The sequence below is a fragment of the Gymnoscopelus microlampas genome, assembly GCF_963454915.1.
Source record: "Gymnoscopelus microlampas genome assembly, chromosome: 10".
NCBI lineage: Eukaryota > Metazoa > Chordata > Actinopteri > Myctophiformes > Myctophidae > Gymnoscopelus > Gymnoscopelus microlampas.
The window spans coordinates 23363695-23424642 of NC_139947.1; the positions used below are offsets into that span (position 1 = coordinate 23363695).

At 41.1% G+C, this 60948-nt stretch overlaps 6 protein-coding genes across 7 annotated transcripts in view; 4 read left to right on the plus strand and 2 right to left on the minus strand.

Annotated features, from left to right (window-relative positions):
- Positions 1-2531, plus strand: part of fam131c (family with sequence similarity 131 member C) — a gene marked incomplete at its 5' end in the record, with an annotated part of 6274 nt that extends 3743 nt beyond the window's left edge. Inside the window, 2 exons of the mRNA XM_084070030.1 lie at positions 745-834; positions 2076-2531. Of these exons, the coding sequence (XP_083926156.1) occupies positions 745-834; positions 2076-2350 (365 nt within the window). The 3' untranslated portion in view covers positions 2351-2531. The remainder of the gene's footprint in view (positions 1-744; positions 835-2075) is intronic.
- A 3103-nt stretch (positions 2532-5634) lies between these two features.
- clcnk (chloride channel K) lies at positions 5635-21533 on the minus strand (the record flags this gene model as incomplete). Its single annotated transcript, XM_084070031.1, has 18 exons — positions 5635-5673; positions 5983-6069; positions 6174-6254; positions 6989-7059; positions 7949-7953; positions 12105-12321; positions 12432-12539; positions 13331-13400; positions 13846-14004; positions 14271-14355; positions 15174-15275; positions 15717-15801; positions 16149-16274; positions 18230-18311; positions 18444-18521; positions 19546-19685; positions 20734-20862; positions 21416-21533. 18 exons carry the CDS (start codon positions 21531-21533, stop codon positions 5635-5637), a joined length of 1782 nt encoding a protein of 593 aa, XP_083926157.1.
- LOC311054489 (peptidyl-prolyl cis-trans isomerase NIMA-interacting 4-like) lies at positions 10932-11318 on the minus strand (the record flags this gene model as incomplete). The annotated part of the gene is made up of 1 exon (XM_084070501.1): positions 10932-11318. The coding sequence occupies one exon, from the start codon at positions 11316-11318 to the stop codon at positions 10932-10934; it is 387 nt and encodes a 128-aa protein (XP_083926627.1).
- Positions 21534-30664: 9131 nt separating the features above from the next.
- hspb7 (heat shock protein family, member 7 (cardiovascular)) lies at positions 30665-35052 on the plus strand. Its single transcript, XM_084069135.1, has 3 exons — positions 30665-31252; positions 33264-33388; positions 34038-35052. The coding sequence occupies exons 1-3, from the start codon at positions 31087-31089 to the stop codon at positions 34215-34217; spliced, it is 471 nt and encodes a 156-aa protein (XP_083925261.1). The 5' UTR covers positions 30665-31086; the 3' UTR covers positions 34218-35052.
- A 1732-nt stretch (positions 35053-36784) lies between these two features.
- On the plus strand, positions 36785-49541 carry zbtb17 (zinc finger and BTB domain containing 17). Its single transcript, XM_084069844.1, has 15 exons — positions 36785-36960; positions 38211-38464; positions 38956-39141; positions 40062-40370; positions 40599-40688; positions 40802-41082; positions 41212-41354; positions 42045-42345; positions 42474-42561; positions 42739-42855; positions 42968-43088; positions 44097-44227; positions 44856-45119; positions 47070-47159; positions 47549-49541. Exons 2-15 carry the CDS (start codon positions 38260-38262, stop codon positions 47989-47991), a joined length of 2769 nt encoding a protein of 922 aa, XP_083925970.1. The 5' UTR covers positions 36785-36960; positions 38211-38259; the 3' UTR covers positions 47992-49541.
- A 1021-nt stretch (positions 49542-50562) lies between these two features.
- ddost (dolichyl-diphosphooligosaccharide--protein glycosyltransferase subunit (non-catalytic)) lies at positions 50563-58951 on the plus strand. 2 transcript variants are annotated; one of them, XR_014601699.1, is made up of 12 exons: positions 50563-50833; positions 52087-52197; positions 52588-52674; positions 52991-53094; positions 53259-53353; positions 53764-53857; positions 54231-54379; positions 55273-55420; positions 56358-56478; positions 56862-56968; positions 57963-58677; positions 58722-58951. XR_014601699.1 is itself a non-coding variant. In XM_084069805.1 (11 exons), exons 1-11 carry the CDS (start codon positions 50602-50604, stop codon positions 58110-58112), a joined length of 1398 nt encoding a protein of 465 aa, XP_083925931.1. In that variant the 5' UTR covers positions 50563-50601; the 3' UTR covers positions 58113-58951. The 2 variants fall into 2 exon arrangements, 1 of the variants encoding a protein (XP_083925931.1); XM_084069805.1 differs by having other exon boundaries at positions 57963-58951.
- Positions 58952-60948: the final 1997 nt, after the last annotated feature.

Below are 60948 nucleotides of genomic sequence, written 5' to 3' on the forward strand. Positions count from 1 at the left end.
TTGTGTATAATTTCCTGTTATCCTTGTACTTTTATTGTGTAGTATTGTTCCTAGTGTTTCCTGTCTGCCCTAGTGTTTGCTACCTGTCTTGTCTCTCCTCCCTGTGATTACTTGTTTCTCCACCTGTGTCCTGTTAGTCTCCCAGCCAATCCCTGTGTTGATTGTAGTTGTGTTTCACCTGTGTCTAGTTTAGTCTGTCTATTTAACCCCTGTGTTTGTGAGTATTTCCTTGTCAGGTTATAGCCATTGTTACAGTGTTCCTGCATGTGTCTGTCCTGCTGTAAACCTGCTGAGTGTTAATAATTACATTGCATTAGTCTTTCCTGCCTGCATTGGTCTTCTTCTGGGTCCTCACCTGCCTTGCACCGTGACAAGAATACCATGACGTTTTTTGTGCATGATATTTTTTAATAATTTAAAGTAAAAGTCTTGATGTGTTGGCATTTATTTAGGGGCCCACTTACAATATCCTCGACTTGAGTCATGGCCCACAGGTTGGGAATCGCAGGGGTAGAAAGTTATATCAGCCAGTGCAGGCCATTGCCTTTTTTCAAATGGTTTACGGAGAAACGATGTCTAAGGAAAATCAATAGGTCTTAAATAGCAGGTGGTGACTCAAACCCCCATGTGCCTTATTTGATTTCCCTTTATCTCGGAAGGCGCCCCGGACATAACAGAACAACAGGTTGTTGACATCCGAGACAAGCCACATAAAATGCTTGTATTGTGCCTTTGGTTTCTCAGGCGTTGCTGAACAGTTTGCCTTGGCTGAGGCGGCCATGAATGTGTGGTTGATGAGTGACAGCCAAGAACAGCCGTCCACCAGCATGCAAGGTACGTTATCTACTAGTACAGCAGCCTCGGAAACCCATGCCTTTTTTTTTGTTTCAAAAGAAAAAAAGCCTGGGAGAACCTTGCAGGAACGCTGGTCTTAGGACCTTGTTATCTCCTAACCAATCAGAGTGCTCCAAACCCAGGCGCTGGAATCCAGCGCCTGGGTTTGGCTCTGCCCTTCAAGACCATCGATTGGGCTCGTTCTTTCAGTCTACTAGTACAGTGGTTCCCAAACATAGGGTCGCGACCAAATTGTGGGCAGCGGAACAAGTTTGATGGGTTGTGAATAAATATCTGATTGTTTTAACTAAATAAATAAATTGTAATTAAAAAACATGTTTGTTGCCCCAACATTTTTTCAAATTTTCTTTTTTCAAAAATAGATTTTTTTCTAAGAATGTCATGGAAAAACTCTGAAACTGAAAATAGCTGATCTACAATCTTACAATGTGTCACGGTGCAATGTGTTGTGAGCTTATAGATTGGCTATTTTCACTTTAAAAAAAAAAAGCGCTTAAATGGTTAATTCATACGCATACTGGACAGAATTTGTTGGACACTGAGGACAGAATAAAAAAGAAAAATGTACATGGTCGGTCAACGGTTACAACACTTCTCAAAAACAGCTATAATATATATTCCTTTTTTTATGACACTGTATAGGCCTACAGTATAAAAGGTAGACTTAAATGTTTGTTGAAAATGTGTTTTAATACCATCGGTAATTACTACTAACTGATGATGACTATATGTAAATATATCTCAAAACCATGAGGGAAGTGGTTTCTGTATGGCCTGAACAGACTCCCAGTTCATGACACTTAACATACCGTAGACTTCTTAAAAAAGTCAACCAACCACTTAAAAGTTGTTTTTATTTTGTTTCTGTTTTGTAAAGCGACTTTGAGTATTTAGGAAAGCGCTATTTTAATTACATGTATTATTATTATTATTATTAAACCCTATTTACTTTTGACTGATTGATTGATTTAATATTTTAGTTAGAAAACGCCAAATGGATGTGACACAAAACAGCCAAAGGCTTGTTTACATTGTGGTCTGTTTCAAACATTCAACACTCAAACAACTGGACAAACAACGATACAGAATATAAGATATCAAAACATACAGTTTAAACCGATTCATAGTTACAAGTTAGTTACAAGTTAACATTTTAATGTTTTGAAGTAATTGTCTCTTGAGTCTTTACTGTTACTTTGTCTGGACTTTCCTCTCCTTAGCGGCCGAAAGCCAGTTCCTATCTAACTTCCTGCTGGATGGTGGAAGCGTTGGCGTGCCTCAGCATCTCTACAGCATCCACGGTCAGGTCCACGATACTGACAGGACAGACTGCCTGGCTCCTCTTCAACAGGCTGCCTCTATTTATCCTGTGTCTACCTCTCAGCAAGAAGGACATCATCCAGTTGATGGCGAAAGTACTGTGATGATGGCAGAACCAGCTGTGCGACACGTAGACAGCAGCTCGCTGTCTGAAGATGATGTATTTTATAACTAGGGTCTAGAAAGAGCTGTTGGCAATCTTCAAGGTAACCTTTGAGAGGAGACTCAACAAGAGGACTTCAAGTCATGTCAATCTAAACAAGCACCCGGGTGAGGTCAATCATCTCAAGGAGCAGCAATTGTCAAAATGGCTTCTCTGGAAAGACACAGCCTTGTCATACACTGAGACACAAAAACGGATAGACGGAGAATTTGCCATTACCCGCAGCTGAAGCCTTTTCAGTCGCAATCATTGAGGCGTGGTTGAAACCACAATGGAACGCCTCGCCAAAAACATGTCTGAACAGAGTAGATATTATTACACAGAAAATTGAAAATGTCTCATTTTAGAGCCTTTGTCTGAGACTAGAGGGAGTGAGCGAGGGAGGAGGGAGGAGGCCAGTGGAGGGGGGTCAGTGGGGGAAAAATCATACGGCCAATTATCTGTCTGGCACCCAACCGTGATTACCTATTATTCACATCTCTCCCTGAGAGCAAGGAAAGAGCATAGAGCAGGGGTGAAATGCAGGCGAAAGAGGAGGTGGAGGGCCCAGGAGGGGAGAAGAGACGGCACAACATAACATGCTAGCATTCATTTGGCCTAATGACATCCGAGACAAGCCACATAAAATGCTTGTATTGTGCCTTTGGTTTGACAGTACAGTACACACGTAGGCACGTGGTTCTATGTTAAGCATGATGTAGACCTATACTTAGTTGCAGGCCGGTGTTGCGCACCAGAACTACCCAATCTACAAGCTCACAACGCATTGCACTGTGATGCATTGTGAACTTGTAGATCGGCTATTTTCGTGTGCGACACCGCAGCTAAGTATAACTCAGGCTTTAGTATGCATGCGTACATCGTACTGCATTGGAGCATGTGAGCGTGTGTATCAGTACGCCAGCTTGAGAGAGCACGCGATAATAGAGGAATGGGGGATGTTTAACCTTATCGCTCCAGGCGTTCTTTTAATAGAAGTTTACACAATGTGAGCCTCCTTGGGCTGTATCTGTCTGCCTTCCCCCTATTGTTATCCCCACCGCTCAGAATAGTGTTCAATTGAAGCTGATAAGATGAAGCGCAAACAAAGAGCAGGCGCAGGGCTAATATGATCATATTCTTTAAAATGGCAGAACCCTTGGGCAGAGCAATCTGCTGATTTGGAATTTTAATTGAACCGACAACAATGTCTGCTGTTCCACTCAACAATAGAGCGGGCCACAAATGCGGCGTGACTGTGGATAATGTCAAATGACAGACTTACACTGAATCCTGATGAGCTAGAAATTGCATCTGGTTATTGTTTGGCTTCTAGTTGTCCACCAAAATAGACCTCTCAAACATTTCCCCCCCATATTCCTTGTCCAAAAATGTCATACATTTTTTTTAAAGAGATCCTTGGTAGTTAGAGGGAGTTTAAGTAGAAATACTGTGGAATATAAACTCACTGATTTCCCATGCGTAGGCTACCCATCATTTATACTGAAACAAATATAAAATACCTACATTATAGTTTTTTCAATTTGACATAAATACCTACACCTGCACCATTCCTGGCTAAACTCTTCCTCATACACCTCAGCCCCACCCCTGAACTTCTAGTCTACAGCTACACCTCTATCCAGTCCACCACTACCCGAATCTGGTGCTCCATGTTGGTGGGATCCCACAAAGTCCCATGTCCACTACTCTTGACATACTTCTTTCTGGACAATGTTAATACAATTCAAAAATAAAATGTTTTAAATTAAAATATTTATTTATTTACCTTCAAATATATAAAAAATCACAAGAAATCCTGAATTGGAATAAGCTAAAAGTTCTCAAATACATAATATACTGTAGCAAAAGGCAAAATCCTCAATCTCAAAATAATAAGATTAAATATATATATATATATATAAGGTATAATAAGATATGTGTAAAATACCTGACTACCGGTATACTAGTAACTACCAATGAGAAGAGAGAGCAAATGTGCAAATAAATACTTGTAAAAATAAAATGAAAGAATAATAAACATCTGTATGTGTTATATAAAGCCAATAAGCAAACCATTTTGAATTCAGGAATCAGCCTGAGTACAAACAAAAATAGCACACAATTGGAGAAATTAGAGAAGAAGGTCTGTCTCCTTAGTCTGAGACAGAGCTAGTCAAGAGACATGTAAAATTGCAGGCGAGACTTAGACAAGACCTGGACCAGTGGTCTAGACCAGACTCAAGATTGAGACAGTGTCGAATAGCCCTAAATTTAGGTATTTTCACAGTGCACCTTTGATGGGTAAATGCAGCTGAAGGTAATACCTGGGAGTGGTTCTGTGTGTCAGCATGAGTTTAACTGCTCAGGAGTTGTCCATGCTGTCACACAGCACACCTAAACTTAAAACACACCTACAATTAATGTTAATACATTTAACTGTGTTTACCCATCAAAATTGTCAAAAGGAACTGGAGGGCTTATATAGCTGGCAGTATTGAAACAGACTGTAATGGACTCTTTATTTTCAAAGACATTATAACAGGGTAAACACAGCTGCAACTAATACAATGAATTGTGGGTATGTTTGATTTACCAGTAAGCAAGCATTGACAATACTTTTGACTATTGTGAGTGCTTGCTCTTTGGCATGCCTAATGGATTCATTGTAATTTAATTAACTGCAGCTGTGTTTACCCCATTTCCATTGACTGATGTTTCAACATATACCTACTGATATTTATTTTCTTTCTTTTTTCTTTTCATTTTTCATTCCTAAAATTGGTTGGCAACATTAATATTAATATTATAATAAAATAGTTGTTTAAGAAAGCAGCCTTCTGAGTACCTTTAGTCATACAATGCCAAATCCACAGTAGAAGAGATGTACTGTATTTTAATTCCAGCTAAAACAGCCACTACTGTTGTTTATTGTTTATTGTGTATTGAATGGATATCGTCGTCATATGGGTGAAGTTTTCCCCCTCTAAAATCGTTATCATACCTCAGAAAGCCCATATCAGCCGGGCTCTTATTAACATTGTCTTAGTTGTATAGCAACAATGCTGACTGCGAGACAACTCGCAGTCAGCAAAGGGGATCATGTTGCATATCCCCTCATTCCAATATCAGACACACAGACAAGCTCTGATGGATGCGCATGTGGCCTCTGGATAATGACAGCGTTGTTTGGGAACAAACATGATGGTTAGGCAACAGGGAGGAGGTCTCATTATTAGAGCCTAGTGCCTTTACTCTAATGAGAGGGGAACAGGGTTAGAAAAAGTTGAGGGAACCCCCTCCCCCTGCACCACAGCTCAGATTTCTTTGGCTATGTCTTCTAATATTCTCTTCATCTGGAAGACAGAGACAGCAGGGCAGGGTGGGAGGGAAGGGGGAGAGACAGGAAGGAAGGGAAGGCGAGATGACAGCTTTGAATACATAAACACTTATTTTGCCAGCAGCAGTCCAACATAATGTGTTGTTGACTCTGTGCATACACAGTAGCCAAATACGCCCACAGGTGAGTATAGCGTGACTATGCAGTATGTTTCACAGGCATAAATCAATCAAATTAAGACAAATATGAATGCTATTTATTTTTTTCTTCTTTCCTTCTCACTGAATATTCATTACCTCGGGCCATGTGACTGAATATTCATTACCTCGGGCCATGTGATAAGCCCAACTAGCCTTCCTCCCTCTGTCACAAACAACGTCTGGGAACCAAGCATTCTCAGGATGCCATGGGCCTGCATGGTACAACAGAGATTAAACAAGGTTTTTGAAAACAAAGTCATTTTAAAGGCAGGGACGTGTGAGCAATAAATGGTGATGATTTGCAATGTCACGTCACCTCCTGTATGGTGGTGTGAGTTGACAACTGCACAGAGGTTGGATAAATAGTACACATATCTGCCAATTGTTTCTCCACAACCTGAAGAATGATACAAGCAGTTGATTAGACTGATGTAATCACCCCCTGTAATTCAGATTGTCGCTGTCTGGTGGAAACCTATTATAATTTAGCCTCAAGCTCTTTTCATTAGTTAAATATGTGCAAAACCCACAGACAGACTTAACCAATCCAACCTGGCATCCTTATTTTAGGCACGTCATTGTAGGCGAAAATGTCCCTCAAACAATTAATAGTAGCGAAAATAGCTGATTTACGAGATTAGCGGGGCGTTGTCAGCATGTATAGATTGGCTATTTTCATTTATTTTGTGCAATGCTGTTATACAACTGAGCATAAAATTGGGCATTACTTTATGAAGATTTTTTTTGTAATGAAATACGGAAATGCTAGGTTTCTGCCCAACAGCGAAAATGTGATGCTCTATCATGATATATGATAATATAATGTTCTTATTATTTGATAAATACCATCCCTTCAAAGCCTGAAAGAATTGTGAGAATCAAGATAGATGTTTGTCACACTTTAGAAAGAAGCAGAATCATTTCATAAGATGGGCTCTCATGCTATATTACATACATTCCCTTTATGCCCCAAAGACATGTTTTTCCATGCTGTACATTTGGCAGCATTTTGGTTAGCAAGCAGTGATTATTGATGACTAAGCTACCCTAACTTTGCTTGCATTCTGAGCCTTTCAAGGGGGAATATGTCGATTATAGTTATCAGCTAAATAAGAGTCTGAAAGCTTTCACCTCATCCTTTCTGCAGTGCAGAAATGTTTGCAGGTCTGAGCGGTAAATGGACCCCAGTAGAATCTGTGAACCTTAAATGAGAAAAAGGAGAGATAAGGAGAGGGGAGGCAAAAAACAATCTGTCACAGTTCAGTGTATCAACAACTCTCTACTGTAGTATAATGCGTCTATTTCTGTGTTATTTACATCAACTGCATCAGCTGGAAGACTGATTACCTTCTAAACATTATGGGTACGATCACATATACGCTTCAGAAGTGATGGAGCCAACACATGCCAAGGTATTTTGTTTGACTTACGTAGGAGTGATTGGCTCACTGAAAGAAAGCTACAAGTGAACTGCTTCTTTCCTAATGGTTGACTCCTGGTCAAAGTTCACCAATGTTGAACTCCAAGCTTCAGGCACGTTGAAAGCCTCACGCGTTAACGTCATCTACACGCTGCAACAGTAAGCTCCACCCCTTAGCTTCCATAGAATGCATGTGACTGGGGCGGCTGCCACTAATGATGCGTATGAAGTGCATGTGTGACTGTGCCCTAATGCTTAAGCCTGATTTATACTGTACTTCGCCGATAGCCAATGCACCATGTTGTGAGCTTGTAGATCTGCTATTTTTGGAAAAATAAAAGAAATGTTTTGAATTTATTTTTTTAAATGATCACCTATAATTACATCTTGTAAAGTTCTGTCAGATAACTCACGAAAGATTGAACCAATATTATAGACCGAATATATTTAAGCAATATAATAGAATGAGAATACAAGTGTGGATGTAATATTTTATTTTGGCGTTCAGGCTCTGCTATATTTTTTCTCCCTGCTCAGCACAATCATACAGCCATCATTAACCATTAAGAGCAGGGAGATAGATATACATAACAACCCCCCCCCCGGGGAACAGAACAATAGCAGAGCCCACTGGTGGTGCTGGGGTGGTGGTGGGAGCAAACGCTGCCTACAACACCTATGAAACACAAAGCAGACAGAACACAGATGAAGGTGAGCTTAAATAACCCGCCCGATTGGACAACTGACTGGCGTGACTACCACGTCAGAGTGTGACGTACTGTATGGGTCTGCATGACGCTGTAACCAGCCCCATAGAATGAGCAATGCATGTAACCTATCTCGAGTGTATGCTGCCAGAACTAACTCGCAGGCTACGTATAATTTGTCAGTGGGATTGTTTTCCATTTTCCATGCAATTGATGAACAGTTATAGCTTTTGAACAGGTGAGATATTTCTTTCATTTTCAACCACACTTTGCACCTCGGAGGCTGTGAAGTGGCACATGAGACAGACAGGTTGTCAAGCTGTGAAAATCGTTTTCAGGGACAAGCATCAGAAAACACCTCGTAATAGGATCTCAGCAGCACTACTGAAGAATTGGACCCCATTTGTGCTGTTAATATTTATGGTCAATGTCTCTGTAGGTAACAGAATGTTGAGTGTCAGGTTCCCTCTTCCAGGGGATGAAACGAAAAAATTACCATCAGGCATGTACAAATTGGTGACAAATTAAAGGATAAACCTAACTGAGTGGAAAATGTAATTAATGTATCTGCTTGCTTCCAAACAGGTGTACTACCTGATACAGATAAAGCAATTAACATCTGATCATGCTGTGGCATCTAAGAATCCATCCATAGGGCATGACGATCACTGAATTATTTTTTATGATGAAAATGATGTGAATAATATGCTATGGCCTTCACGGACACAGATCATAACACAATTGGGGATTTTGGACCGACAGTACTCTCCACCGCCATCATCAAAACATCAAATGAAGGTATATATTTTGTTAGAATGCTGTTCCATCCTTCCAGTAGAGTTCCAGAGACTTGTACAATCTCTGCCAAGGTGCATTGAAACTGTTCTGGTGCCTCGTGACAGCCCAACACCGTACTTTTTAACTTTACACTTTGTTTTTTCTTTAAATTGTGACCCATCTGTAAATGTACAACCCGATCTCACACCACATTCATAGAAATAGTTGACACTGTATGTATCAGACTGTGTGGACTCAAACAGGCAGAGTGTTGACATAAAGAAAGCTTAAGCCCAACTCAAACAGAAATGGGACACTTTGACTTGAGGTGTTATTACCTACCAAGGGACTCAACAAGAGGGAACTCTGTCTCAGTGCTCGAATGTAGAACACGCTGAACTTCCATCAGCCCAGATGCTTTCTCAAGCACCGTCCCTTTAAGTCCCAGAGTATGTCCTATTGGCACAGCTCTAATCCTGTAAGAAAGATGGAGGCCTTTACAGTAGTTGCTGATATTATTTGTCCCTTAATTTATTCATGTTAAAAAATATATATATTCATGTAATCAAATATAATTGTTGGGGAAAAAAACAAGTAAAGTGCAGCCCAAAAACAGCCCATTGGGCTATATCAAATATTTATTAGCTTTTAGGATCATTATGACATTGCTCTGTAAGAGATAGGTTAGACTCTTGTCATGCTGACAGACTGCGTATTTATTTGAATATTATACCTGTATGGCCTTGAGTTAATTCCTTTTGATATTCTATAGATTTGTGTGCATGCATGATTTTCTTTACTTCTCGTTTGTGCATAGAATGCCAGTGAGTGTATAGTCAGTGGGAAGAGCAGCACAGCATTAACAACTCCCAATTGAGTAAGTGCTGAGCAGGTGCAGGATGTGAGCTAACGACTCCCCTTGCAATCTCCTATTGGTACTGGACTTGTGATCTTTGGCACTCGGACTCTACAGTTCTTTTAATGGATATCAACCTTAGACTGCTCTGAAAGGCAACATGCAACCCCCCGTTCCCCCCAAAAGAGACAGAACCGATGGCCTACACTCCCCTCCTCCTTTGACTTTGAACTTCCTGGTTTAGGTGGTTTCCTCCAGTGTTGGTCAGTGTTGGGAACTGGAGCCATAGGCTCATCTATTACTCAATGCAATCTTACAAATATAATTGGAGGCGGTGTTTGTGTGCATTTGGGGTCCAGCAGACCAGTAGTCCAACTGGCTCTAAAACGTGGCCCAAAGGTCGCTCATGGATCTGGCTTTTGGGTAGGTTACTTTCCCCACATTCAATGTACAGTATATGTTGTACAGTTAGCATTCAAGTCCATTATTGAGACAGACTTTGGACCGGTAGGGCGCCTGCCCTACTGTGCATGCTGCACGCTACAAAGCACCGGGGGGCACTGTTCAAAGTCATGGCTCTACGAAAGCGACATCAATCAACACTCGGACACCCGACTATGCTTCCAGACTTGAGCAGCTGAAACAGGTAATTATTTAATTATTTCAACATGTTTTGTGTGTGTGTGTGTGTGTGTGTGCGTGCGTGCGTGTGCGTGTGTGTGTGTAGCTCTGTGTGCCAGCCAGTATGTAGGCTATTGTGACCTTGATTGACTTTGTTTGCAAAGACATTGCGCTGCTTATTTCATTATTTCAAAATGTAGTGTGTGTGTATCCATTGCACCAGGCAGTACTAAACTGGCATGTGTGTGTGGGGGGAGAGATTAGTTCCAGCCAGGGTAGTCTCGCGAGCTAGACTGTTGCCACACAGAATTTTCAAATGCTTCCGCCATACAGTCTGGAGCACGGAAGCTCTGAAAATGATCCGAGCCCCTTCTGGCTTCCGTTTCCTCTTTACAGTCACGCAAATTTGTCCTCAAAACAATCGAAGCATATATAGCTTGCTGCTTATCAGAAATGGAAATTCTAAAATAGAATGTAAAGATTTTAAAGAAATGTAAAGTTCCAGACTTATGTTGTAGCATTTGGAGATGTGGAATAGTAGTCTGGAGACTAGTTCCAAGGTAACGCATCTAATAACGCACATCATCAAGTGCACACGCCCTAAGGGCACGTGTTCTAGTTAGTTACATTAATGTGCTAAAGAAAGTTGCTTCTGAAACTTTAGCCACATGTGAAGAGTAGAGATTCCCCAGGTCACTTCTTGCCTTCCACCATAATAATATGGTAGCCAAATTTGGTCTTGACGGGGGGGTCTGTGTACACAGGTTTATCCATAGCGCTGACAGGCAAAGCAAACGCTGCATCTTGGAAGGGTACCACCATTGACCCTCGTGTCATCCAACCCAGTTCACCTCCTTGTCTGGCTTTGTCTTCACTGAACTGCGATGCTACTTCGCTGAAACGACCACCGGCCTTCAGCTTCTCCATCGCCTCCATGCACTTGCCATGTTTTTCACAGAGGATATGCCGCACCTTCACTGCTGTGCCTCCTTTTTGTACCTTTTCCTTTTTGTCTGTATCTCCACCTCCTGGTGCAGCTGCACCTTTACCACTTTTGCCACCCTTCCCTTTTGGAGGCATAATTATAATGTATATGAATGTGTCCTGAAAGTCGAGCAGCAACACTGGAAGCAGTACCATATATTGTATATATCTGACATTGATGATGTCAGGGTCTTTCTGTCTGTATTATACCTAAATATGGACATGCCTGATGGCACAGTACTGACATTATAGACTGGCCTTCAAGTACTTTGTGCCTAAGTAGGCTACTAAGCAATGGAATTCCCGGCAGCAATACATAAAGACATACACACACAGTGCCAATGTCATAGTACTGATGTCAAAGATTAGCCTCCAAGTTTTCTGACAACTGGAAGTGATGATCTACAAGCTTATGTTATGAAAAGTGACGCAAAGACCAATCTTACGACACATTGCTTTCGCAGCACATTGTCAGCTTGTCATCATCCGTTTTTACGTCTGCAGACGCTCCTCAGCTTGTAAAATGTGGAAAACATATCCGCACAAAAGATTTGGTAGTGATTGGTCCAGCGGTTTGCCAGCTCAGCTCCATTCAAATAAATACACACACAGACTCACACAGACTCTCTTCTAGACGGCTCGCCTCCTACAAAACTTCATTCACCCCAAGCAAATCTTGCTCTTGCAGATGTTTTTTTATAAATAAATTAAGTCCGCACACTGCTGGTTTTTCTTGATGCTTTCTTAAAGTTTCAAAGAAGGAACGAAAAATAAGCCATTACAATTCAAAATACCAAATTATCCCGCAACACAAGCTATTTTTGACGAGCGACACTGACAATGTATAAATTAGGCTTTAGAGCCTCTATCCTGTTTTCTCACCTGGGGCAGGCTTTCAGAAGCGATGGCAGGTGTGGGAGCTTCTTGCTGATGGAGAGTGCATCGTAGAAGGAGGGTCGTTGGCCAGAGCGAGCCAGGCCGTTGGCCAGTAAGGTGGCAAGGAGGACAGGCGCTGCATGGCTGAACTGGCCCGTTAGTTCCAGAGCCAAAAGGGCAGGGGACAGGGTGTGTGTGACTGCCCCCGAAAATGCAGCCGCACCTGCAGACATGTCATGGTTTATGCTGTGTTCAAAACAAGTTAGTCTGTTGGCACAATGTTAGCATTGTCAATTGATTTAGGTTAGCTACAGTATAAGCAGGTTTATCTACCAGCCAGTGCATAGCCCCCAGGATTTAGAGCAACCCAATCCTGGCCTGAAGACATTCTGGTGGACACATAACCAAGTGAATCCCCTGCCAAACGCCCAATAGCTGCCCCTGAAAAGCAGACAAACATGAAATAATGCAAAGAAAAAAGGACGCCACATTTTTCACACTTCACTATTCGTCACTATTCTCTGACACATGTTTTATTTTATTTTTGAGCGGTGTAGTCGCTCCTATAAGTGGGGTTGGGACCCATGACCCATCCGTCGTGAAAATTTGTCTTTCGCTGTACTGTGATTGGCTGATAAGTATTCAGACCCTTTGCTCAGTATCGTGATTGGCTAGCGAGACGCATGATGAAATTCATAAATATATAAATAAATATCACCACGCACTTTAAAAAAAAATACTATTTTTTTTAAGTGAGCTTCCATCACTGTGATGACCTTAAATAACACCGCTCACTTCACACTGGGTGTGATTTGTTATATTATTTTTATATCATTGATTTTCTTTCCTGACATACTTGTTATTTTTTATCCTGTTTTATCTATTTTTCACGTGTAAAGGGTAAGCTCAGAGTACAAGAATTTCACTACCTGCAGTGTCGCTACCTGCTGTACTATTGCACATGTGACAGTAAATCACCTTGAAAGTTGTTCAAAAGTAAGAGCTTCCCGGAAAGATGGACTCTTATTTGACATATCTGGTTTACAATATACAGCAAAGAGAGATTCTTCAGGGATTCAGGGATTGATTGTTTTATGGATTTATGTTACGTAATACACAGTGAAATCCTCAGTGTTAATTTAACTTGAGTGTGTACAAATAGAACAGTAGTAGTGTGGAACAGTAAAATCAACCAGAAATCCAGTGTGTCTAGTTAATTTTGCTTCACTCACCATAGATGAACACTGGCATGAAGTACCCTGCTGGTAGTGGCAAGGTGCAGGCTAGGACCAGCATCCACAACTCAGTGTTAACAATGGAGACAGATGTGATTATACAGATTGTAAAGTGATTACCTTTCTAGCAATTGAACCAACACAACGTAAACAAATCAAGCACAATCGCAGTTACTGAGTGCACAAGTAAACATCAATCTAAGTGCAAGAACATTTTTGTCACCAATCAATTTACAAAAGTTTGATATAGAAAAGTCCCAAAAATAAACTGTAAAGGAAAGTTATTGCTCTGGATGGGACATTTAAATGTACAATCTGTAAGTTTTATGTCCATTGTATCCATCTTCTGACGGAGAGATGTAATTGCAACGATCAGAACTACAATAAAGATGGCTGCGCATCTAGAGTCCAGTCCGGTGCACAGTCGGCTTCAAATAACTTTATTGACTGTGTTTTGTGTCCTGGTCTAAATTTCTCATTGGAAGTGTAGGTAAAGTAGCCCTTTGTCGTACCTTCATAAGTAGGAAGACACCCAGAGTCAGGTGGGGTAGATGCTCTGATGATAGCCACTCCCCCCAAGGGTTTGGATCCAGCTCCACTGTGGCATTGTGGAATTGAGAGTGCCACGGTCTGCTGTCTAGCAGGGAGATGAGGAGCTGCTTCATAGTGTACTGCAGGGAGAAAACTCACACATCATTTTCTTTGAAGGTAAAATGCTCAAAGTTAGATTTTTACACTTGTAACTCTGAGAGTATACAAGTTAAATTGGAGAGAACAGGGTACAGGATAAACAAGTGAAATTGGAAGTGATGAAGCAAAGTGATCTGTCCTGATTTTCTGTTTACTTTTGTTTTGTTATTATTAATCCAGAAAATGTCACTTACAGCATCTAACACTCAGGATTTAAAGGTATATTGACACACAGTAACTCCCCCACCTTAGAAGCCATATATTGACCAGCAGAGTGGGGAAACGTCACAGATGCGAGGATAAAGGCCACCATGGCTGAGTATAGACCTTTCCTGGTGAGACATATTCAGACACATGACATGTAGCCACAAATGCATTGATGTCATTGCCACGGCACGTATTCGGATCATTCAAGTTATTACAGTTTATTTACTTCCTTAAGTGAATCATCAGAATTAACAACAAAAAAAAAAATCCATTTTAAAATGACGCCTTCCATCATATCACAACATAACCTTTTAGCAAAGTGTTCACAGCATGGCTCTGTAAAAGGCTGATGTACGGACTCCGGAGCTAATCCCACAAACCGCAGGACTGATCAGCACCATAGTTCTTGTGCATGCTGCCAGTTGGCCAACTTGGTACATCCAAGAATGTTAACCAATTTCCACATTATGTATTATATTTATTAAAATATTAACATTAATGATTTTATAACGTCAATGGGGCTTGTGGGTTGAAATCTTGCCCAAATTTGGAGTCATACGTCAGATGACAGACGTCACAGGGTGGCCACATGAAGTTCAAGATCCTCACGAAGCCACACCGTTCCCATGTTGATCTCGAGATCCACATGATCTAATCTAATCTAATCTCATCATAATGAGCTTTATAAGTAGCAGAATCTCTGCAGAACATGTTAAGAATCATCTTGAGGTTTCTACTCTGATAAAGCACTTAATAGCTGTGGTTGTTTTGATTTTTGTTTTAAATCAATAGAACAAAATTAGCAAGGGATAAAACCTGCCTCGTGGCAGTTTAAGGGGGCAAAACAATCAGAACTGTTCAAGCTATAAATGGATTATCCTCAAAGGATTGATTCATCACTGCAGTCTTATCGGCTTCTCAGAGGGTGAAAATGATCTCTCACTCTGTCGTCAACATCCTAATCAGGAGTGTCTTGGTTTTGGTGAAGCGCAGAATCCAGCGGTGACAGAAGAGATAGATACAGCTTACAGCTCCACACAGCAACCTTATATCAGAGACAGAACCACCACAAGACTGAGACCACAGGCTTATTCAGGGTTTGATTTGTAAAAAGAAACAGAGGAGGAGGACATTTTTCGTAACCACTTAGACTTAAACCCTATGTACTTCATCGTACAACAAATAGCAAGATAGAGATCTGCAAGCTCACAATGCATTGCATTGTGGTGTGTTGTGAGTTTGTAGACTGTAGCCATGGAGCAGGGGGCTATTACGTAGATGTGATTAGACTTAATAGTAGGGTGACTCAAGGTATGACCAGGAATTTATTGTATTTACATAGTAAATAGTAGCCTAACAAGCCTTTCTCTTGAATAGTAAATTATAATTGAGTATTTTAGATAAGCTTACAAAAGGTATAGCATTTAAATAAACAATACAGACAAATATTGTTCAACTGTACAGACACTCTTGTGAATAACCTTACCCCAGTGAAGCAAAGAGCAGAATCTCTAGTGGATAAAAGGGTAAGGCATCAGAGAAATCTGTTTTGAACAATGCCTCAAGAGTCTCTGTGGACACAAAACAAATTAGAGTCACTGTACTGAGCTCTCCCAATCCCATGGCCTTTTCCAAATCAAATCATCCTCCACTTTATTGCGTTTATTTTATTGTTCCTGATAGTCTATCAGCTTAAACGCCCCTGCTGATATTCCCAAAACCCAATCACCCGAGTCATTGCCATGACAACATAATTAGACAGTTGTGAACAGCGATTTATTGGATTTACATTTTACTTGAGACAGTTAGAAATAAATGTGTCAACGAGTCAGGTCAGGTCTTAAGACAAGATCAGTGAGCAGATACAAGGGGGACATTGTAAGCAGGTATTGTAATAATGTCAGGAGACCCCGCTCACCTCTCTCCCCGCTCCAGACGGAAAGTAGACGGAAGGTCAGTGCGCCGCAGGCCGCCGAGAAGAAACACGGGCAGTAGTCCCTCAAGGCAAAATGTGAACACATGACCTCCACGCTGAACAACACACCTACACGGACAGAAAAGAGAGGGAGGGAGTGGGTGATCAGTGATCACTGTGTATATATAGAATATTAAATGCAGCATTATGTCATCAGCTATGAGATAACAGCCTGTCATCTTACTTGGGTATTGTTTACAATTGCCACCTATAGAGAAGGTGACGGCCCTCTCAAGATGGCGCCCCTGTCCGGCACCATCTTTAGAGGACCGCTGCTATTACTTTGAACTGTTTGACGTTCACTTTCTCAGAAGCAGCGGTATGATTTTCACCTATGTAGTAGTGCCTAATTGTTTTATAAAAGGACCAAAGAAACCAGGGAGGCTGGCATTACTTAGTCACGTCTACCCAGATGATCAGAGATCTCCCTACTGATGCGAGGAAATCTAAATTCAATGTGTATATGGGCTAGAACAGTGGCAAAACAGCTGCTGACAAACCTTTACACCTACTGCTTTGAAAACAAATCATATCATCATCCCAATATGAAGGACCACCCTAAAGTCTTTGCATTGATTCTGCAATGCAGTTATTATTTTTTGATTTCTGAATTGTTTCCACACAGTTTTAACCCATACTTTGAATTTAGAGGTCACCACACGTATCAGCAGGCACTGGCAGAGATAGATCTCTGATCGACTGGCTACGGGAGACTACTTTTTACTCAGTATGTAGAGGACAGATTTGTGTATTACATATGGATGAACTACAACCACAACATTTTGCAAACTAGTTAAACAAATAAGTAAAAAACAATAACCAGCTAATACTGTTTTAACTTTAGATACGCTAACATAGTGCTCTAAGTTAAGTTAAGTCATATTAAACACACAGTAAGTAGCCTATATTACCTTATAAACCACCATTGGCACTCCTCAGCTTAAGGAGTCACATATAATGTTGGCACATAGACTGTGCACCACATCTAGCCCAAATCACTCATCATAATATGAAGTTAATATATTATGTTAAAATCACTTGGCATTTTCCCATGTGCGTTTTAATGATTTTCATTTCACGTCCTTTCTAATTAGTGAATCACTAATTAGAATCACAAATAGTGATTCTAATTAGTGCCATTTGTTCCAGTGAATGGAAATCTTAATGCTTCAGCTACAATGACATACATTCCAGACAACTGTGTGCTTCCAATTTTGTGGCAACAATTTGGAGGAATGCCGTTTGCTGTTTCAGAATGACAATCCCCCATGCTCCTCACTCATCCCCATACAGATATGGCTTGTCTAGATGAATGGATAATAACTCGACTGGCCTGCACAGAGCCCTGACCGTGACACTTAATTTTTGGCATTTTATGCTTTATTTTAGATGCTGTAGGTCAGTGTAGAGAGACAGCAAACCAAGACCAGAGAGAGAGGGGAGAGACATGCGAGACAAGACAGGGGCTAGATTCAAACCCGGCTCCTCAAATGGTCTGTGCACTAACTGGCTGAGCCACCAGGCACCCACAGAGACCTGACCGTGGCCCTTTCAAACACCTATGGAATGAATTGGAATGCCAAATGCAAGTCAGGCCTAATCGCCCCACATGAAGTGTCCGACCTGGAAGCAAACCGCAGCATCAATGTTACAACTAGTGAAAAGCCATCCCGAAATAGTGGAGAATGTTCCAGTAGTGTGGGGGAGGGGGGGGGTCAACTCCACAGCAATGCTTGTGATTTGCTTCCATTCAACCACAAGAGCTTCAATGAGGTCAGACACAGATTAGGCCTGGCTCACATTTGCCATTCCAATTCATTCCAATGGTGTTTCGGGTTAAGGTCAGGGCTCTGTGAGGGTCAGTCAAGGTCCTTCTCACTCAGACAAATGGTAAAAGTAAAAAATAAAAGGATTTATGCATCCCGAACGAGGCACTATGCTGTGTAGGCTGTTACTGTTATTTTCTTGGTGTATGCTTCATTTATACTCGACGTACGATGGTGTATAAATCAGGCTTTACTCACCACTGATAGGAGCTCCAAAGCAGCTTGCTACACCAACAGCAGCAGCAACAACCATCATTTGTCCCTCAATGTTCTTTTTCTCCTATAACAGAGACAGGTAGTTCTGTAGTGTTGTAACTATAAGGGCATGCTGTAAAATGATCACAGACATCATACAACATTTTACACTATGCTGAAATGGCGTTAAATTAATTGTTATTCTTTGATGTCATGCCTCCTTATTGTCTTGAATGAGGGTGCAGAGATGACTCAGGTAAGCTCCCACCATGGTGGACAGATGCACAAAGGGACCCTGGAATGGATATACAATCATGTTAGAATTGATATAGATATTTTTCCAGCACACATTAGTAATTTGTTCTCTTTGTACAGTAATAGTTTTGCCCACCAGCGGGGGGAGGCCGTGGTACTTTCTCTGAAAGAGTTAGAGGCTGACTAATATAAGTAATTTTCATTACAATGTAATATAAATCATATAGCCTACAACCTTTTATTGAATAATAAAAATGTCATTCATAAATATAAACAAATATATTATACAAGCTATTAAATAGTTTTTTATTCAATCATAGGCAGTAGGCCATTTCAGTTTGAACAATCTGTCTCGCTGGACAATATGTGACATGTCGACCGGCAAGTTATTTTTCTGCTTCAGTGGGCACTTTCTGCTGGAGGCATGGGACAATCCACTGATGATTCCTTTCGTCTGTCTCTGCAGAATCCATTTGGAGACATTTCAAGCTCTGGTCAAAAAAACTGAATTTGTGTTCCTTTCCTGACACTTGCCTCCTGTATTCATCAGTTTGTTGCTTGTTGTCGGGTGGAAACCTTGTCCAAAACCATTCCTTTTTTATTATTTTAAAAACATTTATAGTGAAAATTGTCAATCTACAAGATCACAACGTGTCTTAACGTGACGCCTTAAGAGCTTGTAGATCTGCTATCGAAATATGGAGATATGAAGTTTCTGCCTGACGGCAACAAGTTGCTCCTTTCATTCTTTTCGCTCGTATGAACAGCAAAAGATTTCCCCCGGCCCTTACCACAGAACAGTGGGATACACTATGGAAGGACTCATTGGCAAGCTGTGTAAGATATAAAATGATACAAATGAAAACCCTTCACAGGACATATTTTACTCCATCAAGAATTAACAGAATTGATCCAGCAGACTCTGGCTCATGTTGGCACAACTGTGGTGGGCATATAATCTATTATGGTGCTGCCCAGCTGTGAAAGGGTTTGTGATGGAATAAAAGGGGACTATAATGCAAGTAAAATAAATAAACAAAACAAATCTGAAAAAAGTACCGTACCACTTTGCCTAGGAACACAGTGCTGCCAGCCGCAAGTGTACAGATGAGGCCCAAAAACTTAGTAAACATGTTGGTAAGAGACAGATAGTGGGGCATTTCCATACCAGACAGCATGGTCCTCACCTCTGGAACCCCAGAGCCTTGAAGAAACACCAAAAAGCTGCTTTAAATGTCAAGGCATCCACACAGTAAAAGTGTTAAATGAGCACTTCACCCATTTTCAGCCTTAATTGGCCCTTACTAATGGTCATTATAAGATGGCACATTTTCCGTCTACTCACTCTGTGACTCATTGGTGGGCTATGGACAGTTCATAAACCTGACTACCGATGACATCATCGATAAGGATTCCAAGTTAAAAGAAACTACTGTCTTTCTCTTCCTGGACAGTTAGCATGCTGAAAAAGAAGCCACTGTTATTGCATCAATAAAAAAAATGTGTTTGAAACAACCAAACCTGCCTACCGATGATGTCACTGGTAGGCAGGTTTCTGAACTGTCCACAGCCCTCCTCTGAGACAGAGTGAATTGACAGAAATGGTGCCATCTTAAAATCATTAGCGGGGACCAAGGACCATTACTGTATATGAAGTTAGTTAGGTTGAACAATGGTGGAGTGGCACTTGTAACTGTAACTCTCTGAGTTACAAATGGATAAATTAACACTAAGTATTTGACTGTGCAGCTGTGGAATGAGAACTAGATGGAAACAGAGAGTAGATAGATGGTCTCTAACGTTAGAGAGAAAGATGACTTGAAGATACCAACCTATCACGTGCAATTACACAGTAAAATCAACAGTGATTTAACTCTGCGATATTGTAGAAATGTCCATTTCTGCTTTCACAGTCAATTATTGCTTTCTTGGTAAATGTCATGTGCAACCCTAAATGCTATCCATTTATATTTGACATATTCCACACCCACCTAAAGGTGGTTTAAACTCATGTATGACTTTTTTCTTTTTGCCTACACTACAGCATATCTCTTTAAATGCCACCAGAACGATAAGAGAACCTGTGAATTTTCTATATGCCGTGAGCTTTTTTTAGGAGTAGAAATATATATACCCATACCCATTATGTTCTCATGCTCATTGTAATAGCTGCTGCAGGGCAGATTAGGTAAGGATTATGGAAGACAGTATTTTCCAGTGAAAGGCTCATTTAACGACGGTGGCATACGAACCTGTGGAGAATGGACAGATGTTGTGAGAGAAAGATGCGGAGAGTGCGCACAGTGCTGCCGGGTAGAGAGTCCAGCAAAGGAACTGCAGCAGGCAATGACCCTCCAGCTGAATGTAAAGCCACTGGTGAGCTACAGGTGGAGAGGGGAGAGGGGAGAGGGGGGGGGGGGTAGAGAGAGGAGAGAGAATGGCATTATATAGATAGAGAGAATGAGATGGAGGGGTGGAAGCGAGAGAGAAAGACAGAGAGAATGATGGAGAGCGGGAGGGGGAGAGGGAGATAGATGGAGGGGAGAGATAGAGATAGAGAAAGAGCTAATGTAACATTATTACTCAAAAGACCTTCTCATGTTAATGTGAGCATGCATGTGTGTACATATGTGCAATATATTGAGTGTTCATTTAACTCTGAGAGTGTAAGAATCTACATTTTCAGCATGAAATGAACACCGAAGATTTCATGATAAGTAAAAGTGTGTGTGTGTGTGTGTGTGTGTGTGTGTGTGTGTGTGTGTGTGTGTGTGTGTGTGTGTGTGTGTGTGTGTGTGTGTGTGTGTGTGTGTGTGTGTGTGTGTGTGTGTGTGTGTGTGTGTGTGTGTGTGTGTGTGTGTGTGTGTGTGTGTGTGTGTGTGTGTGTGTGTGTGTGTGTGTGTGTGTGTGTGTGCGTGCGTGCGTGCGTGCTACCTCTCAGCAGTTTGGCTACACTCAGGTCCATGAGGAAGCTGAGGAAAGCGGTCAGAATGCCCAGAGCAGCAAAGCCATACCATTCTATTTTTCCCAGCATTCCCAACACACTCCTCATCCTCAGCATGCAGCCTACACAGTCACATTTGTTAGTGTTAAATTCCAATGTTGCACAGAATGTGCCTGTGTACAGACAAGACAGCAAGGTTTACCCACCATATTTGTTGTATTGCATAGTGCAGTGTTGTTGTTTTTTTAATTTTTACTTTTTGTGCCCAAGAAAGACCACATCATTGGGCAAAATCTCAAGGCACACTTGTATTCATCGCTAAAATATCTGATCTACAAGCTCACATATCACATATCGTGTTGTAGGCTACTACATCTGCGATAACAGAATAATTATTTTCTTTCTCGCCTAGACTTTTGTTTGTGTTTTGTGTAGATCAGGGGTCTTCAACGTTTTCAGGCCAAGGACCCCCTAGCTGAGAGAGCGATGAAGCAGGGACCCCCTCTATATTGTATAAAAGTGTGTTTCAGATAAAACGCCTCGCAGCAGCGGCGTTGTGAGCTTGTAGATCTGCTATTTTTGGCTAAAGTTCTCCTCAGAAAAGGGATGCTAGGGTTCAAGTGATTAATGTAAAAAAAAATAATCATATCACACAAAGATTTGGGGGACCCCCTGTAGTAACTCTGAGGACCCCCTAGGGGTCCCGGACCCCCTGTTGAAGACCCCTGGTGTAGATGTGTAGGTTTTAAAGATTTTGTTTAGATCTGATAATAGCAATAACGATCTAAATTATTTGACATCTCGGTCACGTAAAACTTTTTTATTTCTTGCTCTGGGGGCTTTATTTATTTATTTTAATTTAGAGTAGCCAATACTTTTTTACCCCCTTTTTCTCCCCAATGTAGTTGTCATGCCAATTAATTCCTCCCCACACACATTTCTGTGTTGTCACTGCTGTTGTATCCTACTGACTCACCTGTCAGTGAGGAGCCCCCACCAGGAGGAAGTAGGGCCTTCGTCCTACTCCTCCCGCCGAACACTCCCTGCTGACAGGTGCCACCCCAGCTCGTAGGAATACATGCAGTGACAAATATCACCCTCCCCGCCCGGCTTCCCTCCCCTGAACACGGGCCAATTGTGTTCGCACAGACGCCCGTCAAAGCCAGATGCACCACAGTGGATTCGAACCCACAACCGCCGTGGTGGAGTGGCAGGGACTTTACCACTGTGTCACCCGGCCGCGAAAGGTGAAAACTGATGCACATATTTAGAAGATACAATAATGGTGAAGGTTTTCTTGAATGTAGCTAATCTGTTGATCAGGTTGGCACTGATTGGACACCAACAATTTGCTTTCGTCTGACCTTTGACAAGCGTGCGGGTCCATTGCCATGGTTTCTGTGCTTTCCATGGATCATTATGGGGTGTCTGACTTTGATTTTCCCGCTTCAAGAGGTTCACACTGCTTTCAGATCCAGATACCACTTCAACGCTCTTCATTTGGCCTTGAAATGTTTACCATCATGTTAATAACGTCACACACATTTACATACGCATACACACACACAAACACACACACACACACACACACACACCACACCACACCACACCACACCACACCACACCACACCACACCACACACACACACACACACAAAATGCACTTGTTTATCCTGTATGGGTTCTCTTTCCTGATTGGATGAAATTGGTATCCTGACTTAAGATTTATTTTCTGCTCACCCCTATTACAAACACTCTAGTAGCAATGATTACTGTCTGGACATAGAGCTATTTAACACTAATTTAAAAAGAAAAAAAATAACACCACCTTTAACCATTTTAGCACTGTATGATGGTGTCGCACTGCGAAAATAGCAGATAGCTGTAGATCAGCTATTTTCGTAATCATTTTGAATATGTTTGAAAATAGGAATGCCAGGTTGAAAGTCGTGAATTCAGAGCTACTGTAAAATGTTCTGTAATTCTGCATCCTTTCTAGCAAAACAAAGCAGTGCTGTAACCAAATAAATATGGGGACTCACCTTCAAGTTGCTTTTGTGTGCTACTGAATGTGTGTGTGGCTGCTGCTTTCTAGTGTCAGAACTGACCTCTCTGAAGGCATTAGCATAGAAGTTATGGAGCAGTCATGGATGGGAGGGCATATTATTTTAACTCTTTGAGGGAACATTGGTTAATGTCCATCTACATCTGAAACAGACTGTGTGGACAGTAAGTAAGGATGGTTTTCACATCACTTGGAATGGTGATTACGCTTAAACATTCCTATCCGAAATTCCATTGAGCTTGTCATTATCTTTTTCCCATTTCTTTTTTTTTTTAAATTTTCTCCCAATTTAGTCATGATTTTGTCAATTACCAATTCCACCATGAAGTCCCTCACTGCTGACACCTACTGGTTGGTCTTGGGGAGGGGAGAGTGTAGACAAAGACATCTCTCCTACGATAGATACATACACGTGATGTCACAAAGTGCACTGTAACGCGTACGAAGGAACATTCTATCCTCCTCCGTTCTGCTCCATGGTGAACAAATCTGAAGGAGTCGCTAGTGCAACAACAGAGATCACCCTCCCACAAATACAACTGGAAGCCTAGGGAGGGCATCCCTAGGCTTCCAGTTGTACGTTGGATCGCCCACCCGAACTGGAGGTGCTGTGGAATTATCGAACCCCTGACACTGACTACGGTGGTGGGCAGTAAATACACCTGCACACTAGAGATATCTACATTCTATCCACAAGTTTCCTAGGGCATTATGGGCATCACTTCCTGTCAATTTGATCAGGTATCAGGGATCAAATCGACAGGAAGTGATGCCCATAATGCCCTAGGAAACTTGTGAATAGAGCATTTGAATATAGCATATGAATAGAGCTATTTTACATATCGTTGCTGTCGGAAACCTTGTCCAAAACCATTCCTTTATTTAAAAGAAACGTAAAATACATTTAAAATAGTGAAAATAGCCGAGCTTGTAGATCTGCTATTTTCACTACTTTTGTGCATCACTCTTGTATGATGAAGTAGGGCATACATTCACGAAAAAAACATATAAAGTTGAAATATGGAGATACAAAATTTCTGCCCATACTGTATGTCCATTGACTGTCCACTCTCTCTTACAATTTGCTGCTAATTTATTCACGTGGTGAATTAGAGTCAGAGTTAAGGGCTTGATATACTTTGTTGCATGCAATGTCAGTACCAAAAATAGCAGATCTACATGCATGCACAGAATGCCTAATGGTGCAATGCGTTGTGAGCTCATATAAGCATAAATATATACGTGTAAATCCGGCTTTAGCATTTCAACTAGTGAGTTTGCTTTATCATTCAAGGTGAACAGCATTGGATTGGTGTACTGTACATTGTGGTAAACAGAGAGCATGGACAATTTACTTAAAGTCTGATATAATAGATGGATATGACCAGATATGTCATCACTCATCATCGCAATGACGGCCTCAGATTGTTTCAGTTGAAAGATCACTGCTCAGACCCTTCAAGTGACAATATGAAAGAGTGGGCCGCCCAAGAACAAAATAATATTGGCAGTCAAAGCACTGTGGGTCATCTCTCCAAGGTGAAGGCAATCATTTGTCTGATATGCGAGTGCTCACATACACACTTAAGTGCACGCATGCGTACACACACACACACACACACACACACACACACACACACACACACACACACACACACACACACACACACACACACACACACACACACACACACACACACACACACACACACACACACACACACACACACACACACACACGCACAGACATTAATTTTGTTAATGTTTATTTCCTTAATCACCTGCTCTGTTAGCTCGCGCTCTGCTCAGGGTTTCAATTAACACTCTTGCTATTTATTTTAGAGGTTGGAAATCTGGGTGCTGTGAATGTCACACTGTTCAGGTTGTCTATCATTGTGAATGTCTCACACGCACACACACACACACACACACACACACACACACACACACACACACACACACACACACACACACACACACACACACACACACACACACACACACACACACACACACACACCACACCCCCCTCTGGGTTTTCACAACTTTTAACTAGTTTCCATGGATACAGCGCAATGTGGTGAAAACAAACCCACAGGGTTGTTAAAGGAGTAGTTCACAAAAAAATTACTTATTTTTTCTATCATATTACACACCCCATGAATAGTTGACTTCATGGAGATCTTTTTGTTTTTGTCGCATTCCTGCGCCAATTATTTGATGACTGGGTCATCATTCAATAGGAGACTAAGCCGGTCATCAAATTATTGGTTTAGGAATGCGACAAAAACAAAAAAGAATCCATGAATTCAAGGCTTCATGGGGTGTGTAATTGATAGAAAATAAGTCATTTTAAAATAGGTAAAATAAGTAAAACTACAGAAGAGTAGTGGACACTAAAATAGCTATACGTAATTAATCAATATTCCACTGAATAACCTTAACCACTAAAACCTTATTTTATATTTTCAAAATATATTTTTTTAAATGCTAAAATGGCTGATCTATAAGCTCACTTTTTATTTAAATTTTCTGTTATTTTATTTCATTGTGTTGTGTTTGTTGTGTTGTATAAATTGTGATATGGATCTCCCTGGGTCTGAAATAAAGATTGAATTGAATTGAATCACTGATCATTCTCACCAAGTTTTAAGAAAGACACATATACGGTAATGGAATGATTATACATTTACCCAGCCACATTTGTGGCAGATTAATAAGTCAGTAACAGTGAGCCAACAAGCTACAGTACTTTAAAAACACTTAATCCCTATAATTAGTTGACCAGATTCCCAAGGGCTCTATAATAGGCCCCCTCCTGTTTTCGATCTAAATATCTTCGCTGAAAATAGCCGATCTACAAGCAAACAGTGCCTCACTTTGCAACATGTTGTGAGCTTGTAGAGTGGCTATTTATGCTGTATGTTAGCTCCAGAATAGGATAGGGTTCAAGTGGTTAGGTGCTCTTAGAGCTGTTGCCTACTAATTTAGGAGGACGATATTTCCAAATCCCCAAACCAGGACACACGCAATGAATTGCACATTCATGCACATGTGCATGTATGCACACACCATAGGTATAGGTGTTTTCATCAGGATAGCTGTCAATTACTTTAGTACTTAGCACACCTAGTGACTGCACCTTTCATCACCATGGATGGTGGTTAGGTAATATTGAGTGGAACAGAACATGATGAATGTTTATAGGCATTGTAAACGAGTATATTTATTATTATTATATTATTATTATTATTATTATTATTATTATTATTATTATTGTTATAATTATTATTATTTTAGTGTTATTTGTCAGGACATCCAATTTGAAACTGGGACAATCCTGGACAAACTGGAATGTCTGGTCAATGTACTGGAACCCAGGCTCAGACCATGTACTGTGGCATATGTCCCTCTCCCTGTGCCTGGGAACATTATGTAATACATGGCAGCTGAGACCAACACATCCCAAGAATAGTGTGTGTGTGTGTGTGTGTGTGTGTGTGTGTGTGTGTGTGTGTGTGTGTGTGTGTGTGTGTGTGTGTGTGTGTGTGTGTGTGTGTGTGTGTGTGTGTGTGTGTGTGTGTGTGTGTGTGTGTGTGTGTGTGTGTGTGTGTGTGTGTGTGTGTGTGCGCGCGTTATTCCAGTGTTCTTTGTGAGAGTAGACAGACAGACAGACACACACACACACACACACACACACACACACACACACACACACGGTAACATATACATACCTGTTGGTACTGTGCTATATGCCCGTATTGAAGACATTGGTTTGCCTTTCTTTAGCCATATTCAGCCCTCACGCACGCACACACGCATGCACGTACGCACGCACGCACACACACTCAAAACAAATATACACATATACACAAAATGGCATCTGTGACCTTTGCGGAAGTGACTCAATGTCACCGGTGAGACACAGGGATTACAGACAGTTGGGTCAGATTCACTTTTAGTAGTCCCCACACACACACAAATCCCTCTGTCTGTTTTTCTTTCGTCTCTACCGCTGTTCTACGAATTTCTGCATTCCTGATCTGCTCCCAAATTCCCTAACCTTATTACGAACCCCTGTCACTCACTGTATAGTACATACACCCATGGCGGAGGAAACCATGCAAGGCACCAACCTGCTCATCGGGAGCAATTAGGGTTCAGCGTCTTGCTCAAGGACACTTCGACATTAACTCTGGGGGAATCCAGGATCGAACTGGAAACCTCACGGTTCCCATCCGGCCACTCTACCCCTGAGCCACTGCCGCACTCTGTCATACTCCTCCTGCCCAACACTCCCTGCTGACAGGTGCCGCCCCAGCCCGTAGGAGTACGTGCAGTGACAAATATCATCCTCCCCGCCCAGCTTCCTTCCCCCAAACACGGGCCAATTGTGTTCGTATAGACGCTGGACAAAGCCTGAGGCACCACAGTCGATTCAAACCTCAAGGCTGAGCGGTGGTGGGCAGGTACTTTACCACTGGACTGCAATGTACTATGTATTGCTTTATTTAAAGGGATGGAGAGCAGAGAGTAGCTACTTAAATCCAACCAAGTTCTGTTCACCTGCCCTGTTTTACACTGACACATAACTAACACTAACACGACACTTATTTATATTATATATCCTTTATTGTTGTTATGTTGTGTTCTGTTAGCACAGTTTTGCGGACCTTGCTTCGCTGCATGGACCTATGAGTATCAGGCTCGGCTCCAGGATGAAATGACTGAGGGGGCAGATGGAAAATGGCGAGGGGGCACATCATTTTTTATATAGTAAAACAATATGTACATAAAACTTAAACTGAGGGGGCAGAATTTGCAACGGAGGGTGCCAGGCCCCCTCTGGCACCCCCGTGACGCCGGGCCTGATGAGTATTTATTTACAAATTCTTACAAATACATTCTCTTGATTCTTGATGACATGAATTCATAATACACCTTCCAGGATGATATATCAAGACTCTACAGAAAATGGCTCTGTTTCAGTATATAATAGATTGTGGGTTTGGTTTATATTGGTGTTAATTCACTCTGCAGTTGATCATTCAGTCATTTTATTATCGCAAGCCATTTTCACTTTCAACAACATTTCCATTTCATAATTGTCTGCTCTGTCTTCTTTGTTGGTTGTTTTAGAGTGGGGGTTGACTTTAAACACTGCAGGCTTGTTTGCCTCTTCTCGTTATCTCCACCCGGCTGAAGGCAATTTGGGTATGGTGTTTTCTACTGTGTGCGAGTCTATCTATGTGTTTATCCGCAGCTAATCCTGCAAACTGCTGGACCTATCAGCGCCATATTTATTTTTATATTTAACTTTAACTGTGTAATGGCGGTTGGATTTGGCTGAAATATAGAATCTTACGTCATATGTGACTGATGTCATAGGCTGGCTACATTTCCTGGCAGAGATACATCCAGTATGAGAGCATGAATATCTCTATAGTTCACACTGCTTTCCTTTACGTCGTCATCTTCCATTAACCCCCCCATCTCTCACATTTTCCATCTCTCCTTTAACTTTCTCTCAGCTGTCATACTGTTCTCTCTCTGCCCTGACACCCTCTCAGCTCTGCCCGATCAACCTACAACCCCCCCCCCCCCCAACACACACACACACACAATTACAATCTCTCCCTCCCTCCCCTTCCAGAATAGCAGCCAGGGTCTTGACTAACACACGGGGTGGGGTGGTAAGGTGTGTGTGGGGACTCGGGAGGGTGGGGGGCAGAGAGGTGGTGAGTTGCTAGCGCTCGATTTAGAACGTCAACAGGGAGCTGGAGGGTTTAGGCTGATGGGGATAGAAGGATGTGACACTGTCTGCCGTCAATTATCAAAATTGGATGCCCTTTCATCTACAGTTTCAAAGGGAGCGGGCAAGACTTCATTGCCATTTTTAAATGTAGAGGGGGGGATGCCTTGAATTAAAATGTCTCGATTATGGTGATGGAACATAGCTGCCGTAGACATTAATGTCTACGACAGATCATTTGTTAAATTATTCATTGATTCACATATTGGTTCTACAGTGGAGGTGGGGGTGTTGTCATGCATTTCATGTATACGTTTTGAAATTAGTGCTGAAAGACAACGTTTTCTTTTAACTGCCCATTTCAAGTCAATACATTTCCTAACTACGCTAATGGGCACATATTTACAAAGTCCATAAATGGATTGTATTATTTCTCAGTCAGCAGCACTGCCTCACAAATTAAAAAGTGGAGACCGGTCATAATGTCCTGTGGTTCCTATACAGATATTAATAGCCACTATATCCTCTCAAAGCTATGCCACCGAAATCCCTAGTACATCATTACCCTGGGATGCCTTTGTTTTGAAAAGCATTCTTTCCACCTTTGTTTTTACTTCATCTTATCATCTGAGATCAAATTAAAGAAAAGTACTCAGGGAGGGACAGATGCTGGTGTTGGAGTGGCATAAAAATCATTGCAGAACTAACATAATTAAACAAGCAACACAAGGGTTGATTGTACCGTTTTACTTGAAATGTTTTTCTGTTTCTTTTCTTTGTTATGTTTGTTTATATATATTGTCAACTGTTTCTCTTGATCTCAAACCAAATAATTTCATTGAGATATGAAGTGAAAATTGTGCCAAAATTAATATTACAAACTTTGAGGCATATTACAAATTGTATCTGTCTCTCTCTCTCTGTGCGTGCGTGCCTGCGTGCGTGTGCGTGCGTGTGCGTGTGTGTGTGTGCGTGTGTGTGTGAAGAGAGGTCTGGGACCCTCACATGGTTCTGCAATGACAGACAGTGTTCATTATTTCTGGACAAGAAGGTTGGCAGCAAATGTTAACAAAAGAGAGAAAACACATGGGCAGCAGAGTTAAGGGGGACAAAAAGAGAGGAGAAGATAAAGCTATTTCGGGGCTGGTGTGTGTCTGGAATGCCAACTGTTGACTCACTGGCTGTTCTCTCTCTCTTTCTCTCTCTCTTTCTCTTAACCTCAAGCCCTTCATTGCCGAGAACTTTTCCGACCACAGACCCTCTCTCTCCCATGATAAATATAGCTCACTATTACCCTTCCCAAACACTCTGAACAGCATGCACACGTGCCCACTACCCTGCCCAGTCACCAGCACACACACCAAAAAAAGGAAAAAACTATACAATATATAAGAGTACTGGATGAGTGCTTACAGATGCAGTCACACACACACACACACACACACACACACACCCCCACAAACACACACACACACACACACACACACACACACACACACACAGAAAAAAACACACAGAAAACACACACACGCACACACAGAAAGAACACACATTGAAAGTGGGACGATAAAAGCAAATCGGAAAGGAAAACGATCTCACACAACACAAATCAGAGGTTTAAAAAGTACACTCAACTACTAAAAGAACAGCAGTGAGCTAGGAGGAGACGGGACACGTCCAGCATTAGGCCCAGCATCCATCATCGCTCCGCTGAGGCTGAAGTGAGTGAGACTTTCTGGAGCAGCATCAAGAACAGCCGGTTCCCCCCGCCTGCCTCTCTGTGTGCTCTCCTTCCTCCTCCAAGTGGGACTCTCTTCCCGCGCTCACCTTCACTCACAGCCATCCATGAGTGGGACCAACTCCTCTGCCTACCGATCGGAGCGTAGTTTCCACCAGACCTCTTCTTCATCCTCATCCTCGTGCAACCCCTACATGGAGAAGAGCAGAGGACTGTTTGCCGAGGACTTTGGGTCCTTCATGAGGCCCGGGACTGACGCCTTGGGATTCTCCAGTAAGTCCGGCACTGATTCTTCTGGCACCACTGTGACGCACACATAAAACAGTGTTAAAAAGTGATGGAAACTGCAGACTGAAGTGACAGCTTAAAAGCATTGCCTGTAGAGAGACGGCTGTTTCTGGTCACATAAGATGTCGGTTAGCACAATGGGACACTGTTTGCTGTCAACTGACTGCATTATGCTGTGTTGCGGGTCCATTTTTTCCACTTCCAGAATAACTTAACACTCAGGATTGTTCTGTGCAGTCATGGAACAAAATGCGTCCAAAGCGAAGATGTTTTTACTGCACATATTTAATACAACAAATCATTGCACAGTGCTGTGTGTGACCCATAACTGTGGCTCTAACCTCTTTCTGGCATCCCTATTTTGGGCGTGTCATTAAAGGCAAATATATTCAAAAACAAAAATGTATTATTAAAAAGATATATATGTATATATATTGGTCTATTTCAAAATGTTAATACTTTTTAAAAAATAGCTAAAATAGCTGATCTACAATTAAGCTCACAAAGTGTCACAAGTGTAACGTATGTTGTGAGCTTGTAGATAAACTATTTTTTGAAATAGTGCTTATTGGTTAATGTGAGCAGCCAGTGTGGTGACTCTGTGTGAACTCTGTGGGCAGCCACTTAGGAATTCATACTACTGTGACATTTGAACTTTCAATAGGGCTGAGTGCCTCTCTTACCAAGTGTATGATGTTGTGGTTTCTCCACAGGGGTTGGAAAAGGCAAAAAATGAGGGGAGGGGTGGGCTGGGTTTGGGTTCGGTAGCAGCGAGGCAGAACAGGATATTTTAGTGCCTTCAGTGCTATGCCCTTAGGTGCTGCAGATAAAAGAGAAGGGTGAGTGTAGGGGGAAAGTTGTGCGCAAGTGCATGTGCGTGCGCGCGCACACACACACACACACACACACACACACACACACACACACACACACACACACACACACACACACACACACACACACACACACACACACACACACACACACACACACACACACACACACACACACACACACACACACACACACACACACACACACAGACAGAAACCAGGGAATGCTGGACTCATTGCCAGTGAGGTGACTTCACACACTGAGAATGACTGGGATGATTACTGCATACGTAAACCAGATGGTTGCTGGGTGACCACTGCGCAGACACACACACACTCATGTCTAGTTTTGGTGGTATGTGCCTGAAATCATTTTTCTTCTTTAGCTCCCTGTCACTGGTTACTAACAGACGTCACTGGCCAGGCAACACTTTGGAATGGGCTGTTCAAATGTATTGTTTCCATGAGCAAGCTATGCAATGACACAAAGTTAAAGAGCCACACATACTATGATATGGGGGGAACCTTTGAAAATGTTCAAAGATGTTCAAAAATGTTTACTGTCTTACGACAAAGTATAAAATAGGGCTTAAGTGGTTAAAAAACAAATGTTGCTTATAGACAGGACAATGTAGAGGCATGCACGCAGAGAGGGGGACACACATGCAACACAAGTCTCCAGCCATGTGGTCAGCTGCTATCGGCACACCCCTTTATCATTAACCTTGAGAGACGTTTCACTCCAATGAAGGTTTAACTTAACAGTCATGTGTGCGACTGTGCGTGCTAACAAGACTTCTACGCATCCATGATGCAACAACACGTGGACTGTGATTGAGCTTTTAACTAACCGGCCATTAATGATCTTGTCTGATAATCCTCACTGGACAGAATGTAAATGGGAGTTAACCACTTAAGTCCAATTTTATACTTTGGCTATTAGAAAATAGCAGATCTACAAGCTCTACAAGTCGTGTTACGACAGGTGGTGAGCTTGTAAATGTGTTATTTTTGAAAATGTATGAAGGTTTTAGACAAATCTTGAAAGAATGGTAAAAATGTGGATGCCATGATTAATGTGGTCATTATAAAAAAAACAATAATCACATAGAATTGCAGGACAATAGATCAATTTTCATACATTTTCACATCTTTCTTTCCAGGTCCAGCTGGGAACATCAAGACTCTGGGAGACTCTTACCAGTTCACAGTTGATGTCCGAGACTTCTCCCCTGAAGATGTCATCGTTACCACCTCCAATAACCAGATAGAAGTCCGTGCAGAAAAGGTAGGCAGCCATCCCATAGATTTTCTATGATCCCATCCGTGGCTTTCTTGTGATAGGCCCACTGAATTTACCCTTACATTAATTATTTAAATCACTATGAATTGAAAATGTTATGCTGTCAAAGCTGGTGTTTGCGGTATAATTTCTCATCTTTGAACAAGAACAAGTCAAAAATGGGACTTGGGTGGTGCACCACCGCGGATAATAGGGGTTCAAATTCTTTGTCACTGTGGTAGAAATTCCTACAGGTTGGTCAAGGTCACCTGTCAGCAGGGGTGTTGAACTATCCCTAGGACCAGACCAACCAGTAGGGGTCAGCAATGAGAAGACTAAACAAGTGTGTGTGGATACTGGGAATTGGCAATTGAATTGGGAGAAAAGGTGAAAATTTATCACACAATAAATAAGTAGGGCTGCAACTACTTTTCGTAGTGATTATTCTATTGATTACTTTTTCGATTCATTGAATAATCGAGAAGTTTTTATATAAAATCGATTATGTTCATTAAAGTCAAATATTGATAATATTTATAATTGATTAAATTGATTAGTTCGATTAACTGCTGCACCCTTAAGAATAAGGGGAACGTTCTGCGAACAGTGTCTGTCTTCTGTGATATGTGATAGCATCATGTCCGCTTCTTGACAGCTGGCTCAGGATGGCACAGTGATGAACACTTTCACTCACAAGTGTCAACTGCCTGAGGACGTGGACCCGACCTCGGTGACATCCTCCCTGGGCACCGAGGGAACGCTGACGGTCACAGCGCGCAGACACCCGGCCAAACATGAGCTCACGCAGACCTTCAGAACAGAGATCAAGATATAAAGAGGGACCTGACTTACTTTCCCATCACATGTTCCCAATCCCTCACTTCCTGTCTTTTGTATGCTACTTCCTGTACTTCCTGTCTTCTCCAACAACACTGCTGTATATTCTGCTGTTGTTGGCCTTGTGGTTTATTACGGTGTTTCCCAAACAATGGGTCGTGGCCCATTTTTGGGTCGCAAGTAAATATGCCATTTTTGGCCAACAACATAAGAAATAGTGAAAATAGCCACGTTTGGGTTTTGAACGTTTGGGTCAAGGGCGACAGGATTTATCTAGGGTCTCGAGCTAAAAAGTGGGGAACACTGGCGTATGATGCATGGAGCGCCCATCTATATGTGTAAAAGGTTCTATGGCTGCACAATGAATCAAAAATTCAAATGTCACATTCATGTAGCCTTGTGAAATTGGCAATCTTATTAGTTTTTTGTTTTCTGAACATTGTACCCATCTCCGTATCCATCAGGCTCACCACATGGCACTTTTCGAGATCCCCCTCTCTCAAGTAATGAGGATTATTGTTCAATTGATTGTGAATTGTAGCTCACCATGGGAGCATATTGCATTATCATCATGCAACATACATCCTTTAGATAGATGCACGGCAGAAACATGAGCACACACACACACACACACACACACACACACACACACACACACATTAGCAAGCTGTCAGTATACTTCAAACACTTGGTACAAAGTTAGTTTACTATACTTCTGATTTAGAAAAGTGTATCTCACTTCTTATAGGACTCACTTCCAAAACGTTATGGTTGCTTAATAATGTAGCCTATTGTATATTAGTTGTGTGAATAAATGTTTCCTTTTTGAATTGGACCTGTGGTCTTCTCTGAACATAACCTGTTGCTGGGAGTCCAATTTTAATCACTTTGCTATAGTAGGGAATGGGAGTTAGGTATACATAACTTATGTTCAGTACTGTTTTATGATCAAATGGAATCATCAGCTATGGACAGTTCAAAAAGAAACCAATGACATCATCAATGGGGATTCCAAGCTAATAGAAACCACAGCCTTTATCTTCCTTGAAAGTTAACATGCTGAAATAGAAGCCATTGTTTTTAAATCAATAATTATTTTGGAGGGGGGAAAAAAACGTTTGAAATCTTGTGATGTCACTGGTATACAGTTTTCGGAACTGTACACAATCCTCCTCTGAGGCACAGAGGGAGTAGAGAAAAATGGTACCATCTAATAATGAATAGTGAGGGCCAAGGTTGAAAATGGGGTCAACGCTGGCTTGTGGTGGACATTTTTGTCAAAATGTTATTTTTGCCATGGACATGCAAATGAGCAGACAATAATATTACCAGAAACACAAAGAGCTAGCCCTAAATGACCATTACAGGTCTGTAACTCTGAGTGTAGGCAGGGTCGTTTTGGTTCCATGTGTACACTCTCAGAGTTCAGGTGGTCCTTGAAAATAAAATAAAAAATCAGAAATCACTGTACTAGTGTACTCCTAATGTACCATAGTGTCATAGTAAATCGGTGTCATACACATTCTGAAGAAAACCTGGAGACTGGCATTCAGTAATGGGGTCTTGATCAAAATAAGAACATTATAATGTTATGTAAAAACAAAATCTATTATTTGCCACTGACAAGGACAAGTCTTGCCATGGACAGATTTGTCCATGTACGGACATATTGATGAGCCCTGAATGGGTGATGACGGTCCTTTACTTAATATGTTTATCCATGTTGTTTTGTTTGTTTTAAACCAGGTAGGTCTGTGATTATAAAGGCCTTGCCTACTGCGCCATCACGTGGTTATTGTTTGCATCACGCTTGGAACGAATCAATTCCATTTGATCGCACTATGATTGGCTAGTTGGTTGTTGTCTTGGCTTGTGACAGACATTCAAGAAGTCATATTTATTAATTTGAGCACGTAAATGGTTGTGCGTAACAAAAACTATTATATATTTTGGCCCAAAAACTAAACAAGAACAAAAAACAGTTCATATATTGCAGTAACTTTCAAGACTACTTTTGTCAAACATTTCTGTCAGAAGCTGCCTTGGAGAAAATATGATCTCCCAGACAACCAACAGCCAATCGCGACACGGCCGCCCCTCCGAGCTATGGGGTTTAAACCTTACCACCAGCGTTGCCATGTCGGCTTATTATAAGCGACTTTGGGCTTCTATTTCTGTAAAGTTGCTTGTAAAATTGGTATTGCGGGTTGCGTTTTTTGTAGAGCTTGTTTATAAAGTGTACTTGCTTATTTAGCCTTGCTTCCTAATGATATAATTATCATTTAAACCAGTGGTTCTCAAGTATTTTCATGTTTTCTTTTGTGCCAGGGAGCATTTGTGTCGCTAGAATGTTTCAAAAAATATTCCAAATATTACACATGGTATTACAAGCTTTTGAAAATAGCAGATCTACAAGTTCACAACGCGTCGTGATCGGCTATTTTCAAATAGTCGACGTTTAAAGTGCTCATGTGGCCTAGTTGCTTCTTTTGGGCTTGTTTCCCTAGACCTGGCTGCTTATTTCTCTCACAAAATATGGCAACACTGCCTACCACCAATATCCATTCGGCCACTATCAATCGATCAGAGAGTGGAAGATGGCGGTGGATCGCGTCTGTGGCGCAAGATCGATCGCCGAAAAACTCGATTGACTTGATTCCAACGACTGTGGAGAAAAGAAAACGGCTCAAAACAACGTGTGACAGAGCATCCGAAGCCCTGAAAGCTACGAGTTTAAAGAGGTAATTCTGTCGCTCGTCTCGATTAAAATGGCGTGTTAAGCCGAGGAGGAAAACGAGGCTGTAGAACGACAGGGATCATGAAAGGCCCTGTGTTGGAAGAACGCGCCATTTTGTTGCTCCACTTGCATGTAGTGTCAGCCCAGACACACTAAATTAATCCCTGAGAGAAAAGGCACAAGGATCGAGGAATTGTAATCAATCCGTTGCATCGTCAAACCAGTGTTCAGAGTAAAGGAGAATGAATGGTTGCAACCTGAAATATTTTTGTCACAATGTTTCCAATACAACATTATTGCAGTGCAAAAAAAACATTACGTGCTCATCGATGCTCGTTGCTTGTAGTCTGACATCGGTTGTGTTATAACCATAGTTATTATCACAATCACGTTAGACTCATAGACTGGTCATTGATTGATTGATTGATTGATTGATTGAATACTTTATTAACAGTTTGCAACAAAAAAAGTACAGTTCAATACAAAAGGATGCTAAAGGGATTAAACCCAAGAAAGCACTATGGCTTGTTTCCATTGGGATTGTGAATTAATTTCATCGAAACATAATGACAAACAATAATATACATTATGCAAAAACATCATATAAACGACTCGAGTAGTAATCTAGAAGAAAGATATGTACAGTAAACAGTTGGGGGGGCGGGGGGGGGGTCATCATTATGTCAATAAATACAATTTAAAGGTAGGGTAAGTGATTTTCTTTGGTTAAAATAAGTGTTAGCTGATTGGCTGAAATATTGTCACCTACCAAAAAAAAAAAATTCTGTTTATTAAAGAGCTGGAGAGACGGGGAGACTCCTGTTACTGAACAACACTCTATAGCAATGGTTACTGTCACAATATAGTGCTTTAACCTTTTAACAAAATACTTTTTGTTTTAACCAAAAATATCACTTACCCTACCTTTAATGTTATATTTTTCTGGTATTAAATGCATTTTCTTCCATCTTCAATCTCAAATTCAAATCTTATCTTGTGGAGATATTTTTGGCACAAAATATTTGCAGATGTGGGTCTGCAGCCAAATACATGCTTTGGAGTTTGGAGGAAAACAGCTTAGTACTAAACACAGCAACATACTGGTAAAGACAATACGACTGGGCCATATATTGCTTAGATATCAATGGGGAATTGTCCATTATAATTATAAACATAGAGTAATAATGACACCACATTTTGTTAATGTCCCCACCTTCTGAACTGTATAACATCCCACTTCGTGACTGTCAACAGGTTTACAGAACCATCCTGCCGCTCAGACTAGTCCAAAAGCCCCAGGAGGATGGACTTCCCATGGCACAGCGGGAAGGTTCTGGAGCAGCTCAACCACCAGCGGCAGCTAGGCCTGCTGTGTGACTGTACCTTTGTGGTTGACGGAGTGGACTTCAAGGCTCACAAGGCCGTGCTGGCAGCCTGCAGTGCTTACTTCCGCACACTCTTTCTGGACCAGAAAGATGTGGTGCATTTGGACATCAGCAACGCAGCAGGTAAGGACCTTGGATTAGGTTGTGTGTTGTAGACCATGCATGTGAGAAGAGAAACATCTCTGTCCCAGCTGAGACAGAGATTGAAGGAAAGTTGAATTCAAGACCACCCTACACGAAATAAAATCCTCCGTGTTACTCTATCTGTTTGTAACTCTGCAAGTGCAAAGTGTTTGTACACTCTCAGTTTGCTGAGAGAGTTGGCTGCCTCCAAGCTTCTCAAAAATATAAGTAACAGGGATAATGGTGGCCGTCAGCTCACTGAGTAAAACAAAAACAATAATTTGGGACCTGACAAAATAATTAAAATGACTATTTTGCAATCATATTGTTTTTTTTCTGCAGCTTTTTAAAAGCTCTGTGGATGTATTATTAATTTATACATACATTTTGTATCAATATCACCTTAACGCTACTTTCCTTGCAGCTATTCAGCGCTACACCACTGTGTAACTAAACCTCTTGAGCTGTTGTGTGTGTGCTTATTATTGCAGGTTTGGGCCAAGTTCTAGAGTTTATGTACACCGCCAAGTTGAGTCTAAGTCCGCAGAACGTGGACGATGTGGTGGCTGTTGCCCACTTTCTCCAGATGCAGGAGATCGTAAATGCTTGTTCTGCCTACCTGTCTATAGCGATGCCACCAGCCCCCCCTTCCTTGGCAGCACCGGACCCTACTGCTGGTGAGTGGAGGCTTCAAAAATGTTTGCCATTACACACACAGTAAAATCCCCAGGGCCATGAAACCATGGCTGATTTTGTGGTGCCTGTACAGGTTAAACACTTAAGAAAGACATGGCAGGCTAGTAAATAACACAGCTGCATCCAATAAAATGAATAATGGGTCTGTTAGAGATTTACAGTAGCTGTACCCAGAGCCATGGGTGTGCCAACTGCAAATGTACAAAAACATTGAAGCATAGACAGTAGTCAGCAGTATTGTCTATGCTTGCACATTGGCACACCTAAATCGAACACACCCAGTATTAAACGTGTTAGCTGCAACTGCGTTACATGCACGGAATGCCCAATATTGCTTGTCCCTAATAATTATCTCCGTCCAGCGCTACAACACAGAACAGCAAGCCTATACAGGCGCATTTATACATTGAGTTATGCCTTTGATAGCAACATTATTTAAAATGGTTAATTTGGCTACATTTATATACTGTACTCCAAGAGTTACAAAAGTACAATGAACACTGAGGATTTTACTGTGTAGTTTAGGCTATGCCATCAGATGAACGGATTCCACGCCAAAGCATATTTGATATTGGTAAACTTGTAATTTTTACTTGGAAGCCATCCTGTACATTTGACTGTCATTGATTATGATACAACAGGGCTACACTGAATGCCATTTGGGCCATAAAATGCATGGATTTGGCTGTAAAATCATAATTGTCTAAGTTTGTACAAAAGGCCAATGTCTTGATTTTCTTCCAAATGCATTGATCTGTCAGGCTCTGTAATGTTTAGCCCTTTTTGTCCTGTGTATTCAAATACAGGATCATTTATGTTCTCATCTATGTGTTTTGGAAAAGAGAAGGCTCTAATTCCAAGGCACTGTTTGAATTTTTTCATTTTCTTTACACATCAAAAGAAAACATGGAGGGTGAGCGTAACCTAGAGAATGAGCTGTCAGAGGAGGCCACGCGAGTAGATGAGACTCCAGTCACAGAGAACGAAGCATCCGAAGTCATTCAAGAAGGCTTGAAGGAGGAGCCTGTTCCTGATACACCACAGGCTGCTCCCAGCACCCCTGTTAGAACACACTCAGGGCGAGGACGACCCCCAAAAAGTGCCACCCCCGCTGCGCAAAACAAAACAACTACAGAGAACACAGAAGAAACCGTGGCAAAAGATGTTCCTGAATTTCAGGATGACCCCTCAGATGCCGACTACACACCCAGTCAGTATTCTGTTCTGACATCATTTTACTATATATATATATATATATATATATATATATATATATATATATATATATATATATATATATATATATATAGAGAGAGAGAGAGAGAGAGAGAGAGAGAGAGAGAGAGATTTGTATATTCACTCATGACTATTATATATCTCGTAGTGATCATAGTTTGACAAACTAAACTTTCTTTATTTTATTTAAATTTTATACCAGAATCACCAGTTAAGGCGGCAGGCAGGTCGTCCTACATGAGCTCTCGAGGGAGGAGAATTAGAAGGGCTCCTCGACGAAACTTCCCACCCGGTGAGACTGCCATTAACTATTCCTAAGTCCTTGAACAGCATTTCAATGAGAAGGTGATAGGAGGGGCCAGGGGGGTGTCAGTTTTATATCGCTCCATATGCTCACCTTCGTAGACAATGACTCGGATGAGGAAAGCACTCCGAAGGCTCAGAAGGAGGAAAGGAAAGCGGAGGCCCTAGGGGAGGAAGTATCAACGGAAGGAGAGGACATCGCGGAGGACGCAGCCGGAGGGGAGGCCGATGACGAGGTGGACGGAGAGGAAGACGAGGACCTCGACGACGAGACGGAGGAAGAGGATTCAGGTAGCGGACGAGAGCAGAGGCAGGGACAGCCAGGAGCCATTAGCAGCCGGTCGGAGTCCAAGCCTTATAGCTCTGTGACTCACAAATGCGAGGTGAGGACTGCATGTACTGTATGCATGTGATTATGATGACTCGATCTGTTTGTTGTCGGACAATGGCTTAGAGACAGATCGTTTTCATGGTAAATAACCTGGGCATGCTAACGCTGGCTTCTTTTCCAGGACTGCGGGAAGAAGTTCACTCACACAGGCAATTTCAAGAGGCACATCCGCATTCACACAGGGGAGAAGCCGTTCAGCTGCCGTGACTGTCACAAGGCTTTCTCAGACCCCGCTGCCTGCAAAGCGCATGAAAAAACACATAGGTTTGGCCTTGTTTTAATCAACCTTCCAATTCATAGGTACCCTATAGAACTAGTGTTTTTCATAGGACGTTGTTAGGCATCCCTGCATTCCTTGCTGAAAATGATGGTTTACACAGCATGTTAGTTTTGGGAATTGAATCCCTCTCAATTCTTTTGATGTTTTCCCCTTTTTCCTCCCAGTTTAGTCGTTCTGCCAATTCCCACTTCCCCTTGTATTGCATGCCACTGAACCCTACTTGATTTGTTTGTTTGGGAGAGTGTAGGCAAGCACATGTTACCTTCGATACCTGTGTAGTCGCTAGCCGCTTTTCACCTGCTGTAAGTGGGGAATTTCACCAGGAGGACATACAGTAACGCATGCAAAGTAACACGTTATCCCTCCCAGTTAAGCTCCCTGCTGACAAGCCCGTAGGAGTCACTAGCGCAGGAAAATAGTTCAATAGTTCCCCACCTCCTGCGAACACGGGCAGTTGTGTTCGTCAGAGCGCCTGCCAAGCCTGAAGCACAGTGGAGGACTCAAGCCCTTAGTTTCTGTGGTGCACTTTTTCAACAGCAACTGTTTGAGATTTGAAGTGTAGCCGTAGAAAGGTTTAGCCATACAGGTTATTGACTGATCTGGAAAAGCAAAAGTTTTTTTGTTTGTGCAACATCAGATAATAATCATAATCGCCCCTTGTCGTTGCCTCCTAGTCCACTGAAACCATTCTGCTGCTCCACCTGCGGCAAGAGCTACCGTCAGATCAGCCTGCTCAACCTGCATCGCAAGCGCCATACAGGCGAAGCGCGTTACAGCTGCGAAGAGTGCGGCAAGCTCTTCACAACGTCTGGTAATCTGAAGCGCCACCAGCTGGTGCATAGCGGGGAGAAGCCATATCACTGCGACTTTTGTGAGAGGGCCTTCTCCGACCCCACGGCCAAGATGCGACACCTGGAGACCCACGACACCAACAAGGGCAACAAATGCCCGCACTGTGACAAGCGCTTCAACCAGGTCAGCGGTCAAATCGATGTAGAATCAGTTAACATGAATGAATTGATTGCATGTTTGTGATGGGAAAGTTATTCCTTTTCAAGTCAATATATTACCTTATCTGGTTATTTATGTGTTGTTTTTTGCAGATAGGGAATCTGAAGGCTCACTTGAAAATTCATATAACAGACGGTCCTCTCAAATGCAAAGAGTGTGGGAAACAGTTTACCACTTCAGGTAAGATTTGGTGGAAAGAGCCGAATAGATAGTACATTATATAGATGTTCTGTTCCATAATGATCTTCTGTTTTTGTTCACCAAGAAAAGGAGAAGAAATGGGCACCTGCAGAAGGACATATTGCAAAAGCAGTCGTACTTGACCATCTGTTTATTATTATTATTTTACTTTTTTAGGAAACTTGAAAAGACACTTGCGTGTTCACAGCGGAGAGAAGCCTTACGTCTGCATGCACTGTCAGAGAGCTTTTGCTGACCCCGGGGCCCTGCAAAGACATGAACGCATCCACACAGGTACTTCAAATTCCATTTGTCCAAAAAAAAAAGTATTCTGTCACTTTTTGCATCAGTATCAGTATCAACAAAGGTCTGCATTTCGCTCTGACACAGTAATTCATCTTTGCAGGAGAGAAGCCCTGTTTGTGTGTTATCTGTGGCAAGGCCTTCACCCAGGCCAGCTCGCTTATTGCTCATGTCCGCCAGCACACAGGAGAGAAACCCTACGTTTGCGATCGCTGTGGCAAAAGGTCAGATTCTTCTCACACAGAAAGTGCTGTGTGAATGGTCATCTTATACAGAAATGCTCTCACCTAGGGAATACACTTAAGTGTTATAAAATATAGGAAGAGAGATACATAGATTAGTCTATGAATGTTTGGCCTCTCTGTGCAGTCTTTAGCTTTAGCTGTGTGTGTGTGTGTGTGTGTGTGTGTGTGTGTGTGTGTGTGTGTGTGTGTGTGTGTGTGTGTGTGTGTGTGTGTGTGTGTGTGTGTGTGTGTGTGTGTGTGTGTGTGTGTGTGGGCTAGTTCGTGAACAAAGTCGCACAAATCACAAATGCAGTCCTCATGGGCATGTTTAGCCAAATGGAAGTTGGGAGCATTATAAATACTTAATCTAGAAGTACATACAGTGCTTCACAAGAACGATGTTGATTAAGAGATTAACGAGATTTACATGCATAGATTATCAGATACATTTCAACTGTCACACTTAATGGGTTTGACTTCACCAGCTTTTTGTCTATTTTGTAATGTCACGGACATAGCATGAGCTGTGATTGGTCTACTTTTGAGGAGACAAAGATATGTACAAACAAACCCTGAGCTAGATGGCTTCGTCTGGCCACGCTGTAAAATTGAGGTTTTACCCAAGGAATACAAGTGCACAAATCACTGTAATTTACAGTGACAAATTATCACAACCTCAAAATTCCTTGAAAGTCTCTTCTAGAACACGTGTCACAAGGCTTTCCCATTTATTTTTAAACGGAGTATGGCAGTTAACCGCTTTAACCCTGGCATCCCTATTTTGGGCATGTCAAAAAAATGGCATAAGAAAATACAAAAAAGTGGCAAAATAGCTAGAAAGGCGTCGGATGGCGACACATGAGCTTGTAGATCGGCTATTTTTTAAGTAGGGTTCAAGTAGTTAATCATCAGCTTGGTGTTGCAAGTGCTTTGGTTCCCCAATCATGTCTCTGTACAAATAAAGTAGACCAAGAATGAGATGTCTCCTCTTCTTCTCTCTTTGGACAGGTTTGTCCAGTCTAGTCAACTTGCCAATCATATTCGCCATCATGACAACATCCGTCCACACAAGTGCCAGATGTGCAACAAGGCATTTGTCAACGTGGGAGACCTCTCCAAGCACATCATTATTCACACAGGTACTGTAGCAATGATATAGTCAGTCATGTGTATAGTTGTATGGATCATTTTAAATGTTGCTTCTCCTATTATACTCTGGAGAAATTACCTGAGAAAAACACATGTGTACAGCAATACAGTAATTATTTTATACTGTATTTACTCATTCCGGTTATTATCCTGTCAGTAAACATTCAGGATGTATCCCTGTAAAGTAAGTACCCTGTGCAAATGGTAGTTACATATTTTTGGACAGGGATACAGATAGTTTTCATGGGCTGTACATTTAGACTTTGCAGTCTTTAGCACATTTAAAATGTATAAACCTTTTTAGCACATTTTTGGCAAAATGTGCCCCTCAACATTCTTTCAACCAGCTTCAACCAGTTGCAGAATGTAGAAGTCATTTTCATATTACACACTTCTGACAACACACTGCATTAAAAAAATATCTTAATTTTTAAGACCTCTGGCATTATGAAAGGTGATGCAAACCTCATTAATTTTGAATGTACTGTACCTCCCTAATCTGGAATCATTTATATGTCTGTAAAACATTGCTCTGTCTCCCTACTGATCTTGCAAAACAAAAGTGTTGCGACTAACTATTTCCCCTCTGCAATCCCCTCCATTCTCCTCCTCGTTCAGGAGAGAAACCTTTTCTGTGTGACAAATGCGGTCGAGGGTTCAACCGCGTGGACAACCTGCGCTCCCACGTCAAGACCGTCCACCAGGGCAAGGCCGGCATGAAGCGACTGGTGGTCGGCGGTTGTGAATTGGACGAGTGTGTCGACGGCTATGCCGGTGCGTCCACCTCCGACAGTGAGATCAACATCGTCACGGTGACCACGGAAGACATCGTCACCCTGGCAACAGAGGCCCTGGCTGCCAGTGCTGTAACACAGCTTGCAGGTCAGACGTGTGTGTGTGTGTGTGTGTGTGTGTGTGTGTGTGTGTGTGTGTGTGTGTGTGTGTGTGTGTGTGTGTGTGTGTGTGTGTGTGTGTGTGTGTGTGTGTGTGTGTGTGTGTGTGTGTGTGTGTGTGTGTGTGTGTGTGTGTGTGTGTGTGTTGGTAGCCCCTCTAAACTGAAGGGAAAAGTACTTAGTAGTGCCAAGCTCTGTTCTCAGACAGAGGAGATATTTGAAAACATTACTGAAGAAAGTAACACTAGCATACAAGAGGTTAGACAATGCTGGGTGCTGATCAAAACTTGGTCCTAGGAATCACTAGAGTAATTTAATGTGTTGTTATTGTAACATGGCAGTATGAGTGCGGGTAGCCAACTACTAATAATCTAATATCTTGAAAAGCACCTGAATACACACTATAACTCCTCACACAGTTCGTTGTACAAATTAAATTGTAAAGGCAGAAACATTCAGTACAAATAGTAATCCACTTTATTCACGTGATGTACAAAATTTAAGAACATTTAATGGCATTTCATAGATGAGGCATCAACAGGATAAAAAGATATGGACGGTGGTTCAACAGTATAAATTGTACCTCTACAGAGTTCGATGCTGAGGCTTACCAAGGGGGAAGGGCGGACTGGCTAGCCAGCCCAGGGCAGTGGCACCCCAAGCCATAGCACACAAAATGAAAATTGCTAAATAATCTAAACTGAACAGCACACAAAAAAGAAAAGGGGATACCATCACCACTACTACACACGGCCGTAAAGCTGTTCAGATGCACAAGATGCAACTTCCCACCAGTAAAGCAGCAGCGTTGTCTCCTTTTCACCAAGCCCTGAAAATACAAGCGGCAGTATTGGCCTACTATTTAATAATGCTTAAGATCAATGAGACAAGAACACAGAGACAGACAGATGTAAACCTGCCGTGCTTTCAAGGGCAAAACGTACAGTTTTGCAATGCCGGCATTTGCAATGCGCAGTGACCAGGTAGTAGAGACAAACTGAAACAAGAACAAAGAACATGTTAACGTTCACTGTAGTGCCACATGACACCAAATGAACGTGTTATGCTGCGGAGAGGGGCGATAACCAACATACCTTCTCTGCGTGGTCAAGTTACACACACACGCGCAGGAGTGGATAACTCGAGGAGGAAGTGCTCTCCGTGGAGAGACAGACAGTAGCACACAGGGGCTAAAATTACATGAAACAAACGGTCAAGTTCATGACCATAACATACTATATCCAGGCAATCCCTAAAACAGCAAGATGGAGAGACATGCCTGCGCTGATGCGTAATGAATGAACAAACTGAAGCCCAACGGGCCAGCTTTGTTTGAGGAAACAAGGTCAGTGAGGACACACACACTCCGAGGACAAGGGTGGCGACAAGCACACACAAACGAGAGGAGAAATCTAACGTGGACAGAAGGTGCGCTGCCTTAACAGTAATCTGAGTTCCCAGAAGTTTTCGCCAGCTCTGGCGAGGAACTTCTGGGCCAGAGCCCTTGTATTTGTGGGCGGGATGTACCTTACGCTCTGAATCTGAGCGGACACGCCTCTTACCGGTCTGAGAGCTGTGCAACTCGTCTAAAAAGTCCGACGAGAGGCAAACAGCAGTACACAACAATGGCGGCCGAAATTTCTCAAGGGGAAATTGTTTCCCGTCGATCCTATTTAGATGCAACACCCACTGCATGTGGATCCCGCCCCCTTTTCTTCATTGGCTGTTGATTTGAATCACAACGCAGTGGCCGCGCCCCTGCTGTCCAAGCTCCGACGCTAACCCTCCCAGACTACCTTAACAGTAACAATCAGCCCACTGATGAGTGGGAGACAACGCCCATTCTGCTACATTATCATGTACTTTTGGGTGATGAGATTTGTCGTACTTCTTTGTGTGTGTGCGGTGTAACTTACTCTTGCAATCTGTCCATACACAGTGGTTCCCGTGACTACCTCCGTGTCTGCAGATGAAACGGAGGCTTTGAAAGCCGAAATCACCAAGGCTGTGGAGAAGGTGCAAGAAGCAGGTGAGCTGCAGAGAAATACCTGTCTCCACCTCAACCACTTGAACCCTAGCATGCCTATTCTGGGCATCTACAAGCTCACAACACGTCACAACGTGTTTTGAGCTTGTATTTCGGCGAAGAGATTTGTTGTCGTCCGAAAAAAGAAGGACAAAGTACTGAGCCGATCCCGATCTGCTTGTTTCAATTATTTTACTAAGTATAGAGGGTTTAAGTGGTCAAAAGTCATAGCGTCCCTTTAAGCAACGTAAGTATGGACTCAAACATGAAATTATTACATATCATCACACAACAATAAATAACCCCCAGCAAATGAGCTTGTTTATTGATGTACAGTATCTAATAGTAATTGATGATTTTCTTTCTTTCGTTGCATATTTTCCTCCACACAGACCCCAACACTCATATCCTGCTTGCCTGTGACTCGTGTGGTGACAAGTTCCTGGACGCCAGCTCTCTCGCTCAGCACGTACGCATCCACACAGCTCAGGCCTTGGTCATGTTCCAGGCGGACTCTGACTTTTACCAGTACACCACAGCAGCTGCTGCTGTGACTGCTGAGGGGGTTACCACCGCAACCTGGCAACCAACCACTGCACAGGTCATCCAAGGAGGGGAACTAATCTTCCGCACCCAGGAAGGAGAGGTGGAAGAGGAAGGTGAGGGAGACGCCGTGGAAGAGACCGAAGGAGAAGGGAGAGAAGAGGGAGAGCCCCAGGAGGAGGAAACGGAAGCAATGGGAACTGAGCCCAGGACGGGAGGGAAAGATGACACTGCTGTCACTGAGGAAGAGCAGCAAAGAGAAGAGGGGATGGAATGTGAGAGCGAGTCATAGAGTAGCAGTGTTTAGAAACTTTTATGAAGTATAGGGCAAAAGAGCCAATTCAAACTGCAGAGTCGGGTAGTACGGTAAATGGAATGAGCTATCAAACGCTTCAGCATTTTGTAAGCTCTTATAACAATAATAATAATGAAATTGTCTTAATGCCCAGTATATTACCAGAGGTCTGCCCTAATTTATTAATCTAAATTTATTATTTGATTATCCAGCCATGAAATGTACATTTTTATTTCTGTGGTTTGGCAGATATTATTGATTATTGTCTGGTGGCTCAATCAGTTATGCACAGACCATTATTACTCCTTTTGAGTGTGAGGATCCAGTTTGAATCAAGGTTATTAATATAATATGTTGTTTTATACAATTTATTAGTTTTCATTTTAATTTAGTTTTTCCTTTTTCTTTTTAATTAGAGTTTTCGTTTTAATTCGTTTTTAAAGTGGGTTTGCTAATTTAGGCAAGCCTGTGACTTGTTTTGAAAGGCTTTAGTTTTTGTTTAGTTTGTTTTTATTTTTATCATTGGGTTTTTTTAACCATAATAGGGGTATTTGTTGGGATGAGATTCAAAAAGGTCAGACAAAGTATATTTTATATCCACCCAAAAATACTAGTGCCAGATTAAAACTATGGATATTTTCTCTATGATTTATGTTTATTTTAGTTTTGTAAACACACAATGGTGTTTCAGTTAGATTTAGTTAGTTAGTTTTTTGTAAACCCTTTTTTAAATTTTATTTTTGTTATTTCAATAACCTTAGTTCGAATCTGACCCCATCTTGTCTCGCATGTCTCTCCTGTCTCTCTCTGCCCTTGGTTTCCCGTCTCTCTACACTGACCTATCTAAAATAAAACATAAAAATGACAAAAACACATAAAAGTATACATATATAAATATATTGATTCATGATGGCACAGAATCTTAGATTCTTTCCAAAGTTAGTTGTTATTACTTGTGTATTTATTTTGTATACTGAAATGGAGACTTTGACATAATCCTGAATATAACTAATGCAACAATATAAAAGGGTAGATCGAATCACAAAGAAGGATTGTCCTGTGTTATTTTCTCCATTTATTTTCTTCAAATGGTCCAAATACTGAAATACTCAGTGTAAAGTATTTTCATGGAAATCACAGTGTATAGAGGCCATGTACTGTATATTACTAGTAGGATAGCCTCCAGATGTCTTGTCATGAGCATGTGCCGGCAGACCTTGTAAATGCTGTGCATGTTGATTCTTTTTTTATGTGTCCTTCAAAGAGCTCTTACGTAGTAAGCTTAACATAAAAAACTTGCTAACATAAAGTACGTTCACTCCAACTCGTGTCCAGAATAAATTACTTTTCCCTCTATGGATTTATTTTTTGTATTGCTGTTATGTATTTATTTATGTGTCACTAGCAAAGATTTATTTACATATTGGTTCATTCCTGCAAATTATTGCGAAATTATACCACACCTACTGTAACCCTAATCCACAGATAGGTAGAATCATTGTACGTATAGCCCTGTTTGTACATCTTTGAAATGCAAATAAAAATATTTTGCCATAACGTTTTACCCTCAAAGTACATCTTGATTACATTGTACTACTGCATTTATCACATGTATTTGTTCCAAACACAGACTTTGCGATACTATGGAATATGTTGCCATCTTTTTTTACTCTGAAAACAATCTGGGAAACCATTCGGTAAAAGGAGATTTTTTTTCCCCCCTTTGTTTGAATCTGTCTTGAGAGATTACACTCAAAATAGCTTTTGATTTCATTGGTAGTGCATTAATCATGTCATTTAAATTTATAACAAACTTTGCCATACTACAAAACATTTTTTCCTGCAGAGAGTGGTGCGAACAGTGCAGCGCATCGTAGGAGGGGAGTTTCCCCCCCTCCAGGATATACACGAGAGACGTTTTGTGGCTAGGCTGAAAGCATCATCAGGAACATTCACCACCCCAGCTATAGTCTGTTCAAACCGCTGCCGCATCCACGGCCGGGCATTATGATACAGGAGCATCAGGGCAATACCACCAGACTCGTGAACAGTTTTTATCTAGCAGCAATTAGACTGCTGAACAAGAGCTAAGTCTGGTGACACTGCACGGACTGAACTGAAATGTGTTTTAAAGGGACTCCATTTATATACGTACATTCATGACTCTTATTGATTATGCACTTTAGACACATTAATTGTATTATGCAGATGAGTCATCTATGCACTTTATGCCTCTCTCTTTTTATGAGATGACTCTATATATTTTAACTGCAATGATGAGCCTGCTGCACCACTAAGAATTTCAACCACCTTACTTGTAATGTGATGTGACAATAAAGATTGATTCTTGATTCTTGCAATAACTTTTTACTCTTTAAAAAGCTTTTCATTATTATTGGTAGCGCCAATTCATTCAGTACCAATTTGGTATGTATGACTTTATCCCACTCTTCGTGGTTCTACATTGTTAGAATAAAGCTTTCATTTGATTGGCTGAACGGCCGCTCAGGGAAGTGCCGCGTTCTTGCACGTCATTGGTTGGCACGCCGGGGTCAGAGTGTGTGTAGCCCGCTGCTAAAGCTGACGTCGACTTCTGTCTGCAGCAAAATGGCGTCGTTGACAGCAGTCTCTCAGACGGGCCGGTCCAGTTCTGCTGCATTATTATTACCGTCCAAAAGACGCACAGGAACCATGGCTGTGAAGAGATGCAGCAGCGTGGTGCTACTGGTCGTGCTGGCCGCTATGGTGCGCTCAGCCTCGGCCGACGGGAGGACGCTCATCCTGCTGGACAACATGAACATCCGAGACACCCATTCAATCTTCTTCCGCAGCCTGGCAGGTAGCTATAGGCTAACTGTTGTTTTATATAAAATAATAATAATGTTATATGCTATGTACGCAGGGTTTATCGCCATGCCGGCTTGTGGTGGACATTTTTGTAAAAAAAAATCTATTTTTGCCATGGACATACAAATATGACCAAATATTAACAGAGCTAGCCCTAAGTGCTGTGGTCCTCAGAGTGGGTTGAGGGACCTTTGGGGTTGCTTGAATATGGTCCGAATGTCAATGGACCATTGCAAGTCTGTAACTTTGAGTACAAATGGACAACCAACCTGTGTACAGGGGTCCATTTGGTTCCATTTGTACACATTCAGAGTTATGGGGGTCCTTGAAAATAAAAAGTTTGAGAACCGCTCTACTGGGACTCCTAATGTGCCATAGTGTCATAGTAAATCAGTGTCATACATATTCTGAAGAAAACCTGGAGACTGGCAAGTAGGCTCTGTTTTAGGGGGAAACTGGGCCTATCCCCCTTTTCCATTTCTAATGAACTCATGGAAAAAGAGGTGTGTTGCTAGCATTCAGTGTACAATGTTTAGCACATGCATGTTGTTGCCCTATACCTATATACAGATTTGACCAAAGCCCACTTTGCAAACGTGCCCAGTTCTCCCATCATTAGTCTTCTTCGCAAAAGTGCCCATATTTGTATTTGGAAGTACTCAGAAATACTGTACTCTGTTTACAAGTAAAAGTTCTGTGTTCGTACTTGCCATACATAAAATAAATGATTATGCCGAAGAATTACCCATTTCACAATCATATTATTGGATTGTAATTATTAATGCACTGAATAGATTCATCACTTTAACGTTGCAGCTGGTAAAATTGGGACTGATGTATGGTATGTTTGTATTAATAAATCTGCAAAGTAACTAAAGCTGTCAATAGAGTAAAATGGACCATATTTGTCTCTGAGATGTGGTAGTACATATATAAATAATTTAAAATTGAAATACATAATTGTACTAAGTAAAGGTACTTAGTTTGTTTCCACCACTGAACATCATTGACTCACAGTTTGAGTGTCGAGCCAAGGTGCCGTGGCAGGTAACAAGTTAGTTCTGATAATATCATGTGTTAGTGTGTATAGCCATTAAGCTGTGTGGTTTTGTTACAGATTAGTTATTCAATTTGTAGAACAAGGCACAACAAGTGACATTAATATTTATGTTCTCAATAATGTGAGCGGTGTTCAAAAAGTAGATGAGATGTCCTGTAAAGCTGATATCTTGTCTTTCTTTTCAGACCGTGGATTTGACCTATCATTCAAGACAGCGGACGACCCCTCCCTGTCTCTTATCAAATATGGCCAGTTTCTTTATGACCATTTGATCCTCTTCTCACCATCAGTTGAAGGTAAATGTCCTTAGACCCCTAAATCAACTTTTTATATGTAGCAAAGCAATACATGTTAACTCATTGAGTGCCCAAATTATCATTATCTATTTCTGGCCATTATGATTTTTATTTTTTTATTTTTTCAAAGTAAGTGCTTAGGAAGCGAGATACAGCCTTTTTAAGTTATAAGTTAAGCAAGGAGTGGATGGAGCTGCAAATCTTCAGATAATGATATCTTGGGTTCTAAAAAAATGTTTTTTTCTTATTTTTTCAAAAACACGTTAATGGCACGTTGCACCATAGCGGCAAAACATGTGAAACGCGTTAATGGCACTCAATGAGTTAATACAAGGATTTATTTAAGACCGTATTCCTTATTTAAGACCGTATTGCTCTCTTTCTTTTCAGACTTTGGCGGCAACATCAACGTAGAGACCATCACATCCTTCATCGATGGTGGCGGCAATGTCCTGGTCGCTGCCAACTCAGATATCGGTCAGTTTCCAGTTGCTTGGGCCAGATTTAAGGCCAGATTTAAGGCTTGTTTTAAAGCCCTTCAAGATCCTCAGTATATACGTAATACAAACAAATTGTTGAGCTGGATGAGATTGTGATCCAAAGAGCTGTGCTGCTGTTGTGACATCCAACTAGATATGTGAGAAATGCAGATGTGTGTGGCTATATCACTGACATAATTGGTGACAAAATGGTTTGTGCATATGAGCCGAGACTTATGTATTACACATTTAGTTACCTTCTTTGGATCTGTATCTGTACAGTAGTATTACTCATCCTGTCCTCTGTACTGTAGGTGATCCTCTGAGAGAGCTGGGCAGTGAGTGCGGAATTGAGTTTGACGAAGAGAAGACTGCCGTCATCGACCATCACAACTACGATGTGTCCGATCCCGGCGAGGTAGGTAGAATGTGGCGTGCGTTTGGTTCTGCTGCCATCAGATTGATCCTCAGACGACATGAAACCACAACTTCAGATTTGTCTTGGATGATGTATTTAAAAGTAAAAGTTCTGCATTAATGGTCGGTACCAAAGGATTGACTGAACCTTATCCCTCTCTACAGCACACCCTGGTTGTTGCTGACCCAGAGAACCTGCTGAAAGCCCCCACCATTGTCGGCAATCCCACAGAGAAGCCAATTCTTTTCAAGGGCGTTGGGTAAGTGTATCTAACCAAAAATAACACAGTATAATCCTGAGTGTTAATTTATCCATTTGTGACTCTGAGTCTGACTCTCAAATGTAACCAAATGTTTACATGGGTTCTATTTGGTTACATTTGTACACTCAGTACAGAGTTCAACTCAACTCAACTCAAACGGCCAGGGGTCAACCAAAGTGCTGTACAGGGTCAGATTAAAAACAAGCATACAGAAAACGGGAAGACAAATGAAATAAGAAAAAAAAAAAAAAAGTAAGGGCCAGGGTTTTACGATCAGACTGAATTAAAATCCAGGGAGAAGAAATGAACAGAGGATTTTGCTGTGTAAAAATGGTCAGTGTTATAGCAGTGCTAATGAGTTTACTCACAATAAACCATGCTAACCCCCCCACCCCCTCCTTTTCCAGCATGGTGGCAGACCCGGAGAACCCTCTTGTTCTTGACATCCTCACTGGCTCCTCTACCTCCTACTCCTTCTTCCCTGACAGACCCATCTCTCAGGTAGTAACACCACACTTCATCTTAAACCTTGAGCTTGTGTTAAAGAACCATACTGGCGTCAAAACATGTCATTGTTTATTCACCAAAGTGAAATGTTACCAAAATCCTGTGAATACATGGAAAGTATTATATTGCCACTTATAGTATTATAAGTGTCTAGGTAGAACAGTTCCACAAAGAAGGAAAGAATGTGATGGTCATTTTGAAATCGGGGTGATTTTCTACAATATACAATAATCTAATAAAATAAATACTTAATGCACTAGTCAAGTCTTTAATTCTTAAATGGAGCTGCATTTGGTGTTTAAGTGTAAAAGCATTCATATTTAAAATGCAGTTTGCCTCTTAACTAACTTGTGGGTGGTCTCCACAGTACCCCCATGCCGTTGGCAAAAACACCCTGCTGATTGCTGGCCTCCAGGCCAGGAACAACGCCAGAGTGGTCTTCAGCGGATCAATGCACTTCTTCAGCGATGCTTTCTTCAACTCACCAGTGCAGAAGGCCACGCCTGGCTCCCCAAGGTAAGACTCCTCTCTCCCACTGTGCAGTAGAACCTGCTCCTCTCAATACTTTCTTATCCCATGTTTTGCCTTCAGTCTCTATAATAATGATTATGAAAATTATGAAATAATTCATATAGCACTTTATTGAAGTTGCAATATGTCATTTATACTGTGTTACTGGCATAAATACATTGGAAACATCTGCTGGATGTTTTAAATAATTCCCTCAGTGAAGAGTACTATTCCTGAAGTTGTGTTTGAGTTGAATTGTTCAAAACGGGCGAGTCTTTTCTGAGATTATTTTCAACATTTCCTGCAGATATGCCCAGGTTATTTTACAGGAATGTTATTTAGTGAACAAAAGCACCCTGTAGTGGATCTGGATATTACTTAATGTAACCCCTTTACAGCAATGTTTACATTAAAAAGTCAACATTTTCCTCCATTATCAAACTAATCTACGGAGATAAAATATTTATGCCCCTGCAGAAATTCAGAAGGCTAGCAGCTCTTGAATATCCTTTATATCAAATATGATAATCACTGTTTGCGTACCACTAAAACCATACTATTTATAAATTGCTTCATAGACCATAAAAACAAGCAAATTATTACAACCAGGTAAAGATGTAAGGATTGCAATTAAAACATGTAAATGAAATCAGCCACACTGAGTGAGGGTCTAAGGACAGGTGATGTTTGTTTCCTTTGTTGAATGTGGGCCTGTAAAGCCATGTCAGACTGTAACAGTGATTACGGGCTGTCAATTTACACTGACTTGAGTCTTAATCGACACAGTTTATATGAAAGTCAATCAAGACTGCTTTGGGTTGCCATACATGGTCACGGTTGGGATACTTATCTCCTCCTTATGGTGATGAATATAAATATGATCAAATATCTTTTGATAGACACGAGCAGACAGGAAACATGGAGCTGGCCGAGGCACTGTCACGCTGGGTGTTTAAGGAGTCTGGAGTCCTCCGAGTGGGAGCCGTTACCCATCATACAGTGGGAGAGACCTCTCCCCCTGCAGCATATACTATCACCGACCTGGTGGTGAGTTCCATACACCAGTGATTTTCAAACCTTTTCATTTCAAGGACACCCAATTTGGTATGCATTAGTCTTCAGACCCCCATGACTACGAGAGTGTACAAATGGAACCTACGGGTCTATTTGGTTCCATTTGTACACTCTTGGAGTTACGGTCCATTGGGTTCCTAAACTATCAATAATTTAGCTGAGGACCTGGGGGTCCACTCCCCGGACCCCACTTTGAGAACCACTGTAATACACTACATCAGGGGTGCCCAAAAGGTTGAACGCGATCGACCTATCACAAGGGCAGTGCAGGCCCCTAAAAAAAAAAAAAATCCCAAAACTCCTCCAGGCATCTGCTTCTTGAATTAAGGTTTTGATTGGCTTGAAAAACGGCCTGTCAGCTTCCTTCGCGGCTTCTATAGTAGGCAAACCCACAATGCAACGATTTGTATTCAAGAGTGTTGCACGCAAACATCAGTAGCATTACAAAGTTATATAAAAATGTGCATGGCAAGGAAGCCGAAAACCTACCACTTCCATACAGAAGGGGAGGAATACATTTTTGTACCATTCCAAGTGCGTTTGCCTAACGCCTGCGACTGCTATTCCAAAAAAAGGAACATTTTAACAGCCCCCTCAGGTAGTGTAATTTTCTTAACTATATTCAGCAATGGGATAAAATAAATTTGGTTGGCAGATCTTGTTGAGCTGGTCATGTTAAAAGTAGTTTTCACGCCAAAAAAAGTGTGGGCACCCCTGCACTACATTAACAACATAAGTTGTAAAGACGATGAACTAATCTGTCTGTTATGTCAATCCCCAAATACAAATTTGAATTATTGTGAATAATTACTCTGAAGAGATTTGTTGATTGATTTTCTGTTCATCTCAATGTGGTCATCCTGACCTTTTCTTCAGTTTCCAATAAACGGAGAACTCTTCCCTCACACAGGAGTACAGCGTCGTAATCGAGATGCTGTCCGCTGGCAAGTGGGTTCCCTTCGACGGAGACGATATTCAGCTCGAGTTTGTGAGAATCGACCCCTTCGTCAGGACATACCTCAAGAAAAATGGTATGGAACTCTGGTTTTGATATGTCATGGGTGTTGGGCAGAAACATTGTATCTCCATATTTCAACCAATTTCAACCAATCTACAAGCTCTATACATGTTGTGTTGTAATCCTGCAAACATTTTGAAAGTGGTTAAGACTTTATAAATATTTAATCATTGAAAAGTATTAACAAGAACTTGTGATTTAAATAATGACTCTATTGGAACACAGGTTATTTTTTCCTATTTCCTGAAAAGTAACGGTTCTGTACATACAAGATTTCCGCCTGACAGTGACAATATACAAACTACACACACGGTTACTTAATTGATAGAATATAAGTATGCAACGTTAAGTGGCATTGAATACATTTCTAACTTTGCTAAAATGTCATTTCAACAGGAGACAAATACAGTGTCCAGTTCAAGCTGCCTGATGTGTACGGAGTCTTCCAGTTCAAGGTGGATTACAACAGGCTTGGATTTACACACCTCTACTCATCCACTCAGGTACATGACCTAATACTTACTTTATTTATATAACACTTTTTATTATAAAGTGCTTTGACAATGGGAAACTATGACATATGACACACGCTAAAAAGGAAAGAATGAAATCAGTTGTTAATGTGGAACTGAATTGATGAGTTTCAATACAATTGTATTATAGTGGCTATTAATCGCAACATTGTCCCAACAACAGCGACATTGTCCCGGCAAGTTCTGGCAACGAAAATGATGAGAATTCTGGAGTGTTTGAAAATGAAAGCACTTGTCTTGTACTGCAACAGATGACCAAGCTAATCGTTTTAATCAATTGTAAAAATATATATATATATAATCGACTTTCATAAAAATAATCGATTTTGGAGGGGAGAAAATACATTTCAAAATATTTTTTTAAATAAATCAAAATAGTGAAAATAGCAGATCTACAAGCTCACAATGCGTTGCTTTGCGGAGTGTTATGAGCTTGTAGATGGCTATTTTCACAACTTTGTAAGTATAAAATAGGGATTAAGTGGTTAATGAGACTAACTGATTTAGTCAATTATTCAAAATGTTTAATTTTAATGTTTAATTAAAAATCAATGTAATTTTATTTTATTTTGCGCCTTTCTTGACAGAACATTTGACCCACATACTGTACATGAACCTATTTAATCATCAATATACCATTGCCACAGTACTGTTATTTCTTGCACGTGTTGTGTACTAAAGATGTACTGTAATGATTTTGATTCTGAATATCTGAAAAAGATGTTAACCCAATGTTCTCAAACATTACTAAAGTCAACAAATCATACATGTCTATGTTTCATAGTATTCAAAATGTATCTAATCCTAGTGCAGGGAGAGTAAAGCTGCCCATTTGTTTTAGATTAGGGATTATGCTTTACAAGTTTTGTTTGCCTGCATTAATGCCTGGGAAGAATCCTAATATTTATCAAAGAACCTTGTTCAGACTAACAAGAAACTAACTTCCGTTTTTTTTTCACCATAGGTGTCTGTGCGTCCACTGCAGCACACGCAGTATGAGCGTTTCATCCCCTCAGCCTACCCGTACTATGCCAGCGTTTTCTCCATGATGGCAGGACTGTTTGTCTTCAGCATCGTCTTCCTACACATGAAAGAGAAGGAGAAGTCTGACTAAAGCAGAAGTGTTAAGGAGAAAAGGAAATGAAAGAGATTGTAAATTTGGCCTTTTAGGACAAAGGGGTTGAAAATTGGGGCACTGGTTGCTTGATTCCTCTTGCAGAGACTTGAAGGACTTGCAGTCTTTGTGAAAATATTGTTTCTGTTTGGTTGTGCAGGAAATTTTTGAATATTAAGGGGTTTGGAGGCCAGAAAGGTTGCTCAGCCATTATGTGCCATGGTTGGTTGAGATTTTTTTTTCTTTTTTTTACGTTGTCAATTGCAATTGTTAGTGTTTAAAAAAAAACACTCAAGGTCTTTACACATTTTTTATCCAGTCAAAAATGTGTATAGATCTTGGCATGTTAAAGTGGCGTTTTTATCTAAACAAATCAGAATGACCACACATGCCATACTGCTGTCCTGTCTAGACTAAATAAAAACATACAAGAAAAAACAACAATGCAATGGGAAAGAATACCGAATCCCGACAGGAGCGAGACATACATACGGCACACTGGGAACTAAAAATGCTAGAAGGCTGTGGTCCCCTAATTCGCATATTTGTATGTGTTTGCATAGGTGTCTATGTGTGCTTTAAAAAAGGGGTGACAGTCTGCCGTTAAAGTGGCTTTATTCTGGATAAAACCATGTGGTAGAGGGCACTTATTTTTGGCACAGCTCATTAAATAAAAATGAACCTTGGATTCCTACTTTGAGGAAAAATAAATCTAGGAATCTTAATGTGGTGATGACATGCACTGAATATTCTTCTGACTGATCACAGTTGTTACTTTTCATAAGACTGTAACATATCCGACTTATAAATGACAATAAAATATTGACATTCCATTCTGTAGAACGTTGTCTGGTTAAATGGTATTTGATGGCATTTTCATTTCAATATATTTAACTATGTATACTTGACTTATGGTATGATCATGCAGGCACATAATATACCTAAATTCACTCTACAACTTGTTTGCTAGCCAATCATTGGTCGATAATGATTGGCTAGCCACAGGTTTTGTAGCAATTTGTTGTAATTGTAGAGATGTTACTCATATTGGGCCTTAATGTCAAGTGTTCAAGCACGTCCAGATCATGTATCCTACCTTACATTACTTCAGACCATTTTCCAAATCCTTCTGTTTTTACATTTTGTAAAGCCAATTTAACATTGACGTGGCCACAATGTTTAGGTGCCCACTCTTCCTGTATCCTTGTTTCAATGCAAATGGGTAATCTAAAGTGGTACCCAAACCTTTTCAGGTCTATTTAATGTAAACGTTTATAAAAAATAAAGAAAAATATAAACATGTTATAATAGATCTTTGACAAATAACCAGAATTAATGAAATATTTGTATCATTATCCATCTAGTGGTTGTTTAACTTGTTTCAGGTATTGCAGTTATTTCCTACATATTGCCAAGCATTAATTCTATTGCCTGCTAGTCACATGACATTTTGTAAATTACACAGCTGTTAAATGTTAGTACAGCACAACTCGGCCTTGACCTTTCCTGCTTTCATGCCTAAGAAGTTCATCGCTTGTAAGTTTATTTTGTCTCATTGAGCTGTTCATTTGGCTAAAAAATATAATGATGTCAATTCATGATGTTCGTAGTAAGAATGTTTAAAGTAATTTGTTATCCTAGTTTAACTTAATACCTGTATTGTTCGGTAATGCTAATTAAAGGAATGTCTGAGTCTATTTCCATGCATACATGTTGTTTACATTTTATTCAGTAGCCTACGTACGTGCTGACTACTTTATTTTTAGTCATTGACAACAATGCTTTGTACCTTTTGCGATATGTCTCTTTTTTGAAGTTTGTATTTCAGTTTTACAAAAGTAATACTTAGTTGGACAGTGAACACTGAACAGCAACTTCTGCGTTTTTCTTACTGCGGTGACGCTGTTTCTTCTTCGGGTCTTGTTCGCAACCCGTTTTGTGTTCATACAAAGAATACCTTTGGTCATCGGTCACTGAATAAAGGACAACAATTCTTAAAGTATTAAATGGTAGCCTATATAGCAAACTATGTGTATAATGTTATCGATTTTTTTGTTTGTTAAATATTTGATATTTTGTATTTAAACATTGGCTTTAAATAACCGACACTATGTCAGTATAAAGCCAGTAATTAAACGATTATTCTAGTATGTTACGATTTTTCTCCACCAGACGGCACTGCAAACGCTTCATTGTTGCCAAATATGTTGAAAACTAATCACACACGCTTAAGAGAATTATTTTATAATAGCTACACTCTAATATACATGAATTCGTCCCTTCTCGTTTTGTATAGTAGATGATAAATACAACCTAAAGCCATTCCTTTAAACAGCATTTTGATCGCCCGGATCTACCAGAATCGTTATTGGTTTATTAGTGAACCATGTGATCAGGAAGTGCCAGCCAAATATGTGCTCCGTGCCGAAAATGGCAGACCTACAAGCCCACAACATGTCGCGGAAGTCAAACGCTGTGGGCTTGCAGGTCTGCTATTTTGACGCGCGACACCGTCATGCGACTAAGTATGAATCTGGCTAGTGGCTACATTTTAACTCGTCTTAACTTCTTTAATTAAATGGGATATATTCTACTCTACTACGTCATTATACCTCCTTATTGAAGAGCGTTGCTCACATTTGAGCATATGTTACGTGACGCGTAAAATATACATAAAACCACTACAGTAGCAGTTATTGCTGGGAATCACTATCCTAGTCCGAACCCATTATGGGTATCGCTTCTCGGCCTTTTGGCTAAGATCAAGTGTAGTATCTGTTCTTATCAGTTTAATATCTGATACGTCCCCTACCCGGGGACCATATATTAAATTGAT

Coding starts and splice junctions, on each gene's coding strand:
- ddost (XM_084069805.1), top strand. CDS start 50,602: ATGGCGTCGTTGACAGCAGTCTCTCAGACGGGCCGGTCCAGTTCTGCT. Junction 52,198..52,587: donor CTTCTCACCATCAGTTGAAG/GTAAATGTCCTT, acceptor CTTTCTTTTCAG/ACTTTGGCGGCAACATCAAC. Junction 53,354..53,763: donor ATTCTTTTCAAGGGCGTTGG/GTAAGTGTATCT, acceptor CTCCTTTTCCAG/CATGGTGGCAGACCCGGAGA.
- hspb7 (XM_084069135.1), top strand. CDS start 31,087: ATGAGTGGGACCAACTCCTCTGCCTACCGATCGGAGCGTAGTTTCCAC. Junction 31,253..33,263: donor TGACGCCTTGGGATTCTCCA/GTAAGTCCGGCA, acceptor CTTTCTTTCCAG/GTCCAGCTGGGAACATCAAG. Junction 33,389..34,037: donor TAGAAGTCCGTGCAGAAAAG/GTAGGCAGCCAT, acceptor GCTTCTTGACAG/CTGGCTCAGGATGGCACAGT.
- zbtb17 (XM_084069844.1), top strand. CDS start 38,260: ATGGACTTCCCATGGCACAGCGGGAAGGTTCTGGAGCAGCTCAACCAC. Junction 41,083..41,211: donor CTGTGACTCACAAATGCGAG/GTGAGGACTGCA, acceptor CTTCTTTTCCAG/GACTGCGGGAAGAAGTTCAC. Junction 41,355..42,044: donor GCGCATGAAAAAACACATAG/GTTTGGCCTTGT, acceptor GTTGCCTCCTAG/TCCACTGAAACCATTCTGCT.